Source organism: Nicotiana sylvestris, chromosome 1 (assembly GCF_000393655.2).
Source record: "Nicotiana sylvestris chromosome 1, ASM39365v2, whole genome shotgun sequence".
NCBI lineage: Eukaryota > Viridiplantae > Streptophyta > Magnoliopsida > Solanales > Solanaceae > Nicotiana > Nicotiana sylvestris.
This window is the reverse complement of record NC_091057.1, coordinates 160036125-160107889: the sequence shown is the minus strand read 5'-3', so window position 1 is coordinate 160107889 and position 71765 is coordinate 160036125. Positions and strand designations below refer to the sequence as shown.

At 38.2% G+C, this 71765-nt stretch overlaps 5 protein-coding genes across 6 annotated transcripts; 3 read left to right on the top strand and 2 right to left on the bottom strand.

Annotated features, from left to right (window-relative positions):
• Window positions 1-14132: 14132 nt before the first annotated feature.
• LOC104214953 (acetyl-coenzyme A carboxylase carboxyl transferase subunit alpha, chloroplastic-like) lies at window positions 14133-19499 on the bottom strand. The gene is made up of 11 exons (XM_009764687.2): window positions 19394-19499; window positions 18234-18648; window positions 17933-18007; window positions 17512-17619; window positions 17263-17423; window positions 16833-16947; window positions 16588-16742; window positions 16147-16198; window positions 16010-16078; window positions 15759-15836; window positions 14133-15370 (listed from the first exon to the last, which is right to left on the bottom strand). The coding sequence occupies exons 2-11, from the start codon at window positions 18588-18590 to the stop codon at window positions 14363-14365; spliced, it is 2178 nt and encodes a 725-aa protein (XP_009762989.1). The 5' UTR covers window positions 18591-18648; window positions 19394-19499; the 3' UTR covers window positions 14133-14362.
• A 5582-nt stretch (window positions 19500-25081) lies between these two features.
• LOC104214955 (uncharacterized) lies at window positions 25082-26596 on the top strand. The gene has a single exon (XM_070155663.1). It carries the CDS (start codon window positions 25082-25084, stop codon window positions 26594-26596), a length of 1515 nt encoding a protein of 504 aa, XP_070011764.1.
• Window positions 26597-35546: 8950 nt separating this feature from the next.
• On the top strand, window positions 35547-42584 carry LOC104214951 (uncharacterized). Of its 2 annotated transcripts, none has more exons than XM_009764682.2 (14): window positions 35547-35683; window positions 36201-36260; window positions 36351-36552; window positions 36699-36773; window positions 36894-36995; window positions 37131-37159; window positions 37390-37503; window positions 38688-38802; window positions 39130-39320; window positions 39421-39534; window positions 40156-40236; window positions 40366-40598; window positions 41417-41456; window positions 41697-42584. In XM_009764682.2, the coding sequence occupies exons 1-14, from the start codon at window positions 35582-35584 to the stop codon at window positions 42270-42272; spliced, it is 2034 nt and encodes a 677-aa protein (XP_009762984.1). In that variant the 5' UTR covers window positions 35547-35581; the 3' UTR covers window positions 42273-42584. The 2 variants fall into 2 exon arrangements, with proteins under 2 accessions (XP_009762984.1, XP_009762985.1); XM_009764683.2 differs by having other exon boundaries at window positions 35569-35679.
• Window positions 42585-58973: 16389 nt separating this feature from the next.
• Window positions 58974-61816, top strand: LOC104214950 (LIM domain-containing protein PLIM2b-like). Its single transcript, XM_009764681.2, has 5 exons — window positions 58974-59348; window positions 60444-60543; window positions 60645-60670; window positions 60821-60910; window positions 61321-61816. The coding sequence occupies exons 1-5, from the start codon at window positions 59214-59216 to the stop codon at window positions 61606-61608; spliced, it is 639 nt and encodes a 212-aa protein (XP_009762983.1). The 5' UTR covers window positions 58974-59213; the 3' UTR covers window positions 61609-61816.
• Window positions 61817-62892: 1076 nt separating this feature from the next.
• Window positions 62893-64599, bottom strand: LOC138876544 (NAC domain-containing protein 30-like). The gene is made up of 3 exons (XM_070155652.1): window positions 63856-64599; window positions 63597-63681; window positions 62893-62963 (listed from the first exon to the last, which is right to left on the bottom strand). The coding sequence occupies exons 1-3, from the start codon at window positions 64597-64599 to the stop codon at window positions 62893-62895; spliced, it is 900 nt and encodes a 299-aa protein (XP_070011753.1).
• Window positions 64600-71765: the final 7166 nt, after the last annotated feature.

The following is a 71765-nucleotide window of genomic DNA, read 5'->3' as shown; positions in this document are numbered from 1 at the left end:
GTATTCTGTTGGGCTATGGTGTGGTATTTTAATTGAACTTCCGCAGATTTTATTATTAATTATACACTTGAATGAAATGACTTAGTAAATTCTCTGTGATATTTATCTATAATCTGAATAAGAATTTGGGATAATGTTGTTGAATGGTCGGGCTTGCCTAGCAGTGTGTTGGGCGCCATCATGACCGGGGTTGGGGTCATGACAAGTTGGTATCAGAACCTAGGTTACTTGGTCTCGCGAGTCATGAGCCGGTTTAGTATAGTCTCGCGGATCGGTACAGAGACGTTTGTATTTATCCTCGAGAGGCTGCAGAACCTTTAGGAAAACTTCACATTCTTGAATTCTTATCGTGCGTCCTTGATTCATATTGAAAAGAAACTTTTGAAATTCCTTCCACGCATTCGTATGCGCGCATGGACGCTTAGTATCAGATGTGCCTCGATGGCTTGTGATTCCCCGATCGAGGGGCGAGGTGTTATCTCTGTAAGTTTATGGTGGGCCAGTCTGGAGGACTTGAGGTTGGATCTTTGCCTATAGCGGGAGCGCCGAGGTGTTGATTGTGTAAACAAGTGTTTTTGAACTTATACGTTCGGTAGTGTCCCCGTTAGTGAAAATGACGGTTGTGGCTATGGGAGGAGTATGTTAGTACTACGAGTCATATCTATACGAATTGGAAGCGACGAGAAGGGGTCTGTTGAATGATGGAAGAATTAGTAGATGCTTAAAGTCTATCTTGATTCAAGTTATATCCCGAGTTATGGGCGTTTGAAGAATCTTTTCATGACTCCTAGTTGGGAGTGAAGTAAATTTCATGTTGCGGTATGAGTACAGACTCAGGAAGATCAAGTTACTGTGCAATGCTTATGGTGGTGGAAGGTATACGAAAATGTTATATTGAGGCGAAGCAGGTGGGTTATCTCCCGTGAAGTGTGCTGAGGCGGTGTGATCCTCATGTGAATGACAGAAGATCTCATGTGCAAATGAATTGTAAGTGTTGAAGTTTGAAATTTTTGGTTCACTTAAGAGAGTGAGTTTAACTGTTGTGAGATTGCCAAAGAGTTGAAGTACTAGATGAAATGTGTTTAAACAAGCTTACAGAGGATTTGAGTTTAACCTCACTAAGGTATTGAGGCAACAATGGAGTATATGCGTTATGAGTATAGTGTGTTGTGATCTATGGCTTCGAGCCAAGTTGGGGAGCTTGCTATTGGTTAGCGGATTGTGCGGTTATGTACTATATTAGTTCCGATTTGATGCATGGTGCTGAATCAGTTCTGGTTATGGAAATTGGGCCGAGAATGGCACGAGTGAAGGAAAATTTTGACAAGATGTCATGAGCTCGGATGAGCAGGAGATAAGTTTCGATGTTTACGGTAAGTTGGTATTGTCTTCAGCGTCACCTAAGATTGGTGTTTTGTAAAAAAAGGTTTTGCGTCTTGGTTAATGATTCTTGATCGCTCTTCAGCGTTAGTGCGACCGGTGGTTTGGAGGTACGCTCCAGATATTGTTATGGTAGGTTGTGGGAGTGTGTCCCACGGGAAGATTATATAAGTGTGGCATGTGACCACTTGATTGATTAAAGATGTAAACCAAGTATGAAGTTTGTGATTGTGTCGTTAAATTGAAGATTCATGCTTGGAGGGCACTAGGCTTATTGGGTTGTGAACTGGGGAGGATTACTCTGATTGTGATGATTATTCTTGTGAGTTATGAGAAAAATGGGAGTTATTATGGACCTTTAAAAGGTTATCAAACTAGTTCAGTGTGATCAGAATCAGCTTGCAGTCGGTGGATAGATTTAATGTGAATAATGGCTCTATATCAGGCCAGATGTGTGCATTTTAGTAACGCGGTCCTCATGGAGGAGTAGTTAGGTTGATGTTTCGTTGTCAGATATTTCGCGTAGTAATGCATTGCACCGTGTGAGTTGTAAGACGGCTTGAGAAATTGCTATGTGTTGAGAATCCGCGTAGGAATGACGTTATATGAGCATCTTGGCTCTTGAAATTCAGACTGTACATCGCACCTTAGTTGTGCTTGAGTTTTGTAGCTTATAACGCTATATGTCCCTCAGAGATATTATTATGCACTTAGCATGCTTACGACCGATACTCAGTATTTTGTTGTAATGAGCAAATTTAGCTCGATGTGCATCTACTTATGTGAGATCTATGTGTGGATCGGGTGGCACGCCGCCATGGGTATATTATCTGAATCGGGTTGCACGCCGCAACAGTGTGATATTGAGTATAATTTTCTATATGCTATTTTGTATGCCTTGTTTCCTGTTTTCTAAGGAAAGTCTGTATTAGTGCGTGAGATTGATAATTCCTTCCAGAGTTCGTTTTCTTTTTTTCTATCGTGTTCGAATTGGTAGCCTATTGGCATATTAGGGAATCATATGCGGCTTTTGGTTATGTCTGGGGTGGCTTATTGCCTGAGCAGTTCGTAATGGGTGAGACGAGATAATTGAATTCGAGATCAGTGCAATCTGAGTATATGAAGTAAATTAAAGGGCTAAAACCATTGTTTGGTTCATAATGAGGTGATAGTTCTTGCCAGAAGTATAGACCCAATGAATTGTTGACTCGGCGATGTTATGAATTTATATAGATCTCATCCGTCGTGTCGGTATTGTCAGAATTTGAACAAGACCTATGTATGTCATGCAGAGCATGGGATGTGTAATGATTTTTCTTCTAGATGGGATCAATGGAAGTTCTTGACTAGTTGAATATGTAAACGTTCATGGTTCGGAAGGGAGGTGAAGTCCTCATGTTACCTTAGGATGATATGGTATGTGCGATATGTTGTGAAGGATTGAGATTTGCGTGTGTAAGGTTATGGTTCAGTTCTGAATGGAAATTCATAACATTCTTAGGCAATACGGGCAGCTTTAGGTGATTAGAGGGATGAGCTTCAGATGATTAGGGTGAATGATCTTCAGATGATTAAGGAAATTGTATTTCTAATCATAGTGATTTGTAGAGGGTATATGTTCCAGAAAAAAGGCCAATGTGATTAAGTTGATGGCACTTCAATAGTATTGCAACACTTTAAGGCTGGACCGACTGCTGATATTCGAGTTGCTTATATGGCACATGGAAATTTTAGAGTATTTATCGTGGAATAATTGGGTATCAAAGGTGTGCATGTATTCACACGGTGGAAACTGGAATCAGGTATGATGATTTGTGTGCCATATGGAGTTGGAGACTGGGAGTTCTCATGTACAAGCTAGGTTGTGGTGGTGGATCGTGTGTATTCGGCACCGTTTAGCGGCAATCGGGATTTGGAGGCTCGAGTGGATCTTTGTTTGCTGGTATGTCAGATTTTGGATGTGATGTCGAAATTCAGACTGGTTGTCTTAGTGTTGAGTGATTCTAAACTATTGCGCTACGGGCAATACCGAAAATGCCACAGGTTGAGTGATGAAGTGCATTGGATTATGTTCTAGCAGAGTGGTTTATATTTCAAAGGACCAGCGGACGGTTGGGAAGGATTGCTTTCTTAATTGGGCATTCGTGATGGATGTCAGTGCAAAGGTTGCTATCATTAATTCAGTTCCGGTGTTGGGGGACTTTTCAGATGAGTTTCATATGGCTAGGCATGTCGCCGGGCGAGGTTGTTGATTTCGGTATTAATTTGGTGCTGGGCACCGGATCGTCTGGCTCCGATAGGAGTTGTAGTAGTGGAAGTCGAGCGGGATGAGTAATTGGGTATTGCTTGGTAGATAACGTACCAGTTATGTTCTATCAGGTTTGCGTGGTGTGTGTTATTTGTTTCACCATGGGTGTAATGATTTGCTTTGGCTCCAGACATCAATTGAGCATAGTTGTCGATTTCAAGCATAGTGACTTGAGGTGTTTCATGTGGAGTAATATTTGGATAGGATCGCGCGTTGCAGCAAAGTTGTGTGGAAACATGACCTTGCGGATCAAATTTGTGTGTCCTATTTCTATGATGTGAGATAGGGTCTCAGCCTTGTGTTATGGCAATACTAGTGAGTTTGAGGTACAACTCTCTCAGTTGAGTCATTTTCATGATTTGAGTATGTTCGGACCGTTTCTTATTGGTGCACATGTTATGCAAGTTGTGGCTTAGGCATGTATTGATGTGTCATGTCACCTGAGTAGTGTGTTTGGTCAGAAGAGATTGTTGAAATCATTAACGAATGCGAACAGATTCGATTTCAGTATGTGTGATGGGTAAATATTGAGGTTCGGTTCAAAATTTGCTATGGTAATTACTAGGAGAGAAATGACTTCATGAATGGTTGACATAGGAAATGGTTATGATTTATTGCGTGTTTTCTTTATCATTGGCAGTATGTGAAAGTGTTGGAATGAGGCTTTAGTTGTTAAGAGGTTTCCTATCGATATTCGATTATTATGTGCAACTACTGTGAATAGAAATTATCGTTTCGAGTGTTTGAGTTATATGGTATATCAGATAATTGCACCTGATGTTGCAGGTATGGGTTATTACAGTTGGTTCGGGCTTATTCTGAGTATGGATGTGAAGTTCTAATCTTGTGTATGATTTCGGAAGGTGCAGTGTGGTTCTATGGTTTATGGACTAGATGGATTGTGAAATTTCAGCTATGTTGTGTTATCGGACCTATGCGAGATAGGGTAGTGTGGGATCACCCACGGGTATATTCTTGGTAAAGTCGTTCAGCTATTGGTTGTCTTCTAGGATAACTCTGGGTACGCTCGAGGACGAACGTTTGTTTAAGCTGGGGAGGATGTGACGACAGGACCCGTCGTCTCGTGAGTTACCGCCCCGTTTCCCTCATTTCCTATTTCTTTATGCTTCATATCAGTATTGGGTGTGAACGAGTTGATTTGAATTGGTTTTAGTAGGAAATGAGACACTTAGTCTCTTTAAGGAAGGTTTATTTTGGAAAAGTCAACCGGACGTTGACTTATGTGTTAGAGGGATCGGATTTGAATCCCGATGATTGGGTTAGCTTCGGGGGATGATTTATGACTTAGGAGCGCGATCAGAATGCATTTTGGAAGTCCGTGGAAGGATTTGGCTTGAATTGGCAAAGTTAGTATTTTGGCGAATTCCGGTTGATAGGTGAGATTTTGATCCAAGAGTCAGAATGGAATTCCAAGAGTTGTTGTAGCTTCGTTAGGTGATTTGGGATATGTGTGCAAAATTTCAGGTCATTCGGACGTGGTTTGGTTGGGTTTTTGATCGAAAGTGTTCGGAAGTTTTTAGAAAATTAGGCTTGAATTCGATAAGTTTTGGGTAATTTGATGTTGTTTGAGGTGTTTTGATGATTGGAAGAGGTTTGAATAATGTTATGAATTATGTTGGCATGTTTGGTCGGCGTCCCATGAGGCTTGGATAAGTTTTGGAAGAGTTTTTGGAAGATTTTTGTCGTTTGAGCATAAGCATGTAATGATCCAAAGGTCCATTTTTAGTTCTATATATCGAAATTTTATTTCGAGATTTCCAGAATTTAAACAATGAATTATAGGAGTGATCTGGAAAGTTTGGTCTAATTTCATCAAGTCGCGATTGGGTTTTTGACACGAAACATGAGTTAATTGTTTAACGAGCTAAATGGGTATTGAACTGAGCAAATGAGCTCCGAATTGAGTTTCGACTGAAGGGCTATGTTCGTATTATTATTCGTGACTCATAGGAACAAGAATCATAAAATTCTGAGTTCGTATGATGGAGTTAGAGCCTTTTTAGTGAAACGAAAAGTTGTTGCAATTTTCTGGGCAGTTTCTGCATTTTTCGCACGTATGATTCGGGCAGTCCGAGAGTTTTCTCATTTTTGGAGCTATGGAGCTCGGATTGAAGCGATTTTTGAAGCTATTTTCATCATATGGATTGGGGTAAGTGTTATATATCCAAAAGTGATTATATTTAATGATTTCATGGTTATTTTCATCAAGAATTAGTGAAACAAATGGAAAAAATTGGAGAAAATTTGTAAACTTTTCAAAAACGAAAATTCTAGATTTGGAGGCCGAATTGTTATCGGAATTTAGTAATATTGGTATGGTTGGACTCGTGGTTGAATGGGTTGTCAGATTTTTTGAGTTTCGTCAAATTCCGAAGCGTGGTCCCGGGGGTCGGGTTTGAGCAATTTCGGGATTTTGATGTTAAATTGGATATTTTCGAGTGGGCTTCGCTCCCTTAGAATATTTTAATGATTATGTACTGATTGTGGCTAGATTTGGAGCATCCGGAGGTCGATTCGTGCGGGCGAGGCATCGCGGGCTAGATTTTGGACCGGATCGAGGTGAGTAATTGATGTAAATGATGTCCTGAGGGTTTAAAACCACGGAATTTCACATCGTAACGCTATATTGAGGTGACTTGCACGTCGGATAATGGGCGTGGGGTAGATCACCATTGGGGATTGTGACTTGGTCCATCCCGAGAGATATTTTACTACATTTTTGGTTGAGACGTATACTTTATTATTGTGAATTGGGCTTGTTGCCATGCTTGGGGCCTTGTGCCGACCTGTAGAACCCTTAAGGGATTTTTGACTGGTTTTCCTCACTTATTTTGTTAAAGAATTTATATCCTCAGTTATGTTTCCAATTGTAGGCTTCTTGCCAATTATTTGAATCCTTCAGGGATTGATATCACTTCTTTCGCATATTTTGCATATCATTTGACCTCAGTCCAAGGTTTTAAATACTGTTTTGCAAACTCAACCATCTTTCTAAGATTTGAAAACTTAAATGATATTTCGGGCTGAGAACTACTGTTTTACAAATGCCTAAAGGGCTTATGATGATTTCTGGACTGAGCATGGATCGGGCTGCGCGCCGCAACAGTGTTATATTGATATTGAGGCCGAGAGTCTGGTTGATTACATTGATATGGAGGCCGAGAGCCTGGGTGATTATACTGAGATTTATATGAGGTCGAGGGCCTAGATTTGATGCCACGAGATGGCTTGATATTGCGCTTGGGCTGTAGGAGCCCCTCCGGAGTCTGCACACACCCCTAGTGAGCACCGTCGACGATAAATAAATGGATGGCTCGGGCTGCACGCCGCAGTGGGTACTAGAATGTACCATCATATGCATTGCATTGCACTCATGCATTTGTTTTTATCTGTTATACCTATCTCAGTATTTGGTACTCTGACTTAATTGGCTTGTTGCTTCACTATTTGTTGTTCTAAACTGCCAATTTATAGTTTACTTTGTATTTTTCCATGATTTCTTATTCTGAGCCTTTATTTATGTTTATTACTCACTGGGTCGGAGTACTCACATTACTCCCTGTACCTTGTGTGCAGATCCAGGTACAGTACAGGCTGAGTGAGGATTTGTTTAGCTGAGCAGCAGTATCCGGGAGTATCGAGGTAGCTGCATGGCGTTCGCAACCTTGATCTCTCTCATCTATCTCTATCTTTTATTCTGTATTTTTCCTAGACAGACTTATAATAGGTGGATATTCTGTATTAGAGGCTCATATTCGTGACACCGTATTCTGTTGGGCTATAGTGTGGTATTTTAATTGAACTTCCGCATATTTTATTATTAATTATACACTTGAATGAAATGACTTAGTAAATTCTCTGTGATATTTATCTATAATCTGAATAAGAATTTGGGATAATGTTGTTGAATGGTCGGGCTTGCCTAGCAGTGTATTGGGCGCCATCATGACCGGGGTTGGGGTCGTGACACCTTTTTGCTTGAGTTTTGGACTCAAAATGTATACAAGTAATCCCGAAAGCTTACATGATGTACTTGTTTGCAGTGTTTGGTCAAAAAGTGACAAGGAAGTCAAAATCAGCTCAAAAAGGAGTGAAACCTGCTCAAGTACCAAGAACAAGTTAAAGCACTACTACAACAGTAAATCCACCGCAGCAGCAATAGCCCCAATGCGACCGTAGTGCATTTGTTGCGGTCCGCAGTGGAAACGATCAGAGAGATGCAATTTTGGAAACTCAAGTACTGCGATCCGCGGTAGATTTTTTCGCGGCCGCAGTAGCCTCATCGCGACCGCAATTCATTTTATGCGGTCCGCGGAGAGGGGATTCAGAGAGCTGGGAGTTTGGAAGTTAGAAGTCACTGCGGTCTGTGACCCATTTTATGCGGTCTACAGTGAAGCCACCGCGGCCGCGGTGCATTTTATGCGGTCCGTGGTGGCCAAATTCAGAGACCTAGCAATGAAGCTAAAAAGCTTCACCGCAATCGCAGTGCATTTTCTACAGTCCGCGGTACCTCCGTCAGAGGTATTTTTGTCCAAAACATTCGACCTTGTATAAATACTTCTTTTTCACATTTTTAGGGTATCTTTATCTTATCAAAGCACGTGAACGACAACTTTAGTCTATTTTGAGTAAATTGTAGCTAGTTTAACACTGGATCTTCAATTCTTAGATTGTAATCATATTATATTGGTTATTCTTCATCTAAATATCTGATTTCTTCCATTATTATGAGTAGCTAGACCCATTAGCTAGGGTTGTATCTCAACCCTAGTGTGAGTATTTGATGGGATCTTTTGTTTTAAGGCTTAGATGTTTATGGGTAATTGATATTTGGACCGATTTGTGTTTTCCATGTTGAATTAGTGGTTGCAAACACTAATTTGTGCCTTTTTGACTTGGGCTTTTCTTGAGAAAGAGAGCTTGAGTCTAGAAAAATCAGTCCAACAAGGAATTGAGGTGTATTTAAGAAAGTGATAACCCCAATTAAAGGGTTAAACCTAGAGATAGTAACACCCGACTTGAGCCTATATTGCTTGCATAATTTTGACACCCAATTGATCTTGAGAAAGTCAATTAAGGGAAAGTCACTCAAGCTACTGAGAGGTATAGAGTGAATAGTTCCTTGCATTGGCTATATTGCAATCCCCAACATAACAACTTTGCCTTAGGTTTTAGATCCCGTCAAATATTCACCTAGGAGAAAGTCATTTCCCTAGTGACACTTTAACCATTTAGAAAACCTTACAAGCATTCATACTTAGTTTAATTTCGCATCTCATTAGCATAAAATTAGAAGTAACAAACGATTGGAAGTGTAATTAAGATCACTACGCACTGCTAGTTTAGATATGAATCCAAATCCCAAACATTCTAGCTCTCTGTGGATTTGATCCCGACCTTCTCGGGTAAAAGATGCATCGACCACTCTTGCAACTTTGTAGTGGTGTAGGGTTGGACCCGATCAGTGGTTCCTGGAAAAGAAAAGAAAGTGTGTCGACTTGTTAAGTCACTTTATGGACTAAAACAATCACCCAAACAATGGCATGCGAAATTTGACTAGAAAATGTTGTCAAATAATTTCAGACTAGTGTATTTACATTAAGAATACTCTAAGTAATGTAGTCATTATTTGTTTATATATGGATTATATGTTGATAGAAAAGGCACATGAAATATGTGAAATGTGGGGGCATTTAGCTTATGCATAACAAAAGCTAATATTAGACGTGACGTATATATTATATAGAAGAACTAGATGATATAATTTTTCGAACCTCATGAATCCTTAGGGATATTGATATGGTAATCGGTGAATTCATTACTTGTTCAGTCTTAGTGATGACTAGTGATGAAACTATAAATTCGAAAGTTGTTTGTGCCTTTCCAGAAATGATTTGTTCTTTCTTGAACATTTATAATGTTTAGCTCTTTTATGAAAGGGTGTCACTTGGATGTCTGCAACTTTTTATGAAAAGTGCATTACATGTTTCATATAAACATGACCGTTCATGAACAAATGTATTAATACGTTGGTCTATAATGAGGTGAACCAACCGATGAACATGACCAAAATCCATTCCAAGTTGGATTTGTTTCATGAATGAAGGTGCTATAATTTGCATATCATATAGACGTATGAATAAATAACATACAAATCATTGAAAATGGTGGAATGATTGCGAAATGTGTTATATATTAAAAGGTTGTGGCCATAACTGATGCCATTCATTCCAGCTGTTGTTACAATATACTATTACTACATTAAGTGTAGTCAATAATCTTATATGCAATCGAAAGTCGAGACGTATTAGTCTACAACATAAGAAAGTTTGCATTGAACTTTCATGACAATGAAACGAGTTTTGAAGTATTTGAAATATACTCCAAATTATGCTTTGCACTACAATAAGTATCCCGCGATAATAATGCTTTGCACTACAATAAGTATCCCGCGATAATAGAGGGGTATAGTGATGCAAATTAGATCACCGGTTCAACTAATTCCAAATAGTCGATGGAGAAGCGATGTCTTGGAAATCGTCCATACAAATATGCATTGACCGCTCTACAGTGGAGGCTAAGTTTATAGTCTTAGACAAGGCCGGTGAAGAAGTTGAATGGCTTCGAAATTTCTTGGAAGATATTCCATTTTGGCCCAAAACTTTGGCACATATATGTATACATTGTGATAGTCAAGCGGCAATAGGCAGGTCAGGGAGCATTCTGTATAACGGAAAATCTCGTCACATTTGACGAAGACACAATACTGTTAGACAACTACTCTCTAGAGGTGTTATCGCGATTGACTACGTAAAGTCAAAAGATAATGTATCAGACCCACTTACAAAAGGCATATCTAGAGAGGCAGTTTAAAGATCATCGAAGGGAATGGGGCTAAGGACTAGGACAAGTCATCATGGCAGTAACTCTACCTAGAAGACTGGAGATCCCAAGAGGTAGGTTCAAAGAGATCAAACAAAGTTATGAATGACGGTTCAATATTGTCAAATAACTCAACCCATTCTCGTGATGAAGATAATGTTCAGAAATCAAGGTAAAGCATTTAAGGCTTTTTGATGAGTCAATAAAGCTTAAAGTTTTTTAATGATTTGCTAAGTCTGGCAGGATATGACCAGATAGTGTGTCTATAGGATTACACATTCAGAAATCACCTATGCGAATGTGAAATGTAATCCGCTTTAAGGGGAATGAAAGTAAAGGCCCATTCTCTAAGCACTCATAAAAACAAGCGGTGTTCACGGCTGAAACAAACACAACCGTGGGAACCAAAGACGGTTAAGGATTGATTGTGTGACTTATGGTTGTCTAAGTATACACCAAAGCTCGATGGTTCAAAGATATCAAATCTACCGATTGACCGAGTATATCCGACATAAGTTCACTACAGAAAGTTCAAATGGAAACCTACTTATCCAGATGCGATTAATCCTTACTTGCGAATTACACAGTATTTTCATGCATGTTTTTCCACATATGTCAATTCCCCATTCATGTGGGGGATTGTTTCATTTTTTCTTTAAAGGATGTGAATGAGAAATGGAAGAGGCACCTTTTGGATTGCACCTCTCCATCTCACCCTTCCTTTGTCTGTAAAAATTTAGAGGCTTGGCCTCATTTTTCAGACATGGAAAATCTGAAAACTTCTCCCCTCTTTTCTACATTGTTGCATTATTTTCCAAATAAATATAAGTGTCAAGTGTGATTTGCTCTATTTGTTCAATTCGCTGAATTTCTGTGATTTGTAGTGCCGCTATCACAGAATAGTTATTCCATTCTATTCTGGGAGGAATTAATCCATAACCTTGGGCAACGGTGAGGGGATTAAATTCCTTAAGGACACACTGTGCATTTAGTGGGCTCGGAATTATTTTACAATTTGTTTATTGAACTAAAAATTGTTTGCTTCTCTGATTTTCTAATTTTGAACACAGTATTACCAACAGTTCCTTGACTAGAAAGCTCTCACAGAAGCATGGTCTCCCCAAGCCAAAAAGGGGATCTTTTGTGTTTGCTGAAAATGTGAATGTGTCTGATGATTTTGTCTCTAGTGAAAATGTAATGAAAGAATCTGGTGATAAGTCTGTGGAAGTGTCTGTATCCGGGATGATGGAAGAATTGGGTGAAAAGTCTGTGAAGTCTGACCAAAAAGGAAAGAATGTTAGCAAGTCAGCTAAAAGAAAAGCTGATACTGAAGAGGAACCTGGTACCTCCAAGAGGGAAAGAGTTGGTGATCCAAGGAGTGTTGGAAAGAGAGATTGAGAAGTCAAAAGGTGCTATGGGGCCGCATATTTGCCCCTGATATCTTGGAGGAGGATGGTATGAGACAGCTGGTTGAGATCTGTGAGTTCCAACAGTGGACACATTTGTTCATAAGTGATGCTCCAAAGGTGTATGAGGAGGAAGTTCAAAGTTTCTATGCCGACTTATTCAAAGTTGAGGATGATCATATCTGTGTGTTGGTGAATGGAGTTGATATGGTAATGGACTCTACTTTGTTGGGGTCTATTCTAGGTGTGCCTGCTAAAGGGTTGTCTAGTGTTCAAGGATCATGTTCTCAAAATTTCAGAAATGCCATCTTGAAGGATAGAGCAGTTCAGCAAAGGGAACGGGTTCAGAAGAAGGCCCTCATCCCAGTGTATCAACTGCTATTTGAGATGGTGAACAAGGTATTGCTGCCTCGAGCTGAGAGAAGATCTATCACCTCTTGTGCAGACCTGTTCCTCATGGAAGCACTGGACAACTTCACTACCATCAACCTGTCTGGGATCATGATAGAGTACATGAATAAAGTGGCATATTTTAAAGATGGTAATCATGGGCCGCCTTATGGGTTTCTTCTCACCGAGGTCTTTGAGAACTTTAAGGTTTCTCTGGGACAAGCTAAAGTAGGCACCAAGAAGCAAACTTTCTCCAAAGCTACTTTTGAAGAATGTGAGTGTATTGAGAAAGTTGGATGGGTTGGAAGCACTTCTACCATATCTCAGTTGATCAATGCTCAGAACAGTGCTACTGCTGAGATAAGGCAATTGAAAGCAAGGAATGATATCCTTCAAACTCAGTTAAGTCAGCTACAGGAGGCACCTGGTTCCAGTAGCTCTCAAAGCGAAGAGGTTGCTCGTCTGACAAAAGAGAATGCTGAGCTCAGGAAATAAGTGGAGGATCTGAAAGAGAGACTGCTTAACGGATGCTCGAATGGATTTAGTCCACCAAACCTTTGCCTCTGCATCTAAGCCCTCTCCTTCCAGTGCTCCCTAGATAGTATCCCCTCGGTGTCAAGTTTTTAGTGTTGGTTTATTATGATCTAGTTTGTGGTCAAGTCCCTTAGTGTCAGCTCTTATGATGATGTTTGTGGTATTTTTGTTGTTGTTATGAATTGTGGATGGTGGTAATAACATTGACCTTGCTCCTGTTGAAAAATCCAAATTATGTTAATGCAAGCTTTTCCCTTTTTGTTGTATATGACTTGTCTTTATGCTCTGTTTTTAGTCATGTTGTGTGCACACAGGTGGCATGAGTTAACTCAAGCTAGACTTCTTTTTGCTATAAGCTTGTTACTATTTTTTTTATGATGCCAAAAGGGGGAAGAAATGTGAATGTGCATAATTGAATAATGATGATGTATACTGATTAAGGGGGAATACAGATTCAGGGGGAAAACTTAAGGTCTTTTTGGTTCACTGTCTGGTTCTGTGTGGCTCTTTCTGGGATTTTTAATTATAAGTTTGTCATCATCAAAAAGGGAAAAATTGATAGGTTACAAGTACCTTGTTTTATGTTTTGATGATCTAACAAATTTACGGTCAAGAACCAAATAAGGAACCTATTACACATTCTCAAGACCTTAAGATCAAAAGGTTCCAACTTGGGATATGGTTCAACTCTTCAGAGTCGGAGGAACAACAGAGGGAACAAATAGCTACCGTTTTTCGAGGAAACTGCACAAGTCAACTGCCCTAGCTGTAAAGTTTCTCCTGCACACGCTACAGTGCAAAAACAGTGCAGCAGTCACCTTTATGGGGAGTGTCTTTTACTTACCTTACTTACACCATCGGAATTTTCCACCTAAAATTCCCCTTGTCATTTACTTACTGCAATGTGTGTGTGTTCTGTTGAAACTGATACAGAATCTGGTTCTCTGTAGAGTTTGGTGGACCCTTAAATTCTATCATTTTTCAATCTCACGGAAGAATTAATAAATTGAAAGAGAGAGCTTCTGGGTTGTAGCTATACAAATAGGGATTGGGGGACGTTAAATAGTAAACTAAACGAAGATGACGTTGTCCAATTGGCCGAAAGAAGAAAATGGATATACATATTCTGCTGATAACTAACTTTACATCTGTATCCATATATTTTATAAGTATAAAATCATCCAAGTGCAGACTATCAATACTTACAGCAATAGATAAAACTATTCATACGTCAAATAAAAAAAACAAATCATATACATGAAGTACAACATTAGGGACATCAATGCTATCTGTTTCTTCTTCTCAGTTTAATTTTCTGATATCAACTACCAAGAATTGTACTATTGAGTAAAAGAAATATTAGACATGTCTTAGGAGGAACTGAAAAACTCTTAGTAACCAAAATCAAGTACTACTGTCCAAGCACAAGAAATAATTAGTCTTACCATCTTCCATTTTCTGCACCAACTTTACTTTCTTTATCATCCTTGGAAGATAGTGCCAGCTTCTCTCTTAAACTTTCAACCTTTTCTTTCAGTGGGGTGACACTAAGGGCAGCAGCAATTCCCTCCCTGATCTCAGTTTCCAGCTCTTTTACCTTTTCTGAGCTGGAATCTTTCACAATCTCTAGCTTCAACTCTTCAATCTTCTCACTTAGACCTGATCTAGTCACAGCTCTTTGAATCTCCTCCTTTATCTCCTCATTTACCTTTGACAAATCCTCTTCCAATTCTGGAGCAGCAGCAATGTTCGTCCTTTTGCGCTTGCCTACTATTTCCAGGTTGGCTGACTTTAGAACATCCTCCAGCTCTTTCTTAGCTTTTTCTACTTCCTCCACCAGATTCGTATCCAAAGGTTCCCCGTTTGATAGCTTTTTCGAAGCTGCGTTTAAAAGCTCTAGCTTGGCTTTTACAGTTGTTGGAATTTTCTGATTGACTTCGCTTTTTAGTTTCTCACTTTTATTCTTCAGCTCGATGAGCCTGCTAGCCATGTTCACAGTCTGTAGCTTTTGCTTTAAACCAAGATATGCGCCAGGTTGTGACAGCTTCTGCTTAAATTCTTGCATAATCTTATTAGCTTTCTCCTGCAAAGACTTGTTAAGTGGTTGATCCGGAATCGGGGCTCTTTGCAACTCTAGTTTAAGAGATTCAATCTTATCTTGCAAGCCCATAGCTATGAATGCTTTTGTTATCTCAGTATCTAGATCTTCTTGGAGCTTCTCAAGGACTTGGGTTGTAACAGGATCAGATGGTCCCTTAGCTTCTAGAATCTTCTTCCTAAGATTTTCAAGCTCTGATTCCAAATCAGCAGGCTGTGTGTTAGCCTCGGATGGCTTCATTTTGCGTTTCCTTTCAGGTTCAACCTGAATGCCCTCCTGGAAACCTCCAATTGAACGAAATTTAAGCATCCGGTGGTGAAGCAACTGTTCTGTATTCATCCTTCCAAGTTCCTGTATTAGGAAACCATGGTGAAAAATCAACGCAAAACTACAAGTGAAAATGTAGAATATAAGCCAAACACTGAAGGATTCATTTTATAGATCAACTATGTCTCAATCCCAAACTAGTTCAGGCTGGCTAAAATGTTAGAATTCGTCACTTGACAAATTCAGCAAGCACCATTAGATAATAGTCTAGTATATGGTAATTCTATTCACTCCTATCCCACAGAAGTGCGCCCAAACTAAAAACTGGCATCCTTGGTACAATGTAGAATTGCCTCTGTATCATTAGCTGTTACTTTCTTTCCATTTCCTCTTACAATATGAAGCCAATTGTTACTCTTTCTTGAGCAAAAGCATTAGCTTTTGGTAATTTTCCAAAGACATTGGGTATTACCGCCATGGCCTCGACAATAGCATGTTTAATCTGCTGAGACGCCCAGAAAGGATCGGCATGGGCACCACCCAAAGGTTCCTGCAAGAGATGACAAACAAAGCCAATATTACAATAAGGATGATTGGATGGGTAAAATAAGCAAATTGTTTCAGTTTAACTACTGGAAGCCTTCACCATGAATTTCCAAATCTTTTCCTCTCTAAAACCAATAAGTATAAGGTGAAAAGTATATAGATGGCAAGAGTTCTTACAGGAATAATACCATCAGCTATCTTGAGCCTGTAATGTTCCTGAGCTGTGATCCTCAGTTTTTCAGCTGCCTATTCAATAAAAATTTCAGTAACGGTAACCATATTTTCACAAACTTCATACACAATATCTTGTATACCTTTGGAGCTGCTTGTGAAGATTTCCATAATATTGCAGCACAAGCTTCAGGACTGATCAGAGAAGCATAGACTTTGTAAAGATATACCAGAGACCGAGATAATCAAGGATACAATGCGAGAAGTGTAGAAGCAACAACTACAATGTCACGTAAAGACCAACATGATAAAGCAATATTGAGTGCCCCAAAGGATTGCTAGAAACCAATCCCTGAATCTTCAAAATCAATGCTTAAACACATGTACAATGTGTCGACATCTTTAAGCTGACACAGTATGCTTTAGTTTGTCCTTGATACAGTAAGCTGACAGTTGATATTTTGCTTACATTTCAGGCACAAAAATTATTTTTGAACTTGAACTCTTTTTATCCTTCAAAATGTCACATGCCCGATAAGCAGTTGAACAAATTCACGGCAGAAGGGAAAGAGAACCAGTTTTACCTAGCAACATAGAATGCTGAGTTTTCCAGCATTAACAACTTGTTTGCACATCCAATAGCAAGAGCACCGCCTGAACCACCTTCACCAGTTACAACCGTAATGATTGGAACTTTCAGCCCAAACATTGTCCTCAAATTATGGGCTATAGCCTCACCCTACATGAAAATATTGGAGGAATTTATAGACGCTACGACCAAAACTTATTCAATAATGCAAAATTTGATAGTCAATGCAAACATTCATACCTGACCTAGCTCTTCAGATCTTAAATCAGCGAAAGCCCCTGGGGTGTCTACAAATGTAACAATGGGGAAGCCATGATGATCAGCATATTTCATCATTCTCAAAGCCTTTCTGTAGCTGCAAGGTGGAGATTTAGTAGTTACCAATCAAATTTTTTGACTAAGCCAACCTTGAGTTATTATCAAAAAGGACATTTCCTTGTAAGCTACTGAAAATAAGTGGACTCTAAAATTCTGAATGACTTGAACAATTGTAAAATTAAATGTGGAAGCATGTTGAAAGCCTAATGTGCAAACAACTTCAGTTTAACTTGTCAAAATTAACCTGTTGATTGCACATAGAACGGGTTACTTTGGATGCTTGATAGTAATTACAATCTGTGCACATTCGATAAGCCTATTAGTTCTATGAAAGAGAATACTTGAAGCATACCCATGAGGGGTTGGCATTGCAAAATTCCGCATGATGTTTTCTTTTGTATTTCTACCTTTCTGGTGGCCAATGAAGAGGTAACTTCTGCCTTCAATGCTCCCAATGCCAGTAATCATGGCTGGATCGTCATAGCCAGCACGATCTCCATGGAGCTCTACCCACTTCATACATAACATAGGAATAAGATCCTCGAGTTGTAAGAGAAGCTGCTAACAACCATTGGCGAAAAGCAAATATCACAAGGTATACCTTCTCTGTCATATTTAATATATGATCTAGAACAGTTGGTCTATTAGGGTGTCGAGCAATTTGGAGGCGTTGAATGGGTGTCAAATGAGTGTACAAGTCCTTCAGGGCCTGAAAGTAAGGTGTATATATATATATATATCAAATGGAACAGAAAAAAGAGTTCGTCAAATGACTATATTTGCAAAGGTATCACCAAAACAAGCTGATGTCCTTTGCAAAATGAACAATACAAGGTGTTACTTTATAACAAACCCTTTTAGAAGTTAAAAAGTAGATAGTTTCTCATAAGTTAGTAATACAAGGAAAACGACACTTAGCGGACTGTTGCCCTCTTTAAGATCAGTTTAGTTCAAAACTAACACAAATTTTGGTAACAAATATATACAACCAGCTATCTATTGTAAGAGTCATGTGAGTTTACCTGCTGATACTTGGCTTCCAAGGCATTAATCTGATCAGTGAAATCCAATCCAGTGTCTTCGGCCATTCTACGCACCTGTATAAGAAATGAGTTGAATAAAGCACCAGTTTTCTGATTCAGGCAACTACTGTCAATAGCATGAGTCTACATTCCCGGTGCCATAATCATGAATTAGCCACGCTGGCACCACATACTTAATTTATGTCAGCAATACATACATGTAACGGCATATATAGCCATTGATAATTGTCATTGTACACTTTAATTGGCTATAACCAAACATCATTTGTAAGCAACTCACCTCAATAAGCTGTTTCTCTAAATCAACCAATGGCTTCTCAAAGGCAAGAGTGACTGGTTTCGGTTTCTCATCAAGAGGCTTAAAGAAGGAAAGATACTTTAAGGGTGTCTTAGTGTTTGGATCAATATCACCAGGCCACGGGTAATCATGCTTCTTCCACTTTTTTATTTCAGCACCAACGCGGAATTTCTTCCGCGTCCTCACTTTGGGACCTTCCAAATCATTCAAATTCAGGCCATACAACCTTTTGGTAAGAAATACACTCCCAAGGGACAACTGTGGCACAAATTCAGAAGTGAGGTCCTCTGAGTTTCTGCCTCTTCCACAATTCCCAACTGTTAGAGATAAGGTAGCCATCTACTCTTTGAATGTGCCAAACTGCAAAATCAGCTTAAATGCCTTACAAGCCAAATATCTGCATTTCCCACACAGAGAAACAAAATTAAGAATGAACATGCAAAAGATAGACAAATTAACATCAATTACTTGTTCCAATATGACCCTTGTGACCAGGAGGTCACGGGTTCAAGCCGTGGAAACAGCCTCTTGCAGAAATACAGGGTAAGGACCCTTGTGGTCCGACCCTTCCCCGTAACCCGCTCATAGCGGGAGCTTAGTGCACCGGGCTGCCCTTTTTTTTTACTTGTTCCACTATGCTTGACAGTAGGAGCAGTAGTGAGGGAAGACATATACTTGAGATAATAATAAGTAATCAAAAGAGTTTTATCCTCAAAAAGTAATTATGTGAGTTCCATCAATACTCATTTTTCAAATATTTCAATAAAACATGTCTTGAAACTTGACTAAGACAAAGATTTCATCTTTATACTTAGACACCATATATAAATAACAATGCTGAAGAGCCTAGCTACACACATTAGCAACAAAAGCCATTACACAACTCAATCACACCCATTAACAGAAGCATCAATTCTTGGTTTAAAAAAATTCTGAGCAACCCAAATGAGAAATGCACAACTGGGTAAACAAAATCAAGCAGAAATGCATTACAAGAAACAAAAAGTTTGGGCACGTAAGACAACTGTAGCCCTAGTAATATCCTCAACTATTCATCTTAAATTTGAAATTATGTACTCTTATCAACAAAAAAAGAAATGAATAAAATAGATGGACAAAATATCAACTGAGAAAGAATATACCATGGCCGAGCCAAGAAAGTATAGAGCATGAAATATGGAGCTGAAAATTCTGGGGTTCTCCTTTTCTATCAATATAATGGCTTTTTTGGTATGAATAGGCTAGCAGTTCAAGAACATGAACCAACGGTTGAGATAGAATACATGTATATATGTCAAGTTATCAACTGTACAAAACTGAAAGCTCCTTTTTTGGCTGTAGATGATACTAATGGATTAGTATTTGGAAAGTCATGGAGGTCCCCGCCAAAACATGTCATGTCCAAAGCCTGTGACAGGTAAATTTTGCCTTTTGAGGGGACAAATTCTTGAGCTGACTTGTTACAGAAGAACACACACAATATTACTAGTGTTTATCCAAAGTGTTCCACGCTATTTTTATTTTATGGGTTCTAGAAATTATTAGATTTAGAAGTACGATTTCAAATATTTATAGTTAAATTCTGAATTTAATACTACATACATATTTAATAAACAATTTTAATATTAAAACTGTATGGGTCAAAATCTAACCAGACAAGAATCGGCGTGAGGGGGGACGGAGAAAAGTTACATGGGACTGTCGTATCTCGCTCAAATTGACAAATCAATGTTCGACCTTGTTGAACTCATAACGGGACGTAATTCGACCTCGCATGAATTTACACCCCTACGGCCTCCGGCCATCGCCAGGCGGAAGCAAAATTCGACCTCGCTCGAATATACAAGTCAAAACAGACTTCGCCCAAGTTGGCATGTCCGAATTCGACATCGCTCGAATATATAAGTCAAAACTGATGTCGCTCAAATTGGCAACTCGAATTTGCAGATCAAAAGTGACTTCATTCGAACTCACGAAATGGGATCCGATCTCGCTCGGATCAAGCAAACTAAATTCGACCTTATTCGAATTCCCAATTAAAAATCAGGGACTCATTACGGGGGAAATCCGAAGATCGTTTTCGAAAAAAGGGGGGGGGGAGAAAGTCAAAAGATATGTAACCAAAGGCAAAGCGACTATTTTATTCAGGTGTACATGCGCAACAGTTGCGCCTTACAAAAGGCCAAAAGCGGGCCCCCCAGGAAAAAATAAAAACAAACAACAAAAGAACTAAAAAAAACTAAGTACAAAAGCTGCAAAAAAAAAATTCACTTGCCATCGTCTCCATCGTCGTTCTCCCTAGCATCGTCGTCGTCGGAAGGAAGCCCATCTCGATCTCAACACCCTCGCTGGCCTCCGGTGTCGTAGGGTCATAACTGAAGGCAAGACGAGCCTCGCGTGCCTTCGCCCGAGCATCTTCAAAAGCGGCCTCAAGAACACTCCCCGCCTCCCACAAACCTTTGTATATATCTCGTTGGGCCTCAGCATGGACCCATAGCTCATACAAACGCGGGGGACAGTAGCAGAGGCAGATTCTTGAGGGATAGCCTGAGCCAAAAGTTGTGCCTTCTCGGCCTCAAGAGCCACAACCCGGTCTCCCAGGCTCGACGAAGCTTCCCGATCAATTTCATCAATCCGCTCCTCGAGTCGCGCCTCCTTCAGTGTGGTCATCGCCCTCTCAGACTCCTGCTTAGACCTGAGGATGTGGATAGTGTCTTCTAGCGCTGTCGTCCTCGCTAAAGCCGACACCCGAGCCCATCGGCTCTCTCCAACTCGGTCACCTTCTTTTCTAGCTCGGCCACCTTCTCCATCCATTCTGCATTTAAATTGGCGACTCTGGTTGCGTTTTGTTCAAGCTCGGCTCGCAAAGACAGCACCTTCGCTTGAAGGTCTTCACACTCCGCCACAACCCCTTTTCCCACTTCGAGCTTCTCGTCTTTGGCATGGAGTAACTCCTCAAGCTCGCTGCATTTGCGGATAGACAACATCAATTCCTCATCCCCTTTCTCCAATTCCTTCCTAACAGATTGAGTATTACTGCCCGACCTAACCTGCGCGTGCATCTCACGGCACTTGTTGCGGTACCAGCGATACTTCGCGACCATTTTCAAAAAGACTTCGGCCCTAGTCTCAGCCCTACGAGCACTCTCGATCTCCAGCATGTGAGTCTAAAAAAAGAGAAAAAAAAAGGGGGGAATCAGCGAAGGCAAAATAGAACAAAACAATGAAAATGGCTAAAGGAAATTCACCCTCAAGGACATCCTCGCCACACCACGTGACAAAGCGAAATCATTGATCTCCCGAAGAGACTCACTTTTGGCGGTAGTACATAGAAGGTCGACTTGAGGCACCAACTCCATCGTGTCCTCCAAAAGGTTAAAATTCAATGGAATCTCGAGCACACGAGAAGGACCTTCCGCCCTCACATCGACCCTGGTAAAGCCTTCCTCGAACATCCTCATATCCTTAAGATCGATGTCGGAATCCGATTCACAATCATCCACCATCACGCCCTTCGACCTCTCATTAGCTGAAGAGGGGGCGCGGCCTTGTCAAGATGACGATGAGCCGCTCGGAATAATCGTGGTAGCCCCCGAACTCTATCTCCCTACCACGGTGGTCTCTCCCAAGACCAAGACAGGCGTCGCCTCCGCACCCAAGTCGGTGCCACTGCCAGCTTCAGATACCGCCAAAGTAGGGTCACCCCTCGAGGATATCTCAACCAAAGATGCTCCATATGACAACCTCCGCCTCTTTGACGGTGCCTCTTCGCCATTGTTGTAGGAAGGTTCATCCGTCGAATGGACTGCGAGGACCGGAGTGTCTGACTGGGGAGCAACCTCCAAATGAACAGGCCCAGTTGCGGACGTGGTCTGCCGAGCAACCAAACTTTGGGTGCTCTCACCCGCAGTTGCCCTTGGAGTGGGTCGGACAGAGGAAGCCGGATGGCAGAAAGCAAGCGCAGGAGTCCTCGTCCTTCTCACTCCTTTCTGACCTGCTAATGAGGAGATTCGATCAAACAAAGATAAGGTAAAAGAAACTACGGAGCAAAGAACAATGCAAGACCACAATGAGCCAACTCACCAACAAGGGGTTTGCGCCCAAACTTCTCATGGAAAGGTGCCCATTCGTGAATCCCCATTGTATGGGGGAGAATCGTGCTCACCCACTCGCGAATATTAGTGACTAGCAGATGAGGTACTCTCTCGGCTACAAAAACAAAAACAAACCCTCAATGAGGACATTAAAGGGAGACGGCCGACGACCATCTTAAGAAAAAATGCATAAAGTAAAAAAGAAAGAAAGACCTACAGGTGAAATTCCATGTCTCAGGAAACCATGCCGGGGTCGACACGACGTGTTTTGTCTGGACATAAAAGAAGCTCTCCCAAAAGAGGCGATTTGCCTTGTCATCCATCTTCACTACCAAACTCTTGGCTCCTCGATGGCGCACGTGAATCATCGTAACCCTAAGAAAATGGGGGGCGAATAGGTGAAGCATGTGTCACAGAGAAATCCCTCGGTCGGCCAGCTCCGCGTACTTGATGAGCATAAGGAAAATCTTGTACGCGTACGGAGAGAGTTAAGCCGGGCAAACCTCATAGAAGCAGCAGAAATCCACCACCAAGGAAGGTAGGGGAAGCATATACCCGATTGATACGAGCACGATCGATGAAATTGCAATCAAGGATCTGTATTTACCATCTGGACCAATCACGAGACCTAAAGCTAGAAAGGCTCAAGAAGTAATGCATGGGTTGGTAAAAAAGCTACTTGACATGAGATCGGAAGTCATAGGTGTGGATGAGAATCTAAAATTTATACACGTATATCAAGTGAGCCTAAATGGAGACACTCATGAGTAAATGGTGATGAACTAACTTGTGATTAACTCTTTTGCATCTCTCTTAATAATATATTTTGTAATACTTTATTTTTAGAATATATTACTTTGAGTGTGTTTGTATTTTGTTTTGTAGGCATGCAACATTTGGTAAATACTTTGGGAAAATTGGAGCAAAGGAGTGATACTTAATACTATCCAACATTCACAAAACTATCCGAACAATGGCCCAACTTCAAATATTGATCTGTTCAAGTATAGATCAAATTGGGATACAAAATTCATTATGATTAAATATATTGAAGTCTAAATTCTAATGAGCCAAACCGTTCTTAATTTGGAGCTTTCTACATCAAGTTATGGCCATACAAGCTACAGTTGTACAAATCTGGACAAAATCACACTAGTCCACTTCGAAATTAGTTGTGGAATAGAATACAATGAATTTAGCTATGAAACTTACCAAAATTGTAGCCTCATATGTCTTCTTTTCAGAAAATTAAGAATTGTGCAATTTCAACACTCCTATACAAAATTATAGACTTTCTACCAAGATTGCATCAATCTGCCAAGATTTTCAATACAATAGATTCAATCATTCATACTTGGTAGAAAACATTGAATTGAATTTCTCTTGTGAAATCATTTAAAATATGCAGCAAGTAGTTAGATGGTATGACAATATTTGTAGGCCACCATAAGATTTTTTGGATGACTTTAAGGCCTCCATTGTTGAAGATTGCATGTTGCCACCATTGAAGACCATTTTAGTATTTATTTTTATACTTGTAGTTTGGTAAAGAGTAGTTGAAATGGCTCTATAAATAGCCGCCACTCCTTCATTGTAAGATCAGATTATTGAGTGTTATATGAAATATATTTCTCTTTGAGAGTTTAGGAGAGTTCTCCTTAAGTTCTACCAAGAACTTCTCTTGATTGCTTCAAGGATAGTTTCTCCTTGTAAGTAATCTTCTATCTTATGTGATAGATTAGGTTACTTGATTATTGCTCTTGAGGTTGTGGATTTAATATATCCATGGTTGCTTGCGCTTATAATCTTGGGGTCTAATCTCCTTGTAAGTTTCATACTTTTTATCTTTTATCCTACGTCACTTCCTATCATATTTACGTTATATATCTTTTGATCTTTAGGTTTTGCATCATTTAGTATCAAAGCCTTGTTGATTATATTGTCTTATATATTTGTTCAAGTTTTGAGCTCTTTATTTAAAAAAAAGGAGATAAAAAAAATATACCCAAAAATACTATAATCTAGTGGAGGCTTTTGTTTCTAGATTTTTTTAGTCGTCTATTCTTATTTTTCAACAAGTAGTATTTTACTTAAATACTACCTATTGTGATTTTTTTTGTCCTCTCTGAATCAAATCAAGTTATGATTAAATCCATATAGTCAATCCTCTGTATTCAGCTATTCTTGCTGAATTTTGTTATTTCCTTTGTTTATTTTTTTCAGCATCATTATTTCTTCTCTTGTCAACTCATGAACTTTTTATATTAGAATTCTACAATAGAAACTTTCTTTTCAAGTCATCCAAATTTAGTTACTTGGCAGAATTACAAAGGAAACCTCTATAGTAGTAAAAGGCTTGAGTGCAAAAAAAACCAACACTATTGAGGGACAAACACGAGGGTTGTGTGAAATTGAGCGAGTGTAAACACGTGAGGGAGTGTTGTGAGGCCCTAATTTTTTTTTTGTATAAGCATGTCACATGCAGGTAATGGTCATTAAAGAACAGGAAGTGTAAATGCCAATCCAGATATAGTAGTTGTCATTCAAGCGATGCAACGAGAATTTTCAAGGATGAGCATGAGATTAGATAATATGTAAGAGAGGCTGGAAGAAAATGAAAACAGGAGAACAATCCCAGGGAACGAAAGGAGGCAAGAACAACCACGTGCACAACCACGGGTTGGTGAAGAACACTTCGATGGTATTGAAGGAGATAGTGATAATGACTATATTGATATGGGAAGACATGGTCAAAGAGGGGGTAGAAGAGGAAGACTGCAAAGGGGATTTAGGAATGAAGAAGGGGTTGATAGGAATTTGGGTAGTATTAAGATGAGCATCCCTTCCTTTCAAGGGAAGAGTGATCTGGATGCCTATCTAGACTGGGAAAGAAAGGTTGAAAAGGTGTTTGATTTCCATAATTACTCGGAGGAGAAGAAGGTAAAATTAGCAATTACTGAATTCATCGATTATGCTTCAACATGGTGGGATAAGATAGTGGTGAATAGAAGGAAAAATTTGGAAAGACCAGTTTCTTCTTGGGAAGAGATGAAGGCTATTATGAGGAAACGATTTGTTCCCTCACAATACTATAGAGATCTTCATAGGAAGCTTCAAACCTTATACCAAGGTACAAAAGGTGTTGAGGAATATTACCAAGAGATGGAGATGTCTATGATTAGAGCCAACATTGAAGAATACCGCGAGGCAACTATGCAAAGGTTCATTAATGGATTGAATAGAGAAATTTCAAATGTTGTAGACTTACAACATTATGTGGAGATGGAGGAACTTGTGCACATGGCTGTAAAAGTCGAAAGGCAGCTCAAGTTCAAGGGTCAAAACAAGCGGCCTATTCCTAGTCCAAGATGGGGAAAATCGAAGGATACATGCAACACTTCTTGGAGGGGAAATTGGAGTAAGCCAAGAGATGATAGAGCTATCCAAAGGCCTAAAGAAGACAAAATCAAGGAAAACAAAGCTCAAGGTACTAGTTCATTCCCTACTAATACTAGAAACAGAGATACTAAATGTTTTAAATGTCATGGGGTTGGGCATATTGCTTCTAAATGTCCTAATAGAAGGACAATGATTTTAAAAGCTGATGGGAGCTTTGAGACGGATGTGGAAAGTGATGATGATGATAGTGAAGATGTGGTTGGCGCACCTCACTATGAGGAGGGTAGTGATGTTGAGTCACCTCTAATTGGTGAATTGATGGTGCTAAGGAGAGTCATGAGTTTGCAGATAAAGGAAGATGATGTTCTTGTGCAAAGAGAAAATATCTTTCACACCAGGTGCCAGGTAAGGGAAAAGATTTGTTCCATGATAATTGATGGGGGTAGTTGTACTAATGTAGCAAGCATAACTATGGTTGAGAAATTGGGTTTACAATGTTTAAAACATCCTTCTACTTATAAGTTGCATTGGTTAAATGATAGTGGAGAAGTGAAGGTGAGTAAGCAAGTGATGGTGCCATTTTCTATCGGGAAGTATAATGATGAAGTATTGTGTGATATTGTGCCTATGCAAGCATGTCATATTTTGCTTGGCCGACCATGGCAGTTTGATAGGAAAGAAATGCATGACGGTTACAAGAATAGATATTCATTTGAAAAAGATGGAAGGAAGGTGACACTTTCACTTTTAAAACCGAAGCAAGTTTTTGAAGATCAAATGAAGTTAAGAGATTCTCGTGGGAATAAGGAAAAAGAAAGAAAAGAGCATAAGAAAAAAGAAGAGAAAAAATAAATGAGGGAGAAAGAAAGATGATTTTGTGAATATTGAGAGACCCAATGAGCAAGAAAAAAAGAGGGAAAAGAAAATGAAATACATTTGTGAGGAAAAAGAAGATGAGGTAAAAGAGAGTAAAATAAGCATATATGAAAAATCCAGAGAGTGTATGAGTGCTTACAAATCTAGGTCACACCTTGTGGTTCTTTTGTATAAGGGATCTTATTTGAGCACTAATGAACTAACCATTCCTTTGCCTAGTGTTGCTTCTTCTCTTTTGCAGGAATTTAAGGATATCTTTCCTGAGGATGTTCCAAATGGATTGCCACCAATTCGAGGAATTGAACATCAAATTGATCTCATCTCGGGAGCGTCTATTGCAAATAGGCCAGCTTATCGAAGCAACCCCGAGGAGACAAAAGAGTTGCAAAGGCAAGTAGAGGAGCTTTTAGCAAAGGGATACATCCATGAAAGTATGAGTCCATGTGCAGTGCCAGTGCTTTTAGTGCCAAAGAGGGATGAAACTTGGCGAATGTGTGTTGATTGTCGAGCCGTTAACAAGATAACGGTAAAGTATCGTCATCCCATACCTAGACTAGATGATGTGCTTGATGAATTACTGGTTCATGCATATTCTCTAAAACTGATCTTAAAAGTGGATATCACCAAATTTGTATGAAACTTGGTGACGAATGAAAGACTACATTCAAAACTAAACATGGTTTATATGAATGGATGGTTATGCCTTTTGGATTAACTAATGCACCTAGCACTTTCATGCGTTTAATGAATCATGTTTTACGTGCTTATATTGGAAAGTTTGTTGTGGTTTATCTTGATGACATCCTTATTTATAGCAAGTTTCTTGATGAACATGTAAAGCATTTAAAATGTGTTTTGGAAGTGCTTAGAAAAGAAAGATTGTATGCTAACTTGAAAAATGCACATTTTGTATGGATAAGGTAATCTTTCTTGGGTTTGTTGTTAGTAGTAAAGGGATTGAGGTAGATGAGGAAAAGGTGAAGGCTGTCAAGGATTGGCCAACGCCAAAATCTGTGATCGAGGTGCGAAGTTTTCATGGTTTAGCTAGTTTCTATCGAAGGTTTGTTAGGGACTTTAGCTCTATTGTAACACCATTGATTGAGGTCATAAAGAAGGATCGGGGTTTTACGTGGAGAAAGGAACAAGTGAATGCCTTTAATTTGTTGAAAGAAAAACTTTGCTCTGCTCCATTATTGCAATTAACAGATTTTAACAAAGCTTTTGATGTTGAGTATGATGCATCAAGAATCGGGATAGGTGCTGTGCTAATGCAGAATCAAAAGTCAATTGCATTCTTTAGTGAAAAGCTTGGAGGAGTTGTATTATAGTATTCAACATATGATAAGGAGCTTTATGCATTGGTGAGATCGTTGGAGACCTGACAACACTACCTTTGGCCTAAGGAGTTCTTTCTTCGGATGGACCATGAATCTTTGAAGCATTTGAAAGGTCAAGGAAAGCTCAATCGAAGGCATGCCAAGTGGGTTGAATTTATAGAAATATTTCCTTACGTGATTCAATACAAGCAAGGTAAGGAAAATATAGTTGCTGATGCACTATCTCGTAGGTATGCCCTTCTGTCAAATCTTACATCTAAGTTGTTGGGATTTGAACATATTAAAGAATTGTATGCTAAAGATCATGATTTTTGTCAAATATTTGAAGCATGTGGAGATACTTCTTTTGGTAAATATTATAGACACGAAGGCTATTTATTCAGAGAAGGTAAACTATGTATTCCTATGTGTTCTATAAGAGAGTTACTAGTAAGAGAAGCCCATTCTGGAGGTTTGATGGGGGCATTTTGGTGTTCAAAAGACTTTGGACATATTACATGAACATTTCTTTTGGCCTCATATGTGTAGGGAGGTCGAAAGAATTTGTGTCCAATGCATATCATGTCGGTAAACAAAGTCCAAACTCTTGCCTCATGGGTTGTACACACCTCTACCTGTACCAGTAGACCTTGGGTTGATTTGTGTATGGACTTCATGTTAGGACTACCTAGGTCAAAAGGGGGATGGATAGCATATTTGATGCTGTTGACAGATTCTCTAAAATGGCTCATTTCATACCATGTCACAAAACTGATGATGCTACTCATGTTTCTACTTTGTTCTTTAGGGATGTTGTTAGGTTGCATGGCATTCCTAAACTATTGTGAGCGATAGAGATGCAAGTTTCTTAGCCACTTTTGGAGGGTTTTGTGGGGTAAGTTGGGAACTAAATTGTTATTTTCTACTTCTTATCATCCCCAAACGGATGGTTAAATAGAAGTGGTTAATAGAACATTAGGTTATTTACTGCGTGCTGTGATTACAAGGAACTTGAAAAGTGGGAAGATTGTATACTTCTTGTTGAATTTGCATATAATAGAACAATGCATTCTTCTACAGGCTTTTCTCCATTTGAAGTTGTGTATGATTTTAATCCTTTGATACCATTAGATTTGGTTCCTTTACCTATAAAAGAGCTAGTTAGCTTAGATGGTAATAGGAAGGCTGAGATGATGAAGAAAATCCACGAACAAGCACAACAACAAATTGAAAAGAAAAATGGACAGTATGCATTGAAATCTAACAACAGAAGAAAACATGTGATATTTCAACCAGGAGATTGGGTTTGGGTACACATGAGAAAAGAAAGATTTCCAACTAAAAGAAAGACCAAGCTACATCCACGTGGAGATGGACCATTCCAAGTCTTGGAAAGAATCAATGATAATGCATATAAAATCGACTTGCCAGATGAGTATCAAGTAAGTGCGACTATTAATGTCTCTTATCTTTCTCCCTTTGATGTAGGTGAAGATTCGAGGACGATTCTTTTGAAGACCAGGAGAATGATACGAGCACGCTCAATGAAATTGCAATCAATGATATGTATTTACCATCTGGACCAATCATGAGAGCTAAAGCTAGAAAAGCTCAAGAAGTAATGCATGGGTTGGTAAAGAAGATACTTGACATGAGATCGGAAGTCATAGGTGTGGATGAGAATCTAAAATTTATACACGTATCTCAAGTGAGCCTAAATGGAGACACTCATAAGTAAATGGTGATGAACTAACTTGTGATTAACTCTTTTGCATCTCTCTTAATAATATATTTTGTAATACTTTATTTTTAGAATATATTATTTTGAGCGTGTTTGTATTTTATTTTGTAGGCATGAAACATTTGGTAAATACTTTGGGAAAATTGAAGCAAAGAAGTGATACTTAATACTATCCAACATTCACAAAATTGTCCGAACAATGACCCAACTTCAAATATAAATCTGTTCAAGTATAGATCAAATTGGGCTACAAAATTCATCATAATTAAATATATTGAAGTCTAGATTCTAATGAGACAAACCGTTCTTAATTTGGAGCTTCCTACATCAAGTTATGGCCATACAAGCTACAGTTGTACAAATCTGGACAAAATCACACTAGTCCACTTCGAAATTAGTTGTGGAATAGAATACAATGAATTTAGATGTAAAACTTACCAAAAGTGTAGCCTCATATGTCTTCTTTTCAGAGAATCAAGAATTGTGCAATTTCAACACTCCTAGACAAAATTATAGACTTTCTACCAAGACCGCACCAATTTGCCGAGATTTCCAATACAAGAGATTCAATCATTCATACTTGGTAGAAAACACTGAATTGAATTACTCTTGTGAAATCATTTAAAATGTGCAGCAAGTAGTTAGATGGTATGATAATATTTGTAGGCCACCATAAGATTTCTTGGATGACTTTAAGGCCTCCATTGTTGAAGATTACATGTCGCCACCATTGAAGACCATTTTAGTATTTGTTTTCATACTTGTAGTTTGGTAAAGAGTAGTTGAAATGGCTCTATAAATAGCCATCACTCCTTCATTGTAAGATCAGATTATTGAGTGTTATATGAAATATATTCATCTCTTTGAGAGTTTAGGAGAGTTCTCCTTAAGTTCTACCAAGAACTTCTCTTGATTGTTTCAAGGATAGTTTCTCCTTGTAAGTAATCTTCTATCTTATGTGATAGATTAGGTTACTTGATTATTGCTCTTGAGGTTGTGGATTTAATATATCCATGGTTGTTTGCGCTTCTAATCTTGGGGTCTAATCTTCTTGTAAGTTTCATAATTTTTATCTTTTATCTTACGTCACTTCCTATCATATTTACGTCATATATCTTTTGATATTTGGGTTCCGCATCACCGATGACAAAGGGATACGCATAAAATGCGCAGTAGCCGGGACGATGTATATGCACTATGTCCTGATCCACAAGAACCAGTTCAATGTTATCAGGGATCCCCCATTTGGCTTTGAACACCGTGAGCGCCGCAACATCCATCGAAGAAAAAATGGGTTCCGACTCATCTCCGGCAGGGCTATTAAAGTCAGTCATCGCCTTTACTGAGGGGGGAACGACCTCATCCACCATTAGAAAACTCTCGTCTTTCGCCATTTCCACTCTCGCTTCGAGTAGGGGTACATCATCTTCCGACACCGGAGCACCAACAGCTCTAACAGAGAGGGAAGAAGCACTAGCCATTTTTCCTTTGATCAAAAGAAATGAGAATGATAAGGGAAAAAGGTAGTGGTCACAGTGAATCCTAACAGAAGCAGAAATATGAAAAACTGGAGGAGAAGAAGAAGAGTTGCAAAGTTCTCTTTGGAGCGATTAAGAAACGTAACATTCAAATGAGAGATTTTCCCTATTTATAGGGATATAAATGCTCTGAGTGGGAAAATCAAGCGCCGCCAGTTAGAAAACGGAAAGGGCACGGGAAACGGCGTAATACATAGAAAATGTGCGCCATAATGACGCATGAGAAATATTAATGACATTCTAAATTGACGTGATGGTCTGACGCAGCTCTCGAAACGTCACGTTTCTACCTCGCCATGAGGTATTCGTCCCTTGCATAAAGCATTCAGATTTCTCCTAATTTTCGGATCGATAGAGTCCGCCCATCGAGCTTGCCAAGAGGTGACCCCAACAGGCGGAGGGACTAACTGTATAAGTCAAAATCTAACCGGACAAGAATTGGCGTGAGAGGGGACAGAGAAAAGTTACCTGGGATTGTCGTATCCATATCATGTTGTAACGATACGCACCTCGGCCACGACCGATGTCATGTATTCAAAGCGCTTGAGAGGCGAATTGGATATTACGGTATTTTAAGGGGTTAGCCCGTAATATAATCAAACGACTTAAGTACTATGGGTAATGACCGTTGGGTAAAGAAAAAAGAATGAACGAAGTGAGAAAAAGAAGAAAGGGGGGCTGAAACGAAGATAGACAGAAACATGCTCTCTAAGAGGAAGGAGGACCTTCATCTCTCTCTCTTTCCTCACGAAGCAAAAAAAGCAAGGAAGCTCAAATCATCAATATATATCGTTAGTCTCATCACATCAAATGGATAGGGTTCTACCTTGTTAAAGATCGATGACCCTTTTTTCATCCATGTATTCTTAATTGTAGCTTGATATTATGAAAATTACCATCCTCTTCTTATATGATGAGATTCAATCACTGTTATAGTAAAATCTTATGTGTGTTATGCTTGCTTACTCTCCTCTTCTATCTTAGATCTAGAGCAAATTATCATTGGTTAAGATTTACCTAAAGTCTACTTATTTAATTAGTTTAACAAAAAGTTTAACTCTTTTTGGTCAAACAAAAATATTATTTGTGAATATATTATTGGGTTTCATCAAATTTCCTACTATTGAAAAGGGAGAAAGAGAGGTGCTTCCGAAAAAAAATGAGCTGCATCCGGTTGCAATTCGGGTCAGAGGGTGTTTTTGTAGTTACATAAAAATAAAATAATTCTATTGGCTGACAAATATAGTTACTGTAGCTGTTGTCTAAATATTTGGGTGTGTTGACCAGCTTGCCCCTTGAATTAACTCTTTGAAAGTGAGGTGTGTCATAGCAGACTAACCAACTTAGCCCTTGATCCTCACACGCGTAAAATTTGAATTCTAAGCGGACCCTACTCTTTTTAGTGGTAATAAATGGGCATGATTTATATTGTGGCTAACTTCATACTACACCTAAGGCTTAAACCAATTAGAAATGACTTTAGGAATCCAACAAAGCAACTGATGCTTTTTCAGAGTCTTTTGAGTCAAATTCGTTGTAGTTCAACTTGGAATTATAACATGGAGGCTTTTAAACAAGTCTCAAATTGTGTGTCAATTTTGACAACCTATAGATTTGACTTCTCCAATTTATTATACAAGAATTTTTTTCTTACTATTTAATCCTACTATTAATAAGGGAGGAAAAGAGGTGCCTCCGGAAAAAAATATATGAGCTGCATCCGGTTGAAATTCGGGTCAGAGGTTATTTTTGTAATTATATGAAAATAAAATGATTCCATTGGCTGACAAATAAAGTTACTGTAGCTGTTGTTTAAATATTTGGGTGCGTTGACCAACTTTCCCCTTGAATGAACTCTTTGAAAGTGAGGTGTGTCATAGCCGACTGACCAGCTTAGCCCTTGATCATGACACGTGTAAATTTTGAACTTCTAAGTGGACCCCACTATTTTCAGTGGTGATAAATGGGCATGCTTTCCTTACAAATTTATTTTACACTGTGGCTAACGTCATACTACTTCTAAGGCTTAAACCAATTAGAAATGACTTTAGGAATCCAATGAAGCAACTGATACTTTTTCAGAGTCTTTTGAGTTAAATTCGTTGTAGCTCAAACTTGAAAATTAAAACATGGAGGCTTTTAAACAAATTCTGAAATTGTGTGCTAATTTTGACAACCTATAGATTTGACTTTTCCAATTTATTATATAGAATTTTTTTCTTACTATTTAATCATACTATTAATATGGGAGAAAGAGAGGTGCCTCCGGAAAAAAATGATTTGCATCCGGTTGCAATTCGGGTCAGAGAGTATTTTTGTAATTACATAAAAATATATTGGGTGACAAATAGAGTTACTGTAGTTGCTGTTTAAATATGTGGGTGAGTTGACCAGCTTGCCCCTTGAATTAACTCTTTAAAAGTGAGATATGTCATAGTAGATTCACCGACTTAGCCCTTGATCCCGACACGCGTAAAATTTGAACTTTTAAGTGGACTCCACTCTTTTCGGTGGTAATAAATGGGCATGCTTTCCTTATAAATTTATTTTGCACTGTGACTAATGTCATACTACTCCTAAGGCTCAAACCAACTGAAAATGACTTTAGGAATCCAACAAAGCAACTATGCTTTTTCAAATCCTTTTGAGTCAAATTCGTTGTAGTTCAAACTTGGAAATTAAACGTGGAGATTTTTAAACATGTCCCAAAATTGTGTGCCAATTTTGACAACCTATAAATTTGACTTCTCCAATTTATTTTATATGAATTGTTTCTTACTATTTATTCCTATTATTAATAAGGGAGAAAGAGAGGTGCCTCCGGGAAAAACAATGAGCTGCATCCGGCTGCAATTCGGGTCAGAGGGTATTTTTGTATTTACATAAAAATAAAATAATTCTATTGGCTGACAAATATAGTTACTGTAGCTGCTACTTAAATATTTGGGTGTGTTGATCAGCTTGCCTCTTGAATTAACTCTTTGAAAGTGAGTTGTGTTAAAGCAGATTGACCAACTTAGCTTTTGATACTGACACATGTAAAATTTGAACTTCTAAGTGGACCCCACTCTTTTCAGTGGTAATAAATGAGCATATTTTCCTTACAAATTTATTTTGCACCGTGACTAACGTCATACTACTCCTAAGTCTTAAACCAATTAGAAACGACCTTAGGAATCCAATAAAGCAACTGATGCTTTTTCAGAGTCTTTTGAGTCAAATTCGTTGTAGTTCAAATTTGAAAATTAAAATATGGAGGCTTTTAAGCAAGTCCCAAAATTGTGTGCCAATTTTGACAACCTATACATTTAACTTCTCCAATTTATTATACAGAATTTTTTTTCTTACTATTTAATCCTACTATTAATAAAGGAGAAAGGGAAGTTCCTCCGGAAAAATCACAATCTTAATGTATTAAATGCTCATTTACATTTCTCTCATTGCCTATGTGCGTTTAGATAATGATGCTTAAACTTTGCTTTTGTTAATTTAATAAATTGTTAATACTTATGAGTAATTAGTTAATATAAAAAATTATTTCCCTCACCACATTTTACCGAGTAGCTTTAAAAGCTTTTTATATTGTACTAGAGGATTATTAATTATAAACTATTACAGTTAGAATCGAAAGGATAACATAGTGTATAATAAAATAATATAATTTTGTTTGCGGTTAGAATAGTTCACCGATAGTCATTTTTATGGATGCTATTTAGAGATCAGTCAGTGCTTATTTTGTCATGAAATTTTAAACTATAAATTTTCACTTCAGGATAATTTAAAATATTTTCTCCTAAAAATTTAAACTAAAAAATTAAAATTCAAGACGCACTAGTTAATTTCTAAATAGCTGCCCTTTAAAATGGCTACGTGGAACATGTCTACGCCTTTATACTAGAAAAGCAATAGAAGTTAAAAATGAAAGAAACAAATTTTTACGGGCACTTAATATAGCCGAAAGAAATTTGCTCCCGTATAGACACAGTTCAACTCAAAAGGAATTTTAAATAATTAAGAACATAATTCTAGAGATAATAACAAGAAATTGAAAAAATTCTGAAACTTTTCATGGGTTATGATTTAACATTGATTTTGTTTTAGATTTTCTAAGCAATTTAAAATGTAAAGTTTAAAATTGCTTTTAATTGGCTATGGTATAATATTCATTTTTAAAAATTGTATTGTTCTTTGTATCACCAATCTTTCTTGTTAAGTTTAAACTATTTCATTTTAATATTTTGTATTTCTTTTAGTTTTTCTATTTATTAGCCTAACACATGTAATTTCTGCAATTTTCCTTGAATTTTTTTATTTTACTCCCTCAGGCATAGTACAATTATTAAACTGGTCCAACAAACTTTACGATATGCGTTGCAACGACTGCAAAAGTTATCCCTCAGTGACAAAATTCTCTAACGAGGAGACAAACCAAATTCTACCAACTCTGCATTTTCTTCAATCTGGGTTTGTAATTTCAAGATTCCCTAATTTTTTTCTCATTGAATTCTTGTTTATGTTGCATCTCTGTTCTTGTATGCAACTTCTTTTGTGCATTAATTACTGTGTAGTTAAGAAAGATTTCTTCTTCTTTTCTGTTCTTTTGATATATCAGTGTGTTTGCATGTTTTCTGGATGAAATCCATAAAATTGTTTAGATGATCCCAAGTAGTAGTTGTTTAAGACTGAACTAGATGGTTTACAGAAAATAAGTGATTAAAGTTACTTTTTTTTAAAAACAATTTCCGGCTTCAATATGAAGTGAATAGCAAATCAAAGGATCTTTAGCAGCAGTGTTAAGCAGAAGGAATTGATTGAACCATTGAAAGGGGTAGTTATAACAATTTCATTTGATTGAAGTTGCCCATTTCATGTAGTTGTTTATATGAATAAGATTTGCACCTCACTATGAACACTTCTTTTTTGTCGCTAATTTTTTAATAGAAAGATCCCTTTTTAGTGCTTGATCATCGTGTTGTAATTATCAGGTTCCGATGGAAGAACTAGGCGATGACACACCTGAGATTTATGACTGTGAGATCAGACTGGTTAGTTTTTTTTTATACTACACACATCAATGAGAATGAGAAAATGGAAATGGAAACTAATGACATGTAAAATATTTCGTGATATTGCAGAGAGTGAATCCTCAAAGGCGAAAGGAAAAGGTTTACATAGGTTGTGGTGCTGGGTTTGGAGGTGATCGACCAATAGCAGCTTTAAAACTACTTCAGAGGGTGAAAGAGTTGGATTATTTAGTGCTGGAATGCCTAGCCGAGCGCACCCTTGCTGAGCGCTATCAGGCGATGAAGTCTGGTGGCAAGGGCTATGATCCCCGTAGTATGTCTTCCTTATCACATACTGTAGTTAGTTTTGTGTCATTACAAATATGCATCTCAAGTACCTATTTGTGGTTTGTCTATTCATCAGTATGGTAGTAATGTGATAACTTGCCTATTTGGTGATAACTACAAACATTGATACAGTCTCAGAGTGGATGGAACTGCTCTTACCTTTGGCTGTGGAGAATGGAGTTTGCATTATTACAAACATGGGTGCGAGTATGTGATATTCCTAAATTTCCTTCCTCTGTCTTTCTTGCTCTTTTTTGTTTTTGTGTAGAAATTGCCTATGTATTCGACAAAGAATAAATATTTTCTCTTTGACAATATGGGGAATAGATGATCCGTTTGGTGCCCGGGATGAAGTCTTACAACTTGCAAGTGGACTGGGTATTTCCATAACTGTTGGTGTGGCTCATCAAGTTGCTGTTGTCAGATCAGGTGTAGTTCGAATATCACAGATGAAAATAAACTGATGTACTAATTGCTTTTTGCAAATTTCTTTCGATTTCCTCATTCTTCCTTTAAGCAGAAAAATCATGTCATACTTATAGATTTCTTTTGGGATACATTCAGATTTGGAGGAGCACCTTAGACATGTTGATGTAAGATTTTGGTAATATACAGTATTTTCAGTGGTATAAGTCAGCATCATTTATTCCATCAAAGACAAAAATTGTACTATGTAGGTCGTGTTTCTTATTTTTCTGATGATTCTAGGTGGGTTTATATGCTAAATCTTAATAGAGTGATCATTTCTTCCCTGCTCTGCAGATCCTTGATTATATAAGTATTACGATTATAGTAGCATCCCTTTTATTTGCTCTTTCTGCAGGATGTTAGTGTGTATCTAGGAGCAGCTCCTATCGTTGAATGTCTTCAGAAATTCAGACCAAATGTCATTATTACTTCTCGAGCTGCTGATGCTTCCTTATTTTTGGCCCCAATGGTACGACAGTAGATTCCTTTTTCATTTCCAATTTCCCTGACAGTCACATATATCTTTTCACTTGTTAAAGTGCTTGCTCACCTCTTGTACCAAATATAATCCTTTCACAGCATAATTTATGGTCACTTCATTTCTAAGAGCAATAACTATGAAAATCCACTTTACTTTCCGCATCGTAAGCAACTGCAAACTGATATTATCTAAAGCCATTGAAATTTGTTTAAGAAGTCAAATTCGTGTACAACAAAGTTAGCTTTTCCCTTTCAATTTTTGTTTGGCTTGTCGAAGTATATCTATGATTATGATGGACGCATCCTAGAGCTTAGAATGAAAACAGACACTTAGACACCTGCAACTTTCCACTGGTGTATGAGTGTTAGAAGGAAGGGGCATTCTTCAGCTTTATATGAAATTAGCTGCAACCTGAGGGTATCAGGTGGAAACTGCCTTCTTGTCACCACTTAATAGTCAAAATGATTCAAAGCTATCTTGTAAGTGAAAGAAGCAGAAGCCTGTGAGGTCTTAAAATTCACGTTCTCAGGGGCATGGCTTCTTTACATATCTCTTCCTGCTGCCGGTCTTAAACTGTAATAGACTAAATATGTTGGAATGATTCTTTTTTTTTTTTTTTTTTGGTTGGTGTGAAAGATAATCAGAGTTGAAAACCAGGCAGAAAGCTTGCCTTTTGGTGGTGTTTTAATCAATTAATGAATCTTGAAGATCCAACTGAAATTTGAGTTTTCAGTTGTATTGAGGCTTGATAGGAAAAATAACAAGCTTACTGCAACCAAATGTGGTGTGTGAGCAAAATCGCCAACTGGAGTAGATTAACAGTTAGGCGAAAGACTCTCCTCCTAGAGACTGCCTTGGATCATTTTGGGTCTGAAGGCGACCGGATTTATTTTTTATTTATACCTATCTTAAGCCGAGGGTCTTCCGGAAACAACCTCTTGAAGGTAGGGGTAAGGTCTGCTTACACACTACCCTCCAAGACCCCACTTGTGGGGATTACACTGAGTTTGTTGTTGTTATTCTTGTTATACTTTTGTGTCAATGTTTATGGGTAGTTCCTAGAGTTGTTGCACCACTTCTTCAATACTAATACAAAATTTTCTGATATAATAATACTGAAATAAGTCACATCTTTCTTTAGAAGTATATCTAAAGGTCCCTATTATAATCAGGTATATGAGCTCGGCTGGAATTGGGATGAGTTGCAACTACTTGCCCAAGGTTCACTGGCTGGCCACTTGCTAGAATGTGGTTGTCAACTTACTGGAGGATACTATATGCATCCAGGTTAGCCTTTCATTTTCAATATTTCTGGGTTGTGCATCTTTATAGGAGGGAGCGTGATGCGTGTATATTGTGGTGTTTTTGAGGGTTGGAGGGATTACCTTCCACTAGCTCCAATAAAATGCACTTTGAGAACTTTATTTTTCTCTATGTATCTCAATGATTCTGAATATACCCATTGAACCATAATCTTGAAAAAGACTTCACTCCCTCTTTATTTAGTATTAACCTTTGGCTTGCCTTACTTATTGTTCTGGTTTTTCTTACTCTGCCGCTGTTCCTATTTGTCACTTCACGTGTAACTTGCTGACTGTACTTTCGTCACTGTAGGAGATAAATACCGTGATATATCTTTACAAGATCTCCTCGATCTGTCTCTTCCTTTTGTGGAAGTCAGTTTTGATGGGCGAGTATGCGTAGAAAAGGCAGAAAACAGTGGTGGGATTCTAAATCCCAGCACGTGTGCCGAGCAACTTCTGTATGAAGTGGGGGATCCTAGTAGCTACATAACCCCAGATGTGGTAAATGTGCAAGTTGTATTGGCTATCTAGATTGAAAAGGGAAAGAATATGAAAAGCTTCAATCAGAGAAGAGTGTTACCTTGCCTTTTCCTTGGCACAGGTTGTAGATTTTCAAGATGTTTCGTTTCAGACATTATCAAGCAGTAAAGTCTTCTGTGCTGGGGCAAAGCCATCTGCATCAGCTCCTAATAAACTGTTGCTGCTGGCCTCCAAGGTAATCTCTGTGTTCATATGCAACATAGAGAGAAAGTGGAAGGATTTCTTCCTCTCTGTTGTCATGTGGTCCCTAACGCAACATTTTGGTTAATATAACCTATGCTTTTCATAAGCTCAACACCCCATTGCTCTTGCCTTGTCCCTTTCGTCAGTATTTTGTTTTGAATCTGGGAGGTCATAATCGTAAGAGCCCAAAGATATAACTGTAACCGGTTTTCTTTATGCCATCTGCTCCGTCGCCCTTAATCTCATGAACAAAAACAAGATAGAAGCCATTGAATCCCATGCATCATCAAACAACGCTCTCACCGACACTTCCATTTCATAATGAATTTGGATTTTGCTACCCTCCTAATATAATAATATTGTTACTTTGCATACCATCTTTTAGACCATACGACCTTTTATTGGATGTGTTACCCTAACACAGTAGCACCACTATAATCTCATTTGGCTAGTTCGCAAAAGGTTAATTTGTACTTTTAAGATCACTATCTGCTCTCAGTATCATTTTCCTTCCATTCTCCTTCAGCAAGTGTCTTGTATAGGCAATTGTTTATTACAGCTGGATTGATGGATGTTTCTGTTTGTTCTTACTTGGCGACTGCCTCATTTTCAGGACAAGGGGTGGAAAGGCTGGGGAGAGGTATCCTATGGTGGTTATCAGTGTGTTAAACGTGCTAAAGCTGCTGATTTTTTGGTAACAAGTCTTTATTTCTCCTTCCGGGACAGCTATTATGGTTTTCCTTAAATTTATTCTTGGCTCCTGGAATGCTAGATTAAGAAGTGTAGAGTTTTCAGTTTTGATTTTCTAATTGCATTTTTTCAGGTAAGATCATGGATGGAAGAAGTATGTCCTGGAACAAACAAAAACTTAGTTTCCTATATCATTGGACTGGATAGCCTGAAGGCTGCCAGCATTGATGAAGATTTGGCTAGGGATATTCAAGATATCAGATTACGAATGGATGGTTTATTTGAGGAGGAGGAACAAGCAATCCACTTCACAAAAGAGTTCATAGCATTATATACAAATGGACCTGCTGGTGGTGGCGGTATCAGGTCTCTTTCATCCTCTGTTCATATTATTTTTTGAGTCATAGAACTTCAGAAAATTGTTGGATTGAAGACTGCTTTTAGTTATTTTCTAGATGACTCAATCGTTTCTGTTACATTCATTGTTCAATAGTTAAGTAATTGAAAGTATTTCACAGTATTAGTTAGCTATAAAATTAAGAAAATTTATTATCCAAAGATACCTATAAGATAGAGTTCCACAGTGAATTTTCTTTTGATTTTGGAGAACCCATCTTGTCAGGAAAAGGGACTTCATGGTATGATATGCTCTAATGAGCAATTTGATCTGCGCGGTTGTTTCCAATCTGGAAGTTGCAATATCCAGTCTCATGTCATTTGCTAGATCAGTTTCTTCGCCCAATTTCAACCCTCACATTAAGGGCATCTAAAATTTAAGACAACGTCTAAATGCGGCAGCAATTTGGGTATTTCTAATCCTTACCTGCATAATTGTGTATGGTTGAGTTTTTACCATATGCAAAACTGTTTTTGCTCTTCTTGGTCACAATGATCAAAGGCTTGAAATAGTCATTATTTCTGCAGGTTATATGATCACATGTCATCGTCTGATGTGAAAACGTGTCTTAGTATTACTCCCCAGTTTATCTCTTGCTAAACTTAACACCGCTTCTTGCTTATGTCAAAACATATATTCATGACATGCAGTTCGTTATTTTAATATGGATAGGTGTCTCAGTTTTCCTGCCCCAGATCATCTCTTACTCATTTAGTACTTCCGTATGTTAAATACATATTTATGTGACATATATTAATGCTCTTCATCTTCTTTTAATGTACGGCAGCACTGGACACAAAAAAGAGATCATTCTTGAGAAGGCATTGGTATCTCCATCTCCCTATATCTCATCTATATGTGAGTGTTTGTGTGTGTTTGCATGTGAGTGTTTATGCATGATGCGGACATGACAATCTCTCATAAACTGTTACTCTGTTGTGATTTGTATTCTTTGCTGCTAGTTAATTTTGTAAGAGTTCTCTCAAACAGACAAGAATGATTGCTTCACGCTAAAATGCTAACTAATGTATACACTGAATTTTAAAGAGTTTTCTATGATCTATCAGGTAAACCGTAAAGATGTTCAGTGGCATATTACAGCAACAAGAAACAAAATAATGCAATCAGATGATATGGCTAGTCCTAAGGACATAATGCAGACCAGTTCTTTCCATGATTCGGTCTTGCGATCTATTTCAACAGAAACTGCTTTGAACAAAAAAGAAGGCGCACCACAAATTCAGCTGTCCCCTGCTCCACATGACAGGAAGATTCCTCTCTATGATGTCGCACATAGCAGAGCTGGTGATAAAGGGGATGATCTAAACTTTTCCCTTATCCCATATTTTCCTCCAGATATTGAAAGGCTAAAGAAGATTATTACTCAAGAATGGGTAAAGAAAGTTGTTGCAAGGCTTCTTAATCCCTCTTCCTTCCCCACTTCTGATGATATTGAAAGAAGAGACAAATGGGTTCATGAACATGTTAAGGTGGAGATTTATGAAGTCAGAGGGATCCATTCCTTGAATATTGTGGTTCGTAATATTCTAGATGGAGGTGTGAACTGCTCAAGAAGAATCGATAGGCATGGAAAGACTCTATCCGATCTTATATTGTGCCAGAAATTGGTGTTGCCTCTGTGATATGAAGAGATGGCAAGATCGGAAGAGGCATATAAACTCCATTTTCTTTATCCGGGGAGGTGGTAGTGACAGTGGGGGCTGTGGACAGGCTCCTGAGCCTAGGTACAATTTGGAGTATATCAGACTTTGGAGACTTGGCTTTAAGATAAAATTGTTTTAGTGCCGATATATGATCATGGAAACAATTAGTCTGAACTCTTATTGTGAATAAGATTTCTGTTATAAAGTTTTTAACTCTATTTAAAAGCAATGAACTAGTCTGTTCTTGTTGAAACAGTTTCTATTCTAGCAACAAATGTCAAAGTTACAGAATCATAGTTTGGTAGTGCACAGCTTGCTAATGGTAGGTTGAACATTGCAAAGTAGTCGTATGGTTGATCTGCAATCCAACAGAAGCATACTTATACATTCCAATTATTGTTGAAATCATTGATAAACACATCAAATAATCACATCTGCATGAACAGCTATACAAAACTAACTTGGCACTTTTCTGAGATTTTAAGCTATTTCTGGCAGCTTGAACTAATTTAACCGGTGGATCAGTTTTACGCAGATAGGAGGTTTGCTTGTTCAGGTACAGGACAGTGAAAGAAGTGCTCTTATATTCTATAAAACCAAGGTACATATTTCTATTCAAGTTAGCATCCATCTTACTATATTTCCACTCTTCTGTACATGCCTTTCAGCTGTACCGAAAACACATAACTGTGCATAATATATGCTTAGTAAAGTAGATGGAATTTCAACTACTGAGCAGTTTTTTATAATGATATTAAGCTGAAATCATTGCAGTAGGAGTTTTGAATCCAACAGGAAGACAAGTAATGAAGTAAACTGTGACCTTATGCTTGATCCTTCGAAAGATTAAAGCGCTTTCTCCTCTCCAATGGAAAACTGCTAGTATAAATTTCTTCTTCATGCAAGTCTTCTCTTTACTTTTTGGCATTTCTGTTGCAGTCTCTTCTCTGTTTTCTCCATCTTCAACTGAATCTCCCCAGTGAAGTGGATAGCTTCTCAAGAAAACTCTTCTGTTGTTGTAGTCTTCGTTCCGAAAACTTCTTGATCTTGCACCATTTTCCTTTGATACTGTAGCATCCATGAGCCAAAATGTTAAAAAATCTTGTGCAGGCTCTGCTTCTTATAATAGTTTAGAGGACATTAAGAGTCTGTTTATGGCTATGAGAAAGAGAGAAACGACAAGATTACACATAGAAAAATGAGATGGGGAATAATTTAATGACCAGGTTTGGTGTTTTTAGTTGTTCTTTGTCTTTGCAAGAGTTGTTATTTGTACTATAGCCTTAAAGTTGTATCTTTTATTTAGTTGGAAAAAATTCAAGTATATTGTACACTTCACCCCTGGCCCATGTTAGAGGATTTCTATGCTATTATTTCCAACTTTTTGTTCCTCCATAATAGTTCTACGAAAGGTTTATATGTTAGTAAAAAAATAGAAAGAATTTCTAGTGCCTTTTTTTAAATTTATAATTATAGAATATTAGACGAAGATCAATTTAAATGGAGTAACATGGACAATGCGAATTTATATAGTTGACTCTAATTTGATTGGAGTTGAGATGTAGTAGTTGTGTTCCTGCTAGGGGCAGAGCTAGGTGGGCGGAAGGGGATTCGGCTGAACCCTTTTTGCCGAAAATTACATTATATATATAATGTTAATTTTTTTTCCATCTTGCGTAGACTACAAAACTAATCCTTGGGTAATAAAACTATTAGGTTATATGCTTCTAGTTTTTCACTTCTTTTCTTATAAAAACTATGTAAGGGGAATTTACTTTTGTTGCTAAGCTTGAATGAATTGTTTACTTTATACGCATGCACATAAACATGTGTGCACACACAAAAACATGTGTAGAAGTGTGGAGTTAGCTAATTCAGCTATTCCTAGGAATTCATACAGCAGCTTTGTCGAAACAAATGTCTTTTGGACTCATTTTCTTTTGACCCGTTTTCATCATTAGTACTATTAGTTAAGGAAAACAAGAAGATAAAGAATTCCCCTTCTATTACATCTTAAATTTTGGAACAAGAATCCACACCTTTCAATCATAGAAGTAGAGTCGAAACTCGAAGTTTTTATTTCTGGTCTGTAATCAAATTCTTAAAAGAGTGAGGAAACCAACGAGCGAAATGGGAGCACCTTAAATCGTGAAAAAGAGCAATACAAACTAGGCGAAGCAACCCGAATGTCGCAAGTCCAGTAACCGAAAGCACAAAATCAGGAAAAGGACATGAAAGAAAATGAAAATAGTCTAAATATTTGGTTGTCAAACGTAAATAATTCCTCTTCCGTTCCCCCCAAAAAATGACATTATTAATATATGAAAAGTTAAACAATTCATTTTTAATACGAGTTTTTCAAGCATTTTAACTCCAAAAAGTAGTGATTTATCTTTCTAATATTATTTTTAAATATGTAAATTTTATCATTGAAAATCAGATGATTTTGACAAAGGGAGAAGTACTATAGTTTTTTTTTTGGTCAAAAGAAGTACTATAGTTACAAATAAACAAATTGTGTCAAACAATTAAATTATCAGAAATAAAGCAGGTTGCCATAAACGGCAGTGGTTAATTCTTGTCAATGATGTTTTCATCAGAACTGTTAAGGCACGTTGAAAACAACAATGGAACTTATCATTTTACTAAGACAAGACATTTATGCCAGTCAGTTAACGAAATAATAATATAATCCCCATTAATTATATTATTATTAATTAAGTAACTACAATGATTAATCTGCTGTGTGCCATATCTGTATTTTCATCAATAATTGAAAATTCTGTATAATTGGTAGTTCTACCAATTATTTCTACTTTTTTCTCGTTGGTCTGCAGAGATATTGGTAGTTGAACCAATTCTTTTTTCTTTGCTTCTATGTCATTTACTGAAGTGAAAGTTTAGCTGAAGAAACTCTTTTTTATCACTTTGATGAATTCAAAGCATTACGAAATAAAAAAATTCTTGGGATATAATCTGAGCTTTTCTAAATAATTGAACTGATATTTTCATTCTACAATGCAAAATTACTAATATACTATCTTTTATCCGCTACATGATCAAAGATTAAAGTAGTATAAACGCAAAAATTGGACAATTTATTCTGGCAAGTTTAAGAAATCCCATAACTTGACATGTTATGGGATTTCACAATTGCTGAAAAAATGGACAATTTATTCTGGCAAGTTTAAGAAATCTCATAACTTGACATATGTTGAAAACATGAGCTATTTTTGTAATTTATATACGTCTCCAATGCGACTTTGTTGGCTTCACAATTAGAGCTATAATCTGTTCTATTAAGCGATTTTTTCTTTAATCTTGATCAATTTAAGTTGATCCAAGATTCTTTCAGTCTCAAACTGATCTTATATATCATCTTCAAATCAGCCGCGCGAGAAGACATAAAAGTTTAGTCACAATTTTGTAAGTATAGTTTTTAACAAGTCAGTTGCATTTCATCATTATTTTCTGGTCGAACTATATATTTAAATTTGAAGGAATATAATTTTGTATGATGTATGAACGTCGCAGGTATCATCGCATGAGAATAGTAGGTGCAACCGTATAATAGTACTCTTAACTTACTAGTTTAAAATACTGGCCTCATTTGTTTGTATTTAATGGACTGAATCTTAATCATTCATATATCAGATATTTAGTGCGTTTGAAAGTCTGAATCTTAATCATTCAGATTTTAATCATTAAGTGCTTTTTTTTATTTTATAAAGTATTATTAATTTCATTAAGATGCTATCATCCACATTCATTACTAACTACCGCCGCCGCCTACCATTATCAACTATCACCACCACAACCATAGCCATCATCACTACAACCACCCATCACCCCACTACTACCACCATCATCCCCAACCATAACCACATCCACCCACCTCAACTACCACCACCAGCCACCCTATCACCATCAATAACCATAGCCGACACCGTCCACCATTATAAACTATCACCACCCACCATCATCTTCCTCAATCACAACCACCCACTATTATTAACTATCACCACCCACCACCACCATCCTCAACCATAATCGCTATAGCTACCAATCACCACTAGCTACTACCCAGAACCACCACCATCAATCAAAATTACCACCAATCACCGCCTCTAATCAGCACTCACAAGCACCTACTTTAACCATCACCACCACCAACTATCATATATATTATTGATAGAATTGTATATGGTAAAATCATGTACCCCCAATTTTGTAGGCTCGAAGGCTCACATCGAGGAGCAGAGGGCTCGCATCGAGGGATAAACTCAGTATGGGCTGAGTTCGAGTTCGAGTTCGAGGGCAAAATATAAGGATCGAAGATCGAAGTGCATGATGAGTACCGAAGCCGAGTATGACCAATCCCGAGATGGGGACGTTATGAGTTTGTAACAGAATGAGCAAGATTCCCGCCCCGCCCCCAAGATCATGGCGTAAATTCCGGAATAGATTTGTACGAATTAGTACTAATCCGTACTAGGCGGTTAAACAACTGTCCCAATAAGATTCCTCACTGAAAATAGAAATGTACCTTATTTAGGGTTCTCCTACTATATAAAGGGGACCCAAATCATTTGTAAAGATCATCAATCATTAACAAAGAATATACTCTCTTACTTTCTTACCTATTGCTCATCTGAATCATCTTATTATTATTGTTCTTGCTTACTTACCTCGAGGCCGCCTTTGCTCGAGGTTGAGGTCTGCTTACACGATTGGTTTTGACTTGCCTTACTCTTAAATTTGTACATTAGATTCCTTGTTTATCAATTAGTATTGGATTAAATCACATATCTTTAAAACCACAAACATGTTTAATTGTTACTCGTATTTTCGAGGTAAACAGTTTGGCGCCTACCGTGCGGCTAAAGATAATAGTTTTTATTTCGATATTGATTCTGATAACACACGTTATTTTCACACTTGTTCTTGTCAAAGATTCTTTGTTTTCAAGATAAAGCATGTCAAACTAACAGAATGCGCCCTTACATGGTGATGACGGTCTTGGGTTCCACGGAGAAAATGACAACATAATTGCTCCAGGGGTCAGGGTGCCAACAGTTAACCCTGGGGAAGTGCCTGCTGCTGACCCGGTCAATGTCAGTTCACATATTAATCTGAATATAGATTTAGATATGGATCCCGTAGGGAAGGCCGAACTAGTGGCCAAAGAACTCAAGGTGTAGGAGACGGGGGAGTTAGCCTCCAAGTAATATTCGATATGTTACAAGCTCAACAGATTGCTATCGCTTAGCTTCAAAGTTAGAAAAAAACTCCAAGTATGGTCGAACCAGTAATCGCCTGCCGAACCGAGCCGGTGCTTGAATGATCGAATGGTAATGGTTCGGGTACTGATCCCACGATTATGAGGATGATCGAGGAGCTCACCAAAAAGATCGAGTCGGGGAAGAAAAAGATTGAGGATAATGACAAAAAAGTGGAGACGTATAACTCTCGTGTTGATCAAATACTGGGGCACCCCCGGTCTTGAAAGGATTGGATGCCAACAAATTCGTGCAAAAGCTGTTTCCCCCGAGCGTGGCTCCGATGCCCATCCCCAAGAAGTTCCGTATGCCCGACATACCTAAATACAATAGAACGAGCGATCCTAATGAACACATTACCCTATTACACTTGCGGGATTAAAGGAAATGACTTAAACGATGATGAGATCGAGTCAGTATTGTTGAAAAAATTTGGGAAAACTTTGTCAAAGGGAGCCATGATTTGGTATCACAGCTTGCCACCGAACTCTATCTATTCGTTTGTTATGTTAGCTGACGCCTTCGTGAAAGAACATGCCGGGGCCATAAAGGTTGCGATAAGAAAATCGGACGTTTTAAAGATAAGACAGAGGAATGATGAGATGCTAAGGGAGTTCGTATCCCGGTTTGAAATGGAGCAAATGGAATTACCACCGGTCTCGGATGATTGGGCAGTACAAGCTTTTATGTAGGGTTGAACGAGCAGAGTTCGATCGCGTCACGACAGTTGAAGCAAAATCTGATTGAGTACCCAGCTGTGACTTGTTCAGACATACATAATCGCTACCAATCGAAGATCAGGGTTGAGGACGACCAGTTGGTAGCCTCTTCAGGTTCAGTTCATCCTAATAGATTGGCAGTTAAGGCCTCGAGGGACACGGACAGGGAACTAAGATCAAACAAGGAACGGTATTAGCCATATGTCGATTGGAGAAACAACGGTTAGGGGCGTAATGCTCCTCAGAACGATCGAAAAAATGATCGAGGTCAAAGCTCTTGGGGACTTATGAGTAAGAATGGTTTTTTCAGAGTATAATTTCAGTGTAGATGCATCGAGGATCGTGTCAGCTATTGGAAGAATCAAAGACACTAGTGATCCAAGCCTATACAAACCGATCTTTCTCAAAGGAATCCAAACTTGATGTGTAAATATCATGGCACACATGGCCATAAGAACGAAGACTGCAGGCAGCTGAGGGATGCGATAACTTGATTGTTCAACGAGGGTCATCTTGGAGAGTTTCTCAATGATCGAGCTAAGAATCACTTCAGGGAAAGAGATGCAAATAGAAAAAATGAGCAGTTAGAACTGCAACATGTAATTCATATGATCGTTAGTGGTGTCGATGTTCTTGAACGACCTATATTCAAATGCACCAAGGTGTCAATCACTAGAGAAAAATGGACTCAAAGTTATGTGCCCGAGGGCGTCCTATCATTTAATGACAAGGAAGCGGAAGACATATCTCAGCCGCACAATGACGCCCTGGTAATTTTTATTTTGTTAAATAAAGTTCAAGTTAAACGTGTTCTAGTAGATCCAGGTAGCTCAACAAACATAATGAGATCAAGGGTTATAGAGCAGCTCGGCCTACAGGACCAAATTGTACCTGCATCTCGAGTCTTAAATGGCTTCAACATGGCAAGCAAAACAACAAAGGGGGAGATAATCCTACCAGTGAACATGGACGGGACCATCCAAGATACAAAATTCCATGTCATTAAAGGAGACATGAGATATAATGCACTACTCAGGAGGCCATAGATCCACAACATGAGGGTAGTACCTTTAACCCTTCATCAGATGATGAAATTCCCAACAATGGATGGTGTAAAAATAGTTTACGGAGAGCAACACGCTGCAAAGGAAATGTTTGCAGTCGATGAGGTGACTTCCGGTACCAGTGCCTTCAACCTCGGAGAAATCGCGCACCAAAGATAAGCAGACAACCAAATAACAATCACCGCCCCCAGCCTCGACCGAATCGGATGAACAGGTAATTTAAGAAGAAGAGGATTTCCTTACTCCTCGAACTTTCATTGTTCTCGAAGAGTCAGATGCAACTAAGTCAACGGTCGAGAAACTGGAGCAGATCGTACTGCTCGAGTAGATGCCCGAGAAAAAGGTATAACCAGGTACGGGGTTAACCCCCGAACTCAGGAAAAAACTTATTCAATTTCTTATCAATAACATGGATTGTTTTGCTTGGTCCCATTTAGACATGACAAGAATCCCATCGAAAATAACAACACACCGGCTAAGCCTTGACCCCAGGTTCAAACCGGTAAAGCAAAAAAGAAGGCCCCAGTCCGAGGTGAAGCATGCATTCATAAAGGATGATGTAACTAAACTTCTTAAAATAGGGTCTATTCGGGAGGTAAAGTACCCCGAATGGTTAGCCAACATAGTTGTAGTCCCGAAAAAGGGGAACAAACTGAGAATGTACTTAGATTATAAGGATTTGAACAAGGCATGGCCTAAAGACTCTTTTCCACTACCTAACGTCGATCGCATGATCGATGCCACGGCCGGCCACGAGATTCTTACCTTTCTCGATGCCTACTCTGGGTACAATCAAATTCAGATGAACCAGGAGGACCAGGAGAAGACCTCATTTATTACTAAGTTTGGAACATACTGTTACAATGTAATGCCCTTCGGGCTAAAAAATGCTGGAGCTACATACCAGCGCCTAGTTAACAAAATGTTCGAGGAACAAATAGGTAAATCAATGGAAGTTTACATTGACGATATGTTGGTTAAGTCCTTGCGCGCAAAGGACCATTTAACTCATTTGCAGGAAACATTCAAAATCTTGAGAAAGTACAACATGAAGCTTAACCCAGAAAAATGTGCCTTCTGGGTCGGTTCAGGCATGTTCCCCGGCTTCATGCTATCAAATCGAGGGATCGAAATCAACCTTGACAAGATCAAGGCCATCGAAGATATCACTATCGAAGATAGTGTGAAAGCGGTACAAAGGTTAACAAGACGGATAGCCATCTTGGGTCGATTCATTTCGAGGTCATCGGATCGAAGCCACATGTTCTTGTCCTTGCTCAAAAAGAAAAAGGATTTCTCATGGACCCCGAAATGCGAGCAAGCATTGGAGGAATTGAAGCGATATTTATCTAGCCTACCTCTACTTCACACTCCAAAGGTGGGTGAAAAGCTTTACTTATATTTGGCAGTGTTCGAGATAGCGGTAAGTGGGGTACTAGTTTGAGAAGAGCAAGGTATGCAATTCCCTGTTTATTATGTAAGTCGGACGTTAGGAGATGCTGAAACTAGATACCCGCACTTAGAAAAATTAGCACTTGCATTAATAAACGCATCTAGAAAACTAAAGCCATATTTCCAGTGTCGTCCAATATGTGTGTTAACCACTTATCCTCTCTAAAATGTTTTGCGTAAGCCCGAACTATCCGGCCGATTGGCCAAATGGGCAGTTGAACTTGGTGGGTACAATATCGAATATCAATCCCGAACGACTATCAAGTCTCAAATCTTAGCTGACTTCGTGCGATTTTGCACCAACCCTTGTACCCGAAGTGGAAAAATAACTTCTGCTAAAATTGGGTAAATCATTGAGGGTATGGACCCTCTTCACAGACGGTACCTCGAATGTGAAAGGGTCCGGGTTTGGCATTGTTTTGAAGCTGTCTATAGGTAGCACTATTAGACAATCTATTAAAACTTCTAGGTTGACTAATAATAAGGCCGAGTATGAGGCCATGATTGCAGGTCTCGACCTAGCCAAAGGCTTGGGGGCCGAAGTCATTAAAGCCAAGTGCGATTCTCTGTTGGTGGTAAATCAAGTAAATAAAAGCTTTGAAGTTCGAGAGGATATGATGCAAAGATATTTGGACAAATTACAAGTAACCTTGCATCGTTTCAAGGAGTGGACTCTAATCATGTGCCTCGAGAACAAAACAGTGAGGCCGATGCACTTGCTAACTTGGGGTCATCAGTTGAAGAACATGATATTGTCCCGGGGACCGTTGTCCAGTTATCGAGATCTGTGGTCAAAGAGGGTCATGCCAAGGTAAATTCTACAAGTTTGACATAGGATTGGAGGAATAAGTATATCAAATATTTGAAAAATGGAAAGCTCCCATCGGATCATAAAAAGTCGAGGAATCTACAAACCAAGGCTGCTAGGTTCACATTGGATGAAGGAGGAATATTATACAGGAGGACGTTCGATAGACCATTGGCGGTATGTTTGGGGCCGAGAGACACCGATTATGTTCTGTGAGAAATACACGAAGGCACTTGTGGGAATCACTCCGGCACTGAATCTTTGATTCGTAAAGTTATTAGAGCAGTGTATTACTGGGATAGCATGGAAAAAGACACTAAGGAGTTTGTTAAAAAATGTGATAAATGTCAAAGGTTTGCACCGATGATCCATCAGCCCGGAGAGCAACTTCACTCAGTCCTGTCCCCGTGGCCCTTCATGAAATGGGGAATGGATATCATCGGCCCTCTACCAACGGCCCCAGGTAAAGCTAAATTCATTTTGTTTATGACTGACTACTTTTCTAAATGAATGGAAGCACAAGCCTTCGAAAAGGTCAGAGAAAAAGAAGTTATTAACTTCATTTGGGACCACATCGTGTGTCGATTCGGGATACCTGCCGAAATCGTATGCAACAACGGCAAACAATTCATTAGCAGTAAGGTGACGGAGTTCCTCGAAGCACATAAAATAAAAAGGATTTTATCAACGCCATATCATCCAACTGGGAATGGACACGCCGAGTCAACAAACAAAACTATCATTCAAAACTTAAAGAAGAGGTTGGACGATGAAAAAGGAAAATGGAGAGAAGTTCTACCCAAGGTTCTTTGGGCGTATCGAACAACATCGAAGTCTAGCACGGGGCGACCCCATTCTTATTAGTATACGGCTCCGAGGCCTTGATTCCGGTCGAGGTCAGGGAACCCAAATCCAAATTTTGACATGCATTGGAGGATTCAAATCACGAGGCTATGAATACCATCCTCGAACTACTAGATGAAAAATGAGAAGTTGCACTTGTTCGGATGGCGGCACAGAAACAAAGAATCGAGAGGTATTATAATAGAAGAACTGACCTTCGATACTTCGGAATCGGGGAATTAGTTTTTCTGAAAGTCACCCTCAATAATCGAGACCCGAATAAAGGAAATTAGGCCCGAATTAGGAAGGACCATACCGAGTCATTGGAGTTATCGGTAAAGGATCTTAAAAACTTGGCACGATGGAAGACGAACAATTGTCAAACAATTGGAATGTATCACTACTCAAACGATATTACTGCTAAGATATGACCTACTTCCTTTTTCTATTTGAATTTAAAACTAACTCATTGCAGGTGTTCGATCGAGGACGTCGAGGGCAACTTTCTACACGAAGACATTAGGTTTTAAAGCACGCATTGCACTCTTTTTCACTTAGATCAGGTTTTATCCCAAATGGTTTTTTCTGGCGAGGTTTTTAACGAGGCAACAACTATGTGCTACCTAAGCAGAATTCAATAGTGCCCAAGGCTTCTTTTCAATCAACCTCAAATACTGGGGGCATCACCCTCGGAGGTTATATTTTTAAGGAAAATACTTCACGCCAAAGAGGGCCTCGATAGGAAAACCTTGTAATGGGCCAAACGGTCAGATGAACCGTGTCCGTATAGAATAGCCGAGCCTCGATGGCAAAACATGTACGCATGTATCAATTATTCAAAGAAGCAATCCTTCTATATCATAATACTTTGTGTCTCAAAGAAATCTGCTATTATACGAACTCCATACTTGTGATTCTGTGAAAAACGGCTCAAGGGCCAAAATGCAAATACACCTCGAATACTCAGGGACTGTATTCGACAATCAACATATTAGAATATCTAAACTCAAAATTATAAGACCTAAAAAGGCATCGCCCGACGCAAACGCCAAGGCCATCAAACTCGAGGACTAACCTTTTGGACAAGTTCGAAAGGTTATCGGGAAACAAGTCTAAGAGACACACCTAAAGGCTACGACCATATTAAAGACTACAGTCATATAAAAAGGCTACAGCTGAAATAATGCGGCTCGAAGACGTCCGACTTCCGCCATAAGTTAAAGGCATTCAAATACTTTGAAAAATCGGTTAAATAAGGCTACCCTTGGCAAACCAAATAAAAAAGGGCTTCGATAAAATTATCCCTAGAATAATTTGAAGGCTTCGATAATATCAGCCTTCGAAAAATCCTCAAGAGGTATTAACATAAATGGGTTCTGGTCGATTGAACCCTCGAAAAACCCAACAGGTACAAAAAAACATGTGCTAAGGCACAAAGAAATTTTCACTAAGTCTTTCAGCTGAAAAGAGGGAAAATAGCTGTTTTAGAGGCCGAATTGGCCCAACTTAAAGATCCTAAGGGTCAATATAAAAGAGCCTAAGGGCCGAAAAATGTAGAGTTCGAGACCTTGCTCTGACTCAAATCGGACCCGAGAGTCCCATCATCCCGAGCTCACATCAAATCGACTTAAACATAGCTCGAGGGTTATCAAAAAATCTTAAGTGGTATTCTGTTAAAATATCACTAAAAAACCTAAGGGTTTGTTCCTTTTTGAGTCCGACCCAGTGTTCATTTGATCATTGAAGTTACAACATCGAATTTTTCACAAAATGAAGACGAAGTAGAATTCAATACAAATCAGAGATGAAGAAAAGGGAATTCCTTATACTTATAAAGGGTATTTACAATACCCACGAGGGGCCTTACACAAAAACAAAGAAACAAAAACAAAATCCTAAAGAGCCTAATCTACTTTGGGAGCTGCATCCTCGGGAGCCGCACCTTCGGGGGCCGTATCTTTGGGAACCTCCTCGGGGACTCCATCCTTGTCTCCCCAGCTCTCAGAACCACTAACGGAGTCTTCATCATTGGAAGAAACTGGCATCGGTTTCCAACGCCCTTGCTTGAGCTATCTCTTCGGTGAGGTCGAAACCTTGGGCGTGGATCTCTTCAAGGGTCTTCCTCCGGGATTGGCACTTGGACAGATCATTGCTCCATTTTTCCCGGTCGGAGGCCTCCCTTAGATCTACTTGAACAACCTCAACATATTTTAAGTACATGATGATGGTTTTATCAGTCGTGGCCTTCGTTCTCTGCACTTCAGCTCTGGCTTCAGCAATTTCAGCCCCGATTTCGGCGAGTTTGGCCTCGAGCTCCTCGATCTTCTTGGCCTGGGCCAGATTTTTCACTTTAGCACCCCGGAGCTGGGTCCCAATCGAGGCTAGTTAGGCTAGAGAAGCCTTTTTATCAGCAGCAAGCCGATACATATTTTCCTTCCACCGGTTGCGGTTGGCCTTAACCTGATCGACCTCGCATCGAAGTTTCCCGATCATCTCCAATTTTTGCTGCAACTAAGACATTGAAGTGTTAGCCTCCACAGTAAGTTCAAGTAGACCATACTATTTCAAAATCACGGTTACCTGCTTGTCTAGCTTAGCCTCATTTTTACGAGCTTTGGCTAAATCCGCTGGAAGGTCCTTGAGCTCCTTCTCTTTTTGGCTACAAAGGAGCATCAGAGCCTTCTCTTCATCCAAAGATTTCTTGAGCTCGGCCTCACACTGGCTCAGCTCGGCCTCGAATTTGATGATAGCCTGCACAAAAAATAAAAAGATATCAGTTAATAGAAAGGGAGAAGAAGAAAAAAAATTACAATGGCGGGAGCTAATACTTACGCGGGAGAAAAGACAATGAGCCTCTTCGAAGAGGGTAGATGCGTCGTTGAGGTCGGCGACATCATCAACCCCAGTAAAGCAATCCCGGAAAAGATCTTCTTCACCAGGGACTCTGCTCGGATCAGGCGTTCGCAGAGCTCGAGCTTCATTCGTTGTCTCCTCAGAAAAAGATGGTAAAGAAGGAGAGTGACCCATTGTCACGGTCCCAAGCAAGTCACTCGGGGCGCTCTATTCAGCTTCGGGGGTCTCGGTACTTCTCCCCTACGGTATACTTATCGAAGGTGGTGGAATAATCTCGATCCCAGGCGATTCGGGGGCTTTGCCTGAGTCTTCCTTCGGAGTTTCCTCCTCACGAGGCAAGGTCTCCGATCTGGAGGGTTTGGCGGCCTCAGCTGGTTTCCTAGTTCGGGTTATCAACGTCGATTCTTCGCCCTCGTTCCCTTCATTATCCAGAAACTGGTGGGCCGAGTCTACGTCCACGTGAATAACATTCCTCTTGCATCATTGAGCATGAGCCTTTTGGTCCTGGGGATTTTCGGGTTTCGAAACCCTTTTTCTCTTATTATCTTTCCCCGATTTAAGAATCGGGGACTCGATCTCTTCCCCCGGAAGGGCCGACCTTATCTCGGAGAAATCTTCGATCCCTGTATAAATCAAAATTGAGTATGAGGAAATAAACGACTTCGATAAAGAAAGAAAGCATCAAAAAGCTCACAAAGAAAAACTCACCATGGTGTTTGGCTTCTCATTTGCCCCTCAACAAGTCACACCTTTTGGTCTTGCTATACTAGGAGGTCGAGACTAACTTCCGGACCCAGTCTTCGAGGTCAGGAATTGCATGAGGCATTCAAGTATCAGCTGCAAAAAGGGTAAAGGCATCACACAATGTGAAAACAAAGTGTAAAAGGATGCTGGGAAAAAGATTTCACTTACGATTGAGGTTCCATTTCTCTGGGAACGACATTTTTTCCTCAGGGATGATGTCCGAGGTCCTTACTCGGATGAACCGGCTCATCCAACCTCGGTCTTTGGCCTTATCATTGCTAGCAAAGAAGGCTTTACTCGATCGGTGTTGGAGCTTGATCAGTCCTCCAAAAAGCTGAGGCCGATACAATCAGATGAGGTGGTTGAGGGTAAACTCCAGTCCCTTGGCCTTACTGGAGAAGTAACGGAGCATGATCACTATGCGCCAAAAGGAGGGGTGGATCTGGCAGAGGGTGACTTGGTATATTTTGCAGAAGTCAATCACGACTGGATCAAAAGGACCTAGTGTGAAGGGGTAAGTGTAAACACTTAAGAACCCCTCCACGTGGGTGGTAACACTCTCATCGGGGGTCGGGATTTGTATCATGACCTCATCCCCCCAGCCACAATCTTTTTTCACAGCCTTGAAGTGTTTTTCCGTTATCGAACAGATATACCTCGATGCATGCTCATATCGACCGGGAACAGTAGGGAGTTTTTAACGTAGGAATCTTTCTTTATGACGCATGCGATGCGAACGATCTTGTGAAGAGCCGACGCTTTGTCACCTGCCGGACGAGAGGAAGAGGAGAAAGCCTTTTCTTTTTGAGGAACTATTTTAGAGCTCTTTGCCATGATTTTGGGTTTAGAGATGCAGAAGGTGGCATAATTTAGCATTTTCCGGCACTAAGAGGATGATAGAGGCGGATAACGAGAGAAAAAAGATGAAGAGAAGGAGATATAGAAGAAGTTTAGAGGTGGTTTGAAGATTGGAGGAAAGCTTTCTCTGAAATTAAACCTTATATTTATAGGTGAGTGGCGACGGTTTAACGACGCTAGTGGCCGACCACCACTGGAGAAACATTTAATGATTTGGGGAAACGAACCGATGAGACATTTCAGTCACTTCGAGCGCCTACGTCACAAAGATGACGTCATCATCAAGGGCTCCGGAAAATCGAGGTTCAGATCGTTTCTTATCATTTTATTCTAAGAAATGTGGGGACTATCTGCATACGATAAAATCATGTACCCCCGATTTTGTGGGCTCGAAGGCTCACATCGAGGAGAAAAGGGCTTGCATCGAGGGATAAACTCAGTATGGACCGGGTTCGAGTTCGAGGGCAGAACATAGGAATCGAAGATCGAAGTGCACGATGAGTACCGAAGCGGAGTATGACCAATCCCGAGACGGAGCCGTTATGAGTTTGTAACAGAATGAGCAAGATTTTTGCTATGTCCCCAAGATCATGGCGTAAATTTTGGAATAGATTTGTACTATTAGTACTAATCCGTACTAGACGGTTAGTCATCTATCCCAATAAGATTTCTTAATGAAAATAGAAATGTACCTTATTTAGGATTCCCCTACTATATAAAGAGTACCACAATCATTTGTAAAGATCATCAATCATTAACAAAGAATATACTCTCTCACTCTCTTGACTACTGCTTATCTGAATCATATTATTATTATTGTTCTTGTTGTTCTTGCTTACTTACCTCGAGGTCGCCTTTGCTCGAGGTTGAGGTCTGCTTACACGATTGGTTTGACTTGTCTTACTCTTAAATTTGTACATTAGATTCCTTGTTTATCAATTAGTATTAGATTAAATCACATATCTTTAAAACCGCAAACAAGTTTAATTGTTACTCGTATTTTCGAGGTAAACAAGAATATTAGATTAATTAATATTTTATTTGAATTTACGTTTATTACTTTTTAAATAAAGATAAATTCTATATATTCAGATATTTAAAAAACAAACAATCTCAATCATTTAGCATTCAGATCTTAAAACACATCTTAATATTCAGATATTTATTTAGATTCAGATGTCTTCATCTTAATATATACATCTTGATATTTAGATGTGTATTCAGATTCAGACGTTTTAATCTTAAAAAAAACAAATGAGGCTACTCACCCTAATTGATGCATGGAATACACATGTACTATAATAGTACTCTAAACTTAATGAATTAAAATGCAAAAAACAAGCCCAAAAAAAAACCATCACTGGGTATCAGAGAGTGACTTTTGTCTAAAAACAGCCCATATTTTCTAAGGCAAAGGTCTAATGAACATCAAATTTTCAAGAAAAAAGTATAACAATAATAGCCCCTTTTATTTTGAGAAGTGTTTTTCTCAAAAGTACTTTTAAAAAAAGTGCTTTTGGTGAGAAGTAGTTTATGTTTGGCTAATTAATTAGAAAAATACTTTTGAGTAGTAATTAGTGTTTGACCAAGCTTTTGGAAACTGTTTCTAAGTGTATTTTTCTAAAAAATGCTTCTCAGAAAAGTGCTTTTGGAGAGAAGCTACTTTTTTCTGCTTCTCCTCAAAAACATTTTTTTTCCTTCCAAAAGCTTGGCCAAATACCTTAATTTTTGGCCAAAAATGCTTCTGACAAAAAAAAAAAAAAAAATTTTTTGACCAAAAAAAAGCTTGCCAAACAGACTATAAGTATATAAGGTTAAGAAAAAGCAAAGGATAAGACAAGTTTAACTAAACTACCCAGGAATAATACAATCTTGTAATGAGAAAGAGTCAAAGGAGAGCCTAATTTCACTCAAATCCAAGATAATGTCATCCACCATATTTGAGAGGTAAAGAAATTTAATTTTAGCTCCTAATATTTGGATCTCCCAATCACGTGTCATTAAGTTATCGGTGTAATAGCAGAATTCTAGTACGTACAAATAATTTTCCACATGAAAAAGATAGCAAATTCTCTATTACAAGCTGAGATAGAGAGGGTGCCTTTTTTTGTTTGTTTGATCTCAATAACAAAGCAGGTTAGATATAAGAAGGCAGAAGAGCTTTGTTGATAAAAGTATTTTTTCCTCTGCAATATTTCTAACTCTGACTAGTTATTGAGATTGAAGATTTTCAGGCTTCTGTAAATAATAATAATAATAATAATAATAGTAAGGAGAAGCAAAATAAATAAAAGATAAAAATGGCATTCACAGGAACTTTGGATAAATGCTCAGCTTGTGATAAGACTGTTTACTTTGTTGATTTGTTGTCTGCGGATGGTGTTACTTATCATAAATCCTGCTTCAAATGTAGCCATTGCAAAGGCACTCTTGTGGTATGTTCTCTTTTTTTCATATTTACTTTTTTTTTTTTTTTTTTTTGATTTCTCACCCGGTATCCGGTACCAGAGGTCTCGAGTTCGAGCCCCTGGGTATAGAATCGCCTTTGTTAGGGAGCGCTTTACCCCCAATGTGGACTTCCCGGCGCGAATCCGGATTAGTCGGGCCCCAATGTGGATATCGGATACCGGATACCGGATGAGAAATCAAAAAAAAATTATTTAATCTTTTTTTCTTTCTATCTTCTTTCCCTTTTCTTGTTTCCAGGGGCAGATGTAGCATGTAAATGACAGGTTCAATTGACCCCTTAACTTTCGACATGAAGTAAAAATTTATACATAAAAATTCGTTAAAATTGTAAAAATAGTAGATATGATCATATATATGAATTCATAACTTTAAAAAACGTAATGGGTTTAAAACTAAATTTTTTAAAAATTGAAACCTATAGAATTTAAATACTGGATCCGCGTCTGCTTGTTCCTCACCCTCCATTTACCCGAATCAATCAATCAACTATACCGCAATCTTAATAATTTTTAAGGTCAGTTTTGCAAATTAAGCACATGTATTCGGAGGATCTGTCATATATAACTAGACTTTTCTTAACCAGACTTATTGCCCTGAGGCATAACTCTTCGATTGCTATATTCTTGCAATAATAAAGTTATAAGACGATGTATGAGGGTCGCAGATGCCTGCCTAATGCTGATAAGTTAAGGAAGTTGGTGACCTGATTACATAGCAAATGATCGAAGCCCCGAGGAATGGTGGCCATAGTTATAACGGTCCAGGCTTTGAATAAACTATATATACTTGACAAAACTCATGTAAAACAAGAAGAAGAAAAACACATTTTCATCTCTAGATCTCAACTTCTGTTTTTATGTGGGATTTTTTAAGATCTTGAAGGGAGAAAATCTTGAATGCAATTACGTTTTGGCTTTAACAGATATTAATAAGCTGTTAAAATATTGAAACTAGTCAGTTGATTATTAAGAATTTATAAATCAGTGTCCCCCATTGTTTTTGTGTTTCTTATTTCTGTTACACTTTATGATAGATTTGATAAAATGGCATTTTATTGGCAGATGAGCAACTACTCTTCCATGGAAGGAGTCCTCTACTGCAAGACTCATTTCGAACAGCTTTTTAAGGAATCTGGAAACTTTACCAAGAATTTTCAGAATTGTAAGACATCCTTTTTAAATTAATTTAGTATATTTTTCCTAAGTCTACTTTATCTTCATTTCTACTAATCATCTACATTGTTCTAATTAACATTTGAGCAGCTAAGGCTGAGAGGCAAAATTCACTGGTATGTTTTCTTGTTTTCTTGTGTTTGTTAAGAAAATAATACACTATTTTTCTAGCATGGGAAATTAAATAAAAAAAATATTCCCTTTTAATAGTAGTTGTTTCTATAACATTCTTAGCTAATAATTTAATTTGTTTTTGTTTTGTGCAGACAAGGGCTCCAAGCAAACTATCTGCTATGTTCTCTGGAACCCAAGATAAATGTGCTGCTTGCGATAAAACTGTTTATCCACTTGAAAAGGTATAAAACAATCAACTTTTGCTTAAATAAAAGGTTTATGATATTAGTGAATGATTCATTAATCAGAAATTTTCAATTCAAACATCATTAGACTATTTTGGCCATCAACTTATCGCAACCCTCTTTCTTTATCCGAACTAACTGGACTGGCTATGTTTTACTCAAATAGGGCGGAGTTTATGTTATGAATGAATTGATTTAACTTACATACACTGGTAGTATAAATAACATTTAAATTATCAATGCAATTAACCGATTATAGCATGCGGTTAATACATTTCTAGGTTGCCATATCAGATTAGCTATGACGAATTACATGTTGTTATAGGTTAAACTTAACCTAAACGATGTTAAAAACTTATACGTAACTGACAGAGTGCATAAAACTTAAACTCTTAACGATCCTACAGGTGACAATGGAAGGAGAATCATTCCACAAGTCATGTTTCAAGTGTGCACATGGAGGGTGTCCACTTACCCATGCAACATATGCTTCCCTTGATGGAAATCTCTATTGCAAACACCATTTTGCTCAGCTCTTCATGGAAAAAGGAAATTACCAACATGTCCTCAAAGCTGTTAATAATAAGAAGAGTAGTGCTGCTGTGACACCAGTAAATGACACTGAAGAAAATGCAGCTGAAGAAGAGAATAATAAGGAGCCTGAAAATTCAGAGGAACCACAACAACAATCATAAAAAATCGTGCCTTGATTTCTCCCGTTATATATCTTACAATTGATCCTTTCTATCTATTTTGATCCAATATCTTTGTGTTTCTGATATGTTTTTAAAAAAAAAGTTTTCCCATTTGTTTATATATATCCAAGGCAACCCTCATATGTAATTAAAATTTTATTGTCTGGATTTAATATTCCTTTCGTTAATATATAAACATTTTCTGCAATGTTGTTTCAAGGTATTCACAAAGCCTTCCTACAGCAGCCTACCTTCACAATTTACATGTTCTCCATGATCTTAATTGCAAATCGTGTGTGCTCATACCCCTGAAACCATAGCCCACTTATTTTTAGACTGTGACATTGTCCGACCAATATGGACTTTCTTCCATATAAACACTACTGCTCCCAACTTCAACGAATTAATGGCTTTGCTTGCACTGTCTGCGTAATCAAGGACCCTTTTTCTACCAAGGAATTGAGGTCTCTGCCATGTTAATAATTATATAGTTCCTTTCATCCTTTGGAATATTTGGATTATACGGAATCATAATCTTTTTCATAATCCCCACAAGGAGTTGTCTGTAATTGATATCATGTATCATCTTATAGAATTTTTCTTTCTTTCACCAGCTCGTTCTCCTAAAGCCAACACGTGCACTCTTTACATTAAATGATATCCACCGCCTAATAACTTTGTCAAGCTTAACATTGACGGTGCTTTCAATCAAGCAACTAACAGAGCGGGAGCTGCAGGAATTTTTCGTAGCTTGACCAATCAATGGATCCGGGGATTCACAACCAGTTTAACTTGCTTCTATGCTACTGAAGCTGAATTAATAACACTTCGGCTAGGCCTACAGTTAGCTAAAGACTTTAGCCTCTCGCCGCTTCAAATAGAAACTGATTCACAGGTCACTCATGCTGGAACTGGATTGTGTGGAGCTTAAACATGTATACCGAGAAGCTAATGCTGTAGCAGATGCCTTGGCTAAGCATGGGATGAACCTCACACCCTCAGCTAGACGGCAACCATGGCATCCCTTATATTACTTCTCCCCCTCCCTTTGCTTTATCAGCTTTCAATAAGGACTGCTTTGAAGACTTGAACGCTCGAGCAATCTTGGCTTGTAATAACTATAAGTACTGTTGCGTTACTTAATTTCTAATATAAGTATCCTTATTAGCAAAAAAAACATTAATTATATTGGTGTTAAGTTTTTGTGAAAATTATACTACTTTCACATATCATGACTATGAGAAAAGGAAATTAATAGATTCATACTATTTAATTTGCTTTAGCTTAAGATAATGTCAGTGATGTCACACCAGATTTGCTTGAACACCCTGATGACGACATCATATGATACTCATCTGAATTCAAAGGAAAAATGGAAAGCAAGAAGTTCTTTCAAATCCTTTGATGCCCTCATATATATTTGATGCCCTCATATTATTTCGCCACTGTTATTGACTCCCTGAAATCTCTGTGGATCGGATATTTAGATGATTTGATCACCACGGCAAAACTTTCTGAAACACTACAACACCTCCTTGAACAAACACTCTTTCTGCTAACTAGACCATAATTAATTAATACTAGTACTCTACTTCCCAAAATGAGCTAGCACACATAATCTTGAAAACTAAATACTCCAACTAGACAGCTAAAACAGGGAATCGACGCCAAAATATATTAAGAGAGCACTATCTCTCTGAACATTTGGACTCTAAGATGAAAAACAGAAACAGCAAAAAATTGGGCAGACCTTTCAGTAGTATTAAGTTTTAGTAGTACTACATAAACTATCAGCGGCCATCTTTAATATGTCGACCACATATCCCTAGCTAGTTAAAAACTAGTATTACAGAAACATAAGAAAAATTCAAAATATATTGATAAATCATAGGAGTAGTATTGTAGTACAGGTTTGTAACTTTATCTAAGAGCTAGCTTGGGATTATTAAACTACATTATATATCTAGCAAATATATCCTATGACTAACAGAAATTGATAGTATCCAGATCGACATCTTCCGCGGAAGCCCAGAATGTAGCATGTTGATTGTCTTCGACTTGGTATTCCATATTCTCTTCATCATCCTTTGCTATAATATCATTCGACGACATCATTCCGTTGTCTTCAGCTTGAACATCTTCTGATTGCAGAACGGAATCAATGTATTCTTCAAGTAAATGGACTTGAACTTCATCCCCCTCATCTACGCAATCTTCAACATACTCCTCATGATCATTCACATCAACAATATCCTCTGTGGAATCCAACAAACCAAGTACATGGTCTCTAACTTGATCTCCCTCTACATATTGGATAATATTATTCTCTTGATCATCCAGCTTTGCTATAGTACCATTCGACCTTATACCATTGTCTTCAACTTGAACATCTTCTTGCAACACGGTGTTGATAAATTCTTCAATATCTCTCATATTCTCATCATTAACTACCTCATCAATGTTGTTTCCTTTTTTCTTGTCACCAGGTTTGCCCTTCTTCTTGATCTTACAAATTACGAAACCTTTGTTCTTAATCTCCCTAGCAGCCAGATAACGATCAAACAAAGAGTACTCTGTCATCAACCACTCGCCATTCACATTGTTTGACGATTTGTTAGCGGGGATGTACTTCAAACTTTTCACGTATCCCATGAGTTTTCCTTTATCATCAAACACCTCTCGGCCTTTGCCTTGAGGCTTCCAAGTGCCCTTCCCGACAGTTCTTGAAACTCTTTTCCACGTTGGCTTCTCTTTCTTCTGCGGCGTTATGAAGTAACGAGTGTTGTTGTTGTTGTTTCCCTGATCATAAGCTTCGAAAATCTGCCATGGCTCCTTGTCGGCGTAGAGATCCGCCACCTGCATGAGTTCATTCTGAGAGTGAAGTGGCTCGTCTCTCACAAACCCTATTAGATACTTGAGCACTTCCCTGTCCGTAGGATGAAAGCGATGACCCATCGGGCGAGAAAAACACTTAGCCTGAGAATACTCCATTAATGAACAGTACTACTGCTGCGAAGAAATTATGAGTAAGGAAGAAATAGTAGAATGGCGGAAACCCTACTAAGATACAGTAGCTAGCTATGAATTGATGGTTGAGTTTTGAGGTACTCTATACTTATAGGCTATAGCTATCTGGGGGCGTGGAGTTGGATATATAGCTTATTTTTCATGCACGATTTGTTTCATTTCTTTTAGGGTTTTACCTGGAAGCTGCTGATTGATACAATATGTGGAGAAGATCGTGATCCTATATACTTTCCATACGTTTATTTCATTTTTCCCATCTTTTTTGTTAGCATATATATTATTTAGAATGTACTAGTTTTTCTTATTTCCTTTATTTATATCTATTTTGTGATTCGTCCACTAATTTCTTCCTTTTGGAATGTTTAGTGCTTCTCTAATTAAATCTATTTTTTGATATATGGCTTTAAGTTTCCTTTTCTTTAATAATCTGTCTCCTAGTTCAAAAAGATTTGTGAACGAGGGAATATTTCCTTAAGACGTAAGCAAGTTTTGTTTCCTAATCTTATAATAGTCTTTATTTTTATATAAATGATAATCTATGTGTATTTTGAATATCATATTTTAAGTCCGTCAATTTTCCTCTTCCTTGGACTACTTTGTAATTTTTCCCTAACAAATTTATTTGTCATTCCTATTTCTTTTCAACAAAAAGAAGAATCATAGGTAAGAAAATTAAGAGTTACTTTTATTTTTAAAATTCATGATGTTATTGTTAGGAAATAATTGAACTGCGCGGGAAATAAGAATATTCATTTAATGTCATTTCTTGCCGTATAAATTGACAAATGAACCACCACGTATATTTGTTGTTAGATATTGACTGAACCCAATTTTGAGGGTAAAGTACTCTACTAAAAATAATAATGGTCTTTTTTTTTACCATACCCTAAAGTTTATTTTAGGAACCAAGACATCCTTTTTTCTTCTTCTTTTGCAATTACGAAGACCTCCTATACAGTGATAACATATTGCTTTCTACGTACCCTATTAATTTAATGAGTTATAAGTATCAACATAAACAGTTAATAATAATAACAAAACAATGTAACATGCAGTAATGAGTTGTCAAGAGCTCGTTAGAAATTCAACCTTTGTGAGTAGGGGTGCAAGTTTCGAACTTCCTCACTCAGTCCACACTTTTACCCTTTGCTAATACTTTAAAAAAGGCAAGTCAACTCAAGCAAAAGAAAATTCAACCTTAGTTGACCCTTTTCCCTAATAAACAACATAATAAAAATTCAAGATGGTTTAAATCCAAAACTAATTTTAAGTTGTTAAGACGTCCATTTAGATTATCAATATATAAAAATTAAAATAAAAAGGTAAAATCTACGTTAATTTAGCATGATTTAAAGATAGGCAAAAATCAAATAATCCAACCTAATAATATTAATTAGATGTAGAACATTCTTATGTTACCCTAAATAGTTTCTTTCTATCGTTGTTATATTGTGATTCAAAATATAAAATATGAAGAATTTCGGAGATATATTGGTATCATTTATCTTGTAAATTTACTAGATTTATAGTGTTATATCTGTCAAGAGTGGATCCAAAATATATGGGGAGAAATTAAAAAATAACCAGATTTACAAGTGGTCATTCAAAAATAGTCATAGTTTCAAAAGTAATCGCAATTTAACCACTTTTCATGTAAAGATAAAGCTGAATGAAAACACTATTAAAAATCCGAAATACTCCAGCATAATATACTGGAGTTCCAGCATAAGTATACTAGAACTCTAGCATATTATAATGGAGTTCCAGCATAAGTACTAGAACTCCAACATAATATACTGGAGTTTCAGTATAATATACTGGTCCAGTATAATATGCTGGAAGTTCATACACAGGTGCTTCAATCTCCAGTATATTATACTGGAACTTTCCGCGTGTTGGAGTTCCAGTATAATATGCTGGAAGTTCATACACAGGTACACGATCTCGAGTACATTATGCTGGACCGGTCTCTATTGGAACAAAATAGTGGCTATTTTTCAATGACTTTGCAAATACTCACTATTTTTGAATGACCAGTCCAAAAACTGACTAACCTGTGATATTTTAACGAATATATGTAGACTAATTAGAACTAGGGAGTGCCTCTTTCTCCAAAATGCAATGTGCATGTAAGGGTGAATCTGGTACGTTGGTTTTTCTATTTTTGTTTAAGATATTATTCATATATTCGTGCTCAATTTGACTAGGACTAAGAAAGTTATTATTGTTGTTACGTTATTTAAGATATTATTCTTTTCAATTAAGAAACCTTCTAAAAATCAGATACAGGAATTTTCTTCCTATATACGTATATAACGACTAAATTAAGGGTTCGATAGTAGAAAATAATATTTGAAAGTATTTGTAGACAAATTATTTCCTTGACACGGATTTTGCAAAGGCTAGTGTTGAGCAGAGGCGGATCCAGAATTTATAGGTTCAAGTTTTAAGATTTTTAAAATTGAACCTATAACATTTTTAAATTATGGGTTCAAATCTACTATTTTTGTAATTTAATTAATTTTTGTACATAAATATTAACTCCACATAAAATATTATGGGTTCAATTGAACCCATAACTAGCACATTACATCCGCGCCTGGTGCTGAGGACCGGTAAATATTGACCGAATAAGAAAACAACAACCATCACGATCAAGTCTTCACCTTAGTTCCCTGCTAATAAGAACATATTGAGGTTTGTCCAGATTAGTTTCAAGGGTTAACTAATGCTTCTGGACTAAGTTAAAGGAGCTAATTTTGACTCAGAAAAAAAGTTCTACCAATCATATTGACAATTTTGCTAAGATAGAAGTCATTTTTTCGTGATAAATGTATTCTAATAGGTGGTTGGTAAGTTAAATATATTTTTTGAAAAATATATATGTTCAAAATTGATAAAAATAATATTGGCACATTGTAGGTGGGGATGGCAATGGGGGTGGTGCATGTACAGGGCATGGCGGATTTAGACATATGCGGGACATGACAGGTTGAAATAGAGGTGTCAAACGGGCCGGGTTGACCCCGGGATCAGACCGGCCCAAACCGGTTAAAACCTGGATCGGCCCGATCCGATACTTATGGGGCCGAGTGTGGGCCGGGTTACTGGGGTTAGGGGGTTGGTCCGTTCACTTTCATTCATTCGGCCCGGACCGGTTTAACGGCTGGATTTCAAACTTTTTTTTAACGTTGAAGAATGTTGGCAAAGGTCAGCTGCCTTATGGCCGTTGCCCAACGTTATTATTGCACAAATAGCCCTTTTTGGGCATTTTTTTATATAAAATAATACTTTTTATAGTTACTAATTTAGCCCTTTGAAAAACTATAAATGCACCCCCTCCCTCTTCATTTCTTCACTCATCTCTCATTTCTCAAACTCATATAATTCTCAATTCAAGTTAAATCATGCCTAGTACTTCTAGAGTGCGCTCATATGTTTGGCAACACTTTGAGGTGGTAAAGGAAAATGAAGAAGTTCACAAAGTAAAGTGTAAGAACTGTGGTCTAGTTGAAATCTTCGTTTAAAGTGGGTGGACACAGGCGGTTTAAGGAGGCATATGAAGAGTTGTCTTGAGCGTCCTCTAGAAATTCGTATTTAAGTTGATTTGAGACAATTTGTGTTATTTTAAAATTATTAGACATATTTATGCTTAATGCTTTAGTTTGTTAGATTAATTTGAAGTATTATTATGAAATGAAAATTTATTTTTACTCTTTTTTGTTAAGTTACTTGTTGTTAAATTAAATGCAAACTTCAATTTGTAAGTTTGAAATAAAAAAAGCTCTTGCAAATTATAAGTGCAATTTTTTTTCCATCTTCATTGTATTCTTTATATTTTTACTATATATTAATATAAATTATAATAGTTATACAAAATACAAAAAAAAATACTAACCCAGCCCGGCCCCTTGGACCCGTAACCTTTACGGTTCATTTTTACCCAGATGGACCCGGACCCGTTAAGCCCGATTAAGATTAACCCGTAATTGGCTTGGTTGGGAAACTGGCTGGTTTCATTTTTTCCCAACTCGGACCGGCCCGACCCACCCGTTTAACACCCTTAGGTTGAAATACATTTTTTTGAAGTGATGTGCGAGGCGGGGCGGGTTAGGATTAAAATTTCTTGCAGAATTACATATTCTCCGGCTATGCTAATTCACTTCGGCTTTCACCTTCGGAAGGTGATCACCTTCCTCTCTTTGTGCTATATCTATGATTACTGAAGCTCTCTAATCTTGTAATTTATAAAAAAATAACTTTTGACTAGATCGCACTCCCAGAAAGTACTTCGCCGAGTCTAACATCTCCTAAAAAATGTTTTTTCATTTGTTTATACATATCCAAGGTAACCCTCATATGTAATTAAATTTTATTGTCTGGATTTAATATTCATTTTTTTAATATAAAAATATTTTCTGCAATGTTGTTACAAGGAATTCACAAAGCCTTCTTACAGCAGCCTTGTCACGACCCAATTCCCGAACCTGGTCGTGATGGCACCTCTCATGAAGACAAGGCCATCCATTCAACCCAATTTATCCTTTTAAGACAATTAATTAACACAATTATAGTATAAACATGATTTAATAATATCCAATAGCGGAAAGTATAGATAAAATACGGAAATGCAACCCAACTCAGGCCTAATCGGGGTGTCACAAGTCATGAGCTACTACAAAATTTACTAAAATTCTACAAAGTATGGAATTAGGAACGACATCTGAAAATATCATAAATACAGAAGATAAGGGAGAAAACGGGTCTGCGAACGCCATGCAGCTACCTCGATAACTCCGATGAAACTGAACAACAGAAAACTCGGTCTATGCCTCAGGAATACCTGTACCTGCACACATGGTGCAGAGAGTAATGTGAGTACTCCGGCCTAGTGAGTAATAAATATAAATAATAACTGAAGGTAAGAAAACATGTTAAGGCGCAACACTCTATACAGAAGCAGTGAAATCATTTAAAATAACAATTCAGTGAAACATCATGTGAAATTTCTTTTAAACCAGTAAAAACAGCTAATTTGGCAGTAAAATGACGAGTAGAAATCTGCCTCTCGGGCTCAATATCAAAACAACAAGTAGAAATCTACCCCTCGGGCTCAGTATCAAAATAATAAGTAGAAATCTGCCCCTCGGGCTCAGTATCTCAGAACAGTATCAGCCCCTCAGGCTCAGAACAGTATCAGCCCCTCAGGCTCAGAACAGTATGAAGCAACCAGTCAATGAAATAAGAGCACATAATTATTATGGCGGATAATGCAGATGAGGAATAAATGCATGAGTGCAATGCAATGCATATGACGGTACCCTCTGGTACCCACTGCGGCGTGCAGCCCGAGCCATCCATATTTATTTATCGTCGACGGTGCTCACTGGGGGTGTGTACAGACTTTGGAGGGGCTCCTACAACCCAAGCGCAATAACAAGCCATCTCGTGGCATCAATCAAGTCATGGTCAGTCATTGTTACCTGACCAATTTATATCACACAGTGCCATTGTTACAACTGTTTCAAGTCACATCATACAGTGCCATTGTTACCACTGTTTCAAATCACTGCTGCGGCGTGCAGCCCGATCCATACTCAGTTCAGAAATCATAATAAGCCCCTTGGGCATTTGTAAAACAGTAGTTCTCAGCCCGAAATATCATTTAAGTTTTCAAATCTTAGAAAGATGGCTGAGTTTGCAAAACAGTATTTAAAACCTTGGACTGAGATCAAATGATATGCATGTATGCGAAAACAGTGATGTCAATAAGGATTCAAATAATTGGCAAAAAGCCCAAATGTAACAATTAAATCCAAGTAAGGATGATTTTCAACTTAGTTCAAGTAGAAAACACGGTAAAAACATCTCTCGGGACGGACTAAGTCACAATCCTCAATGGTGCTCTACCCCACGCCCGTTATCCGGCGTGCAAGTCACCTCAATATAGCGTTACGATATGAAATTCCGGGGTTTCAAACTCTCATGATATCATTTACGAGCATTACTCACCTCGAACCGGTGAAATCTCTAGCCCGCGATGCCTTTGCTCTTCAAATGGGCCTCTACGCGCGTCGAATCTATCCAAAATTAGAGCGAATACATCACAATATGATAAGGGAACAATACCCAATCGAAAACAGTCGAGAAATAGCAAAAACTCTCGATACTAGCAAAACCGAGCCCCCGGCCCGCTTCTCAAAAAATGAAAAAACTCACATTACCGGATTCCTCGTCTCTCCACGAGTCCATACATACCAAGAACTCCCAAATCCGAGCTCAAATGACCTATCAAATACCAATTTGAAATATCAAAAACTCAAGCCCTAGTTTATCAATTTTAGGCTTAATTTCCATGAATTTCTAGACCAATTTCACAATATAATCGAGTTTTAAGTTCAAAGATCTTATCTCCAATCAATCCTCTTTGAAACCCTCTTCATTTGCTCCCAAAAAGCTCTCAAGATGCTCAAAAATGGAGGAAAATGACCCAAAAATCGTGGATATAAACTCACTGCCCAGATTTTTCGGAATTACTGTTCACCCACGCGTTACTGTTCACGCGCGTGGTCACTGTTCACCCGCGCAGTTACTGTTCACGCGCGGGGTTACTATTCACGCTGCTAAAAAAATACAGCAACAGCCACAGAAAATTGCAGCACTTTTATTTTTCATTAAAATGACTCTAACTCCATCATACGAACTCGGAATTCGATGATTATTGTTCCTATGAGTAACAAATAATAATAAGAACATAATCCTTCAATCGAAACTCAATTCGAAGCTCGTTTTCCCAGTTCAATACCCATTTCGCTCGTTAAACAATTAACTCATGTTTCACGTCAAAAACCCAATCGCGACTTGATGAAATTAGACCAAAATTTCCAGATCAGTCCTATAATTCATTATCAAAATTCCGAAAGTCTCGAAATCAAATTTGGATCTCTAGAACTAAAAATGAACCTTTAGATCATTACATGCTTATGCTAAAAACGGTAAAAATCTTCCAAAAACTCTTCCAAAACTTATCCGAGCCTCATGGGATCCCAACAAAGTATACTAACAAGTCCCATAATATGACACAAACTTAGTTGTTCCTTCGAATCACCAAAAACAACGCAAAAATACTA

Coding starts and splice junctions, on each gene's coding strand:
- LOC104214951 (XM_009764682.2), top strand. CDS start 35,582: ATGCGTTGCAACGACTGCAAAAGTTATCCCTCAGTGACAAAATTCTCT. Junction 36,774..36,893: donor TATTACAAACATGGGTGCGA/GTATGTGATATT, acceptor TATGGGGAATAG/ATGATCCGTTTGGTGCCCGG. Junction 39,321..39,420: donor GCTACATAACCCCAGATGTG/GTAAATGTGCAA, acceptor TCCTTGGCACAG/GTTGTAGATTTTCAAGATGT.
- LOC138876544 (XM_070155652.1), bottom strand. CDS start 64,599: ATGGAGTATTCTCAGGCTAAGTGTTTTTCTCGCCCGATGGGTCATCGC. Junction 63,682..63,855: donor TGGATTCCACAGAGGATATT/GTTGATGTGAAT, acceptor GATGATGAAGAG/AATATGGAATACCAAGTCGA. Junction 62,964..63,596: donor TCTGGATACTATCAATTTCT/GTTAGTCATAGG, acceptor CTTTGAATTCAG/ATGAGTATCATATGATGTCG.
- LOC104214950 (XM_009764681.2), top strand. CDS start 59,214: ATGGCATTCACAGGAACTTTGGATAAATGCTCAGCTTGTGATAAGACT. Junction 60,671..60,820: donor CTGAGAGGCAAAATTCACTG/GTATGTTTTCTT, acceptor TGTTTTGTGCAG/ACAAGGGCTCCAAGCAAACT. Junction 60,911..61,320: donor CTGTTTATCCACTTGAAAAG/GTATAAAACAAT, acceptor ACGATCCTACAG/GTGACAATGGAAGGAGAATC.
- LOC104214953 (XM_009764687.2), bottom strand. CDS start 18,590: ATGGCTACCTTATCTCTAACAGTTGGGAATTGTGGAAGAGGCAGAAAC. Junction 16,948..17,262: donor GCAATGCCAACCCCTCATGG/GTATGCTTCAAG, acceptor TCCACCTTGCAG/CTACAGAAAGGCTTTGAGAA. Junction 15,837..16,009: donor TAGCTGATGGTATTATTCCT/GTAAGAACTCTT, acceptor CATCTCTTGCAG/GAACCTTTGGGTGGTGCCCA.
- LOC104214955 (XM_070155663.1), top strand. CDS start 25,082: ATGGGAAGACATGGTCAAAGAGGGGGTAGAAGAGGAAGACTGCAAAGG.